Source organism: Miscanthus floridulus, chromosome 13 (assembly GCF_019320115.1).
Source record: "Miscanthus floridulus cultivar M001 chromosome 13, ASM1932011v1, whole genome shotgun sequence".
Lineage (NCBI taxonomy): Eukaryota > Viridiplantae > Streptophyta > Magnoliopsida > Poales > Poaceae > Miscanthus > Miscanthus floridulus.
In genome coordinates, this window is record NC_089592.1 from 69,459,148 (window position 1) to 69,531,236 (window position 72,089).

Consider the following 72,089-nt stretch of genomic DNA (forward strand, 5'->3'; position numbering starts at 1 on the left):
TCATCATAGTGAGATTGAGAGTGAATCCAAGTGCATTGCTTGAGTGATTGCATCTAGAGGCACTTGGTGTTCGTGTTTCGCTGTGGATTTTGCTTGTTACTCTTGGTGGTTGCCACCACCTAGACAGCTTGGAGCAGCAAGGATCGTTGAGCAGAGGGTGGTGATTGTCTCCGGCTCCGATCATGGTGATTGTGAGGGGTTCTTGATCTTTCCCTGGCGGAGAGCCAAAAGGTACTCTAGTGGATTGCTCGTGGCTTGTGTGATCCTCATCTTGTGTTGGTTGTGTGGCACCCTATTGAGGGTTTGGCGTGTGAAGCCAATTAGCGCGTGAACCTTCAAGTGAGTGAATCATCACAACGAGGACTAGCTTGCTGGCAAGCAAGTGAACCTCGGTAAAAAAATCATTGTGTTCATCATTGATTCTGAGGTGATTGGTCTTCATTGTTATTCATTCTTGTGATTGATTGGTTCTTTCATCTATACGGCGGTACAACCCTCTTGATCACTCTCTTTACTTTACTGCAAACTAGTTGACAAGCTCTTTAGTGTAGCTAGTTGTGAGAACTTGCTTGCTTGGTTGGTGTGGCTCTTTAGTTAGCCTTTGAGAGCACACTAACATAGAATAGTTTCATAACTTTTGTGTGAATAGACACTATCTAAACTAGAATTGTGGTAGGTGGCTTGCATTTTAAGTAGGCTAGCGCAACACTTGCTTTGCCTCATAATCATCTAACTTTTTGTTAAGTGTTGTTGTAGAAAATTTTATTAGGCTATTCACCCCCCTCTAGCCATTAGGACCTTTCAAAGGGCACCCTGACCTGAACGTTTTTTGGCTTGGGGCGCTCGGGGGCTCCACTAGGGGGCACTACTACATCTCCATTTTGTTTACTATTGTATGGAGAAATTCCTTCCTACCCTAACGAAGGGGTAGTTCATTCCTTTAATTTACCTTATGTAGCTTTGCTTTAAAAATTCCGACTGATCGCACCCCGCTCTTTCCTATGGTTACGAACAGCTGAGCCTTGCGGGCCATGCCCCGGCTCACAAGGTCACAATCTACGGAACAAATGGGCAGGTACGAGAAAGAAAGAACAAAAAAACAAAATTATGCTAAGGGAAAAACTAAGGAATGAAGGAGAACAAGCTTCCTCGAACGGAGTGACTCCATCGTAGAAAATAAAATACCATTATAACTGTTAAGCACATGAACGTTTTATACGGGGCTTCCCCCACAAACTTAAAACTATCTACTTCCACTAAACTACTACTATTTTTACATGCTACTGGGCTGGCCCGGTGACATCCGACGACGGTGCAACCAATGAAGGCGTGAGCTGCTCACTTCCCGATGGCATGACATCTAGCTCAGCTAAGACTAGGGCAACATTCACCTCCGACCCAGGCTCCTCGCCATCCGAGAGCTCTGCAGCATCCTCTCCACACACGCTTTTGGCTAGGTCTTCACGATGGACGTCCATCACCCGCTCGGTGGAGACTTGGTCTGCCACCGACCGCGCGTATGGCAGCAAGCTCTCCCTGATGGACTGGATGTCCGCCATGCTCATGCCTTCGACATATCCGCTATAGATGGTGGTGAAGTCCAGGTGTGGATGGTGCATCCCCACCACGGTCAGCACCCCCGACGCTCTGTAGAACAGCCCGGACCTGATAAGATCCCAGACCTCCCCTAGGACCTCCGCCAGCTGGACAGCGGGTGCGCTGGTGCTCGGCGCTGACCCAAAGATCTTCAAAATGACGTGCTGGGCAACGTTGTGGATCTGGTCAAGATCCCCCTCAAGAGCATGATGCTCCTCATGGGACTTGGCTAGCTCCTCTGTACGCCAGCCAAGCATCGCCTTGGTTGTCTCCAGGTCCCACTCCAGCACCTCCACTTTTCTGCCTAGCCCTGCGAGAAGAGCAACGAGCTCAGAAACAGGCTGAGGGAAAAGCCAACACAACAAAAAACAAAAAGGGTACGTACCAACATGAGAAGCCTCAAGGGTGGAGAGATCCTCCGCTTGCCAAGCCACCTGCTCGCACAGCTAGGCACTCGCGTCCTCTGTCTCCATCACCCGGCCCCGGAGCATGAGCCCCTCTCGATCCGCCTCCGACCGGGCCCTCCGCTCCACCTCTAGGGCCTTCTCCGCCGACTCTAGGGCAGCGCGCTCTGGATCAAGGGCCGCCAAAGCCTCCTGAAGCACCACCTTGGTGTTCGCCAGGGATGCCCGCAACTCTGCCTCAGGCTCCACCTAGCGGGCCCTTGCCGCCTCGAGCCCTTGCTCGGCCGTAGTTGCCCGCTCCTCCGCACGCTGCCCCTCGGCCCATGCCACGGCCACCCTGACCATCCGGTCCTAGGCCTCATGGCAAGCGGACTCCACCCGACGCTCGAGCTCGACCATCCGGGCGTACTCCGACCGGAGGAAGTGGGACTTGCGGGACGATGTCTTCCTTATTTCCTACAAAAGGCAAGCACGCTAAAAACAACCGACAACGGATGCAAAGGGTAAAGGACAAGCACCAGAAACTCACCTCCGCCGCGAGCTGCATGTCACCCTCAACCAACTACCGGCCAAACAGAGCCCACTTCCGGGCGCTTTCAAGCTTCGTGGTCAGCTTGGTGAGTTCTGATACCGTGATGTGCCCTTGCCCCCCAAAGATGTCCTAGAGCTGACGCTCCTAGGAGTCTCGGAGGATGAACCACGCGTTCGTTGGGTGCTCAGGGCAAGGCCACTTCAGGTCACCCTCTGGCACCTTGTCGGAGGGCCTATCCTCCAACCGTGCCACCGCTAGGTCCCGTGGCGACACCACCGGCCCGCCAGAGCTCCTGGCCACCGCCAGGCCCTGCGACGGCACCAATGGCTCTGCTGTGACATCACCGGCGGGTTGCTGCAACGGCACCGATGGCTCCACCATGACATCACCAGCGGGTTGCCGCAACGGCACCGATGGCTCCGTCGGGACATCCGCCTCATCATTAGACGGGATCTCCACCACCTCATTGGCCTGGGCCGCCGCCGGGCATCCCGACCTCGGCCCGACCACGTCTTCCCCCGGTGCCTTCGGCTCCGACGGCAAGGGCGAGCTGCTCGACCCTCTAACCGGCAAGGCAGGAAGCTCGATATCCCTTGCCTCCGCTGTGAGAGTCACCTCCGACGCCATCGTCGCCATCGGCACTAGGATCGCCGCTAACACCGATGCCACAGCCACCGCCTCATCAACAGCCGAACCGAAGGGCACCATCCCCGGAACAGAAGGTCTTGTCACCGTGACACGCTGCAGAATGGGCTTCCAGGTCTCCTGCACGGTAGTCGGGGCAATACTCATCCCCAGCATCCCTAAGCCACTGACAGAAGGTATGGGTCACTCAAACTCCAACAAAAAGCTCAACCAGCAAAAAACCAAAAGAAAATGGAGAAAGACATACCGGGTGGCGAGCGGCACAACTCTGAAGGCTGACCCCAACCTCGACGCGCCTGCACGTCGAGGACCGCTCTTGGACCACGACTCGCGCTCCTTTACTTCGGTAGGGGGCAAAGTCGTCCCTACCAGCTCCTGCCTGACATGCGGGTCATCCCAACCCCTGGCTCGGGAATCCTCGACCGGAGCAACAAGCGCAGTATCCTCCGACTACGACTCACGCGGCACACGTGCTTCGGTCCGCCCCTTAGATCGCCCGGCATGCTCGACTATGCCCGCAGCAGGCAGGTCCTCCCTCCACCACGAGTCATGCGTTGGCACCAATCCGAGCGACGCGCAGGTATCAGTCCACCCCTCAGCAACCTCTCGCCTTGCTTCGCCACGTCCACGACAGGTGGGGATAGGGTCGGCGACGCTGCCAAGGGACGCGGTGACCACGTCTACTTCGGCGCCTGCTCACCGATGACATATGTGCTCACTATGCGCTTCCTCGACGAGGGATCCACCGCACGATGCGTGGCCCCCAGCTCGTCACCAGCGGACGACGTCGTGGTATCGTGATGCTCCGCCGAGGTCGCAATGACCCCCCTACTCTCCTCCTCGCCGGAGAAGACCATATCATCTAGATCCGTAGGATCATCCGACACAAGTTCAGACTCGACGTTGCTCCTATGTTCCCTAGCCCTCGTGCACTGGACGATCTCCTGCTCCTTCTCCTGCTTCCACAGGATCTCCTTATTCTTTTTCTTCTTCCGAGCCTCGACCGCCTTCTTCTAAGCGGTCTACCAAGCCACACCCTCTGATCCCTTGGGAAGGTGCGGTCGGGACTTATATCTCCCAAGCCCCTATGGAACGAATGAACCTGATCAAAGAAATAGGAAAGAGCAGAGAAGAAGCAAGAAAAAAACAAGGGAATGCACCAATGTGGACGCGATCAAGGCGTTGAGCGATATGGGTTTTCCCGCAACCGTTTCCCTGGGCCTTAGCTGCAGCACCCGACCGACGTGACTCCAGACCTCGTCATCCGGCAACTCCTCCGGCGACACACGATTCGAGTCCGACAGGCCGTCGTACTCCCACATCGGCTGCGTCCTCTCCACCAACGGTGCAATCCGACGGCGGTAGAGGGTATAGAACACCCGCACTCCATCAAGGTCATGCCTCACGAGCTTCCGGAGCTCCTCTTCAATGGCCTCCACCTTGTGCCTCTCCTTATGGCTGCAACCCCACGACCAGCTTTCCCGCTCCTCCAGCCTCCTGTCGGTAAACACTGGGAACGGCGCAGCCTCCAGGTTCCTAATGTAGAACCACTCCTCGTGCCACCCCTAGTTGGAACTACAAGGGGTGTACGTGGGGTATGAACCTATTGTGCTTGGCTTCCTCTGAAGGGTGAAACCCCCCACCGGCGTGACCTCAACCAAGCTCCCTGCCGTTAAGGTCTTCCCAGAGAAGAACCGCCGAAACAAATCCACGTGCGGCTCCATCTTGAGGAAAGCCTCGTAGACGGTGATGAAATCGGCGATATGCAGCACCCCCATCGGATTGAGGTGTTGTAGCTCCAAATCCCACTCATTAAGGAGCCCGCACAGAAACCAGTGCACGGGGTATCCCAGCCCGCGCTCATGAAAGGTAAAGAAGGACACCACCTCACTGGGATGAGGTCACGGGAACTCCTCTCCCCAGGGACCCTCCAGTGCGCCACCTCCTGCGGTGGCAGAAAACCCTTCTCGACGAAAGACTCTAGCACCGATTTCCTCATAGTGGACGACCTCCAGTCCGACATCTTGCTCCGGCTTGCAAAAAGGATCAGTGAGTTCTCCTCTTCTCCCTCGCCCTCTCTCCCTTCCTTTCCTAGAGACCTCCACAGCTCTCAGGGACGCTCTCGACAAGGAGGAAAAAGAAAGGCGGCGGTAGCAGATGACGAACAGGCAAAAGAACGAGGCGAACACCCTCTCTCTTCTCCTACTTAAAGGAAGGGGAGTAGCGGTTAGGAAAGGACGTGCCGATCGAGAAGGCGAAGCGACAGGGTGAGAAACTCTCTCTCTCTCTCTCTTTTCCATTTAATGCAGATGGGATGCCCCCTGACCGACGAGACATACCCAGCGCGATGAAACAGCTCCTGATCACGCGGGACATGACCGAGACATGGCCTGCCACTACCGCACGACCAACCACTACTGCACGTCAGGCATGAAAATTGAAGTGCCACCACACGCGGATGACTCCCCGTCTCCCCAGGCCAGACCTAGAGAGATCCAACAGCAAAATCTCCGCTGGAAGAAATCAGCCGACCTCCTGAGTCGATCGATTCACTCAGGATAAGCACCTGAGATACAGGTCCTGGTCGGACATTTCTAAACTGAAGCTATCCAAACCCCATCTCTCAGGTCACCAAGGTGAGCATGTGTTCATCAAAACAAAACTGTTCACATAAGGGCTAACCCACGATTGACAAGCATAGGTCCTAGTCGGACGTCTTCGACTGGAGCTCTCCGAACCCCGTCACTCCAGTCGTCAAGGCTAGCCCTAGAGAGATCCAACAACAAGATCTCCACCAAGAGAGATCAACCGGCCTCCTGAGTCAATCGATTCACTCAGGATAAGCACCGGGACCCATGTAGGAAGCGAAGGGATGCCCCATGTGGGCCATGCCGACTCCGTCACAAATGACGAGCTCGGGTCCCGGTCGGACATTTTTGACTAAAGCTCTCCGAGCCCTGTCACTCAAAACTATCAAAGGTAAACACTGTAAAACCCCCTCTATTTCTTTATAATCATTTCATACATCCATATGCGCATTTCATACCATACGCCTGAACCCCCCGGACGGTTAGGGCATGAACCACCCGGGGGCTCAGGAACTAAGCATTGCACATGCAGCGAAATGCATCAGAACGCTCCGTGTTGCGCCACGAAGCGGTGGCTTGACTCATTTGATATGAGCAACCAAATAGAGCCAGGGGAGAAAACCGTAGATGAGCACTGTGCGGCCTTTGCTCGGTCTGGCAAACCGGGTCATCTCAACCTTCTCATTCGATCCTGAACCTCTTGCCAAGCCCACATAATCTCCATCGAGGGGAGGCCATTAGGCCACCCGGGTCGGTCTCCGAAATGACCTAGGCATCTGCTGGGCTGCAGGTAAAGGAGTAGTGGAATGCCACAAGAGGCTATGCCGACCCCATCACGAACGACGGACCCAGATTCTGCTCGATCACACCCATTAGCGAACTCACCGAGCTAGTCTTCGAGCCCGAGCGATCAGGATAGGCGATGAAACTCAGCCCCTCCGGTTGTGAGGAACCGAATAGGGTAGCGCAAAATGACTCACACCAACCCCCACGAAGTCCCGACAAGGCTCGGGGGCTCAAATGCCAAGGGACCGCGACTCCGAACTCGCGTCGACAGGATAGGCGACATCTGGCTATGGCTCTTGGGACCGCGAATCCTAAACTCACATCGACAGGATAGGCAACATCTGGCTATGGCTCTTGGGACCACGACTCCTAAACTTGCGTCGACAGGATCGGTGACATCCGGCTACGGCTCTTGGGACCGCGACTCCTAAACTCGCATAACGGCTTCAGACAGCTTCACTGCGCTCCAAAGAAACCTTGGGACCGTGACCCCGAACTCACGTCGATAGGATCGGCGACATCCGACTATGGCTCTTGGGACCGCGACTCCTAAACTCGCGTAACGGCTTCACTAACTGAAACTAACTAAAACTAACACTCTTGATCCACGACGCGCACCGACGCCTAGGTCTGCTCGCAACTCCGCCTCAACCGATCCCACAGTGCGCATCGACGCCAAAAGATCAGTGAGCTCTGGCACAACCAAACCAAACTATCTCCACCCACGGCGCGCACCGACACCAGGGTCCGTTCACGACTTCGACTCACCCGATCCCACGGCATGCAACGACACCGTGGTTAAACAAAATTCTGTCTCAAACTAAAAAACATGCATACACGCCTGCTGAGACAACACCCCCAGCCGGTTCGGCCCGAACTGCCTGGGGCTCGGGGACAAAACAGAAAAACATCCCCCGTTGACAAACTCAGAAGCACCCCCAGCTGGTTCGGCACGAACCGCTCGAGGGCTCGGGGGCTACACCCACGGGTGCGCTCACACACACCCGCTGGCAAGACAAAAATCCCCTAGACGATTCTGCCCGAATCGCCCGGGGGCTCGGGGGCTCCTGTTGGGTTCGTAAACCCGGGGTCCCTCGGGGACCGGCTTCCACGCCAGGGCTCGGCCCAGGAGGATGGCCTTTTTCTTCTGGACCGGCCCAAGAGTCTAAACTCAACAGACCGGAGCACTCGCTTCAGGCCCTGACCGACTTCGGCCCATCTTTTCGACCGGAGCACTAGCTCAGGCTCATGCCAACTCCGAACGGCCTCTCCGATCGGAAGCGCTAGCGTCAGGCCCCGGCCGCCTTCACACATCCTCCACTTGGAAAGCCTGACCCAAGGACCACCTCCGACTCCGACCCCATGTCTCCGGCCAGGGTTCATAGAAAACCCTGCCCATCGCTATTCTCCGACCGGCGCGCCAGAACCGACTGGGGACCATCCGACCGGGGACGCCTACTCGGAAAGAACCAGAAGGCGTATAAAGGAAGGCAAGATGGGGCTCACAAGTCAAACCACGACACCAGGGACCATACCCTATGGAATAGTACTTCACAACCGCCCTGCCACGAATAGCATTGTAGGCGCCAACCTTTACCTCTACAATATTGTAGGCACTGATCAAAAACACCCGTACGGTAAGACACCCCATGTGCCTCTGGGCATCAACAGTATTGTGGGCGCTGGAATTCACCGTACCAAGTGAACGTGATAAAGCCATGCCTCTAGTCGGCAAAGACATCATTTTTGCAGGTACCGATGTCCTCCAGTCTTGAAGAAAGCAGCTCAACCTCCCACATGTACCTGACATTCTGCAGTGACATCAACAATATTGTGGGCGCCCACCATTATCCCATCCCCATCGGCATGGGCAACAAGGCTTAGAAACGTCCGTACTCACTCTCCCTCTCACTTGTAAAGTCATCCCCTTCTTCTATAAAAGGGGATGTGCTCCCTCCAAACACAGGCAGTTAACCCAAGTCGACCTCTTCAAGTTCAGGTTCATTAGATCGATAGCTGGAAACCCCTCAAGCACACGCTAGGACACTTCGTTCATAGCATAGCTCCTGTCGATCTCGGCCCTTCCGACCGGACCGACCGGACACCCCATTTCTCTCTCTCTCTCTCTCTCTCTCTCTCTCTCTCTCTCTCTCTCTCTCTCTCTCTCTCTCATTTGTAACCCCACTATAGATTTCGAGCACCTGGGCTCGGGAATAAAGTCACCGACCGACCCACACTGAACGTAGGGCACGTTTCCTGAACCAGTATAAATCCCGTGTCATTGAGTGCTAGGCCACCTCCGATCACAACGTACAACAAAACTATAAATATTTACTAGTTAGTCACTTTCTGTACCGACACCTAGCTTTGCTCATACCAAGTTTACTAGACACATCTTCTATGGTCATTCTTTGCTTGAGAGGAATATTGCGTAGTAGTTCCAAATCAAGAGGGACTACCTTGCGGCCACATCTACCCTTCTTTTTACTTGCAACCACAACCGGAATGTTTTGAGCAAGTTGGTGAATACATCGCTTCCATAGGCGCTGAACTGACCGAATGTGTAGTCCAAATTGGTCAGCAACAATTCTTGTATCCTTCTTGGCTAGTTTTCCATTCTTGCTTCTAGCCAACAATGCTTGATAAACTTGTTTTCTAACGTCTTCTGTCATTTCTTTTCTTCGATGGTTTGCTTCAATGGAGCAGCATGTTCTAGTAAAAGAAAAAAGAATCACTTGTTAGCCACAGCTTACATTAAAAATAATCAAAAAATTAAAAGAACAAACAGAGAAGAAATTACCAGTCACTGCACCAAATTCATCTAGCGGCAGGTTCAAATCAAATCCTATCAAAATAAGAAGCAATGATATGAGAAACAATTGAGAGGAAGAGACATCATAGTACATGCACAAGAGAAAAAGTAATACTGTTGCCATGCTCCAACGAAGGGTCGTTGAGATCAAACGCAGCGTCGCCGTCGTCATCTTCAGGCTCGTGCAGAGCAAAGCTAGTGTGGCCGTCGTCATCTTCAGGCTCGTGCAGAGCAAAGCCAGCGTCGCCGTCGTCATCTTCAGGGTCGTTGAGATCAAACTCAACGTGGCCGTCGTCGTCTTCGGATACAGGCTTGTTAAGATCGAACATAGGAAATGAATCGGCCATGTGTAGCTAGACTAGAGAAGATGGCTCAGTACATGAACAAGAGAAGAAGTGGCGTGGAGAAGAGAGAAAGCAAGTTGGCACAGTAAATAAGCACTCAGGTGACCCAAACGTCGGTCATGCAGCCATCCACCACCCATCAGCCATCCAAACGAGCGCGCAGGCAAAAACACGCCATGGTACGAGCGCCACAGCAAATAATTTGGAAAACGAGCGCCATGCAGGCTCCCCTCCGTGCGCCATGCAGTCCAGGCCGAAAAAAATCGAATCTGAGCATGCGCCATGCATGGCAAAAACAGTGCCATGCAAAATGAAGACGGCAGAAAAAAAGTGCGGCGGCCAGGAGTCAAACTCGACTGGCCAGAGCCCAGCCTCAATGCGCTAGCCATATGAGTTGGGAAGTTTTCTCGTATAGAATGCACCCGTAGCCCTATTTAATAGGGGCGGACAGGGAAAAGTACCCACTAATTAATTATTTCTTGGTATGCACAATCATGTCCTAAACGACCTCTAATACGAGTACGGAGGGAGTACCTGGCTTTGCTACAGTTGATTGGTGGTTAAGGGCTGGGGACAGAAGGGTAATCAATAAATGAAACTTTAAGAACTCTTGGACTCAATTTATTGTTAGTATCATTCTTTGGTTGATTCGTTATCAAGAGAGTGGGAGCCGTTGGAGTTATTGGCTCGCATTACTACCCAACAGGCCTCTCGACTGGACCCGAATTTTGGTCTGTAGTACTACACAGTACCCTGTGTCTCAGTTTTAGGCCCTGTTTAGTTCCAAAAATTTTTGGCTTTTGGCTACTGTAGTATTTTCGTTTTTATTTGGTAAAAATTGTCCAATTATGAACTAATTAGGCTTAAAAGATTCGTCTCACGATTTCTCGGCTAACTGTGCAATTAGTTTTTTTTCGTCTACATTTAGTACTCCATGCATGTGCCGCAAGATTTGACGTGACGGGTACTATACAAAAAAATTTGGTTTTTGGCTTCAACTTAACGGGGCCTTATTATTTATTATTATAAGCATCTACAGCACGTTTCTGACATAACAGTGCTAAGGCTATCTGCATTCGTTCGCCTCTATTTACATCTCTAAAAAGGAATATTCTATCATAGTCATCGAGATTCTATACTCTATACTCATTTCTTCTATACCCATGTTATCTCTATCCCATACTCTATATCCATTTTTCCATATTTTATTCTCCTCTCTCTCCCTTTCTCTCTCACCGACTCTCTCTCTCCCCGCTACAGTCCATTTAGCATGCGCACAGTGGTCCTCCAGAGTAGCGTTCGACTAGCCGGCCGATTGCTCAGTGCACGGTTTCCAGGCGAGCGGTGCGGGCTTTAGCGGTGCGGCCGCGTAGCGCATGCTTTAGAGACGAGCGGTGCGGACAGCCTAAAGCATTTCCTGTTTTGCAGGGACAAGACAAATCAGGCCAGCTGGCAGAATCGTCTCGTATATAGACACATTTGTCATATATGTGAGTCATCACTGCTCAACGATAACCAAATCCTTGTAATTTTTGTTTTACGTGTTTAAGAAAGACCGTGCCAGTTAGACAGTCAAGGTTGAGGTGCCAAGTACTCAACAATAATCAAATCGAGTCCCACATGCGCATCAACAAGTTTTTCTCTCTTTTTCTGAAGAGTGGACCTCAAGGTGATGCTTAGTTTATTTAGCCCTAAAACAGAGGTAGAATACAAAGAATTACAAAACCAAAACTGTAATCATATACAGTACATTATACATCTCTCCCCAACACTGAACCATCCAATAATAATTGAATGCAACTCATATGTATGTATATTATTCTGAAGGTCTGACTGAACCATGGGTGTTCAGCTCATGCATCACTGATACTACTAACTACGCTGCTGGACCATGGAACCTCTATAGCTAGTAGTGCTTATGGGGCTTAGGGCGGAAGATGCTGATGCCCCTGTCGTTCACGTCCTGAACCGGCCTCGCGTTCTTCTCCATGCCCTGAAAAAGCAGGTAAACACACGCGAGACAAAAATTTGGTCAGGCTGAGAGGAAAAAAAAAACAAACTAACTAACTAAACCAGCTGCCTTCTAGAATCCAGATACATCCTGATGGTCAAACTTTTGGAAAGTAGGTAGCGGCAATGTGGACTTACGTCGTGCACGGCTTCCCTGAGAAGCTCCAGCTGGTGCTTGGACACGGTGCGGACCTGCACAGAACACTCGGAAACCTCAGCAAGAATGCTACAAAAATCTCAGCGAAATCGATCATCACCAACCGCACACGCCGACCAACACAGGAGCATACATCTTGACTTGTTTTAACACGGTTGGTGCATCGGTCAGCACTAGTCACGATCGAATAATGTCATGGTGCATGATCTCCGTAGCAGTAAAGGAAAGCTTAATTTGGGAAATGCGAAGTCTACCCTCTTGACGACGGTCCAGATGACCCCCTCGGTGCAGGGCGGCGTGGTGAGGGAGCCCATGTAGCGGTAGTAGACGCTGGCCCTGCCGCGCGCGCGCCGCGGGTCCACCACGCCGACGGGCTCCTCCCTGTCCTTCCTGTCGGCGATCCGGTGGATGGACGGCTCCAGCGCTTGCAGGAACGGGTCCTCGCCGCCGATCTCGTAGAGGATGCCGATCACCGCCGTCTTGTTCTCCAAGGTCTGGTGCACCAGGTGCAGCTCCATGTCGTACCTGCGATGCGAGCGCACGCGAACGGACATCTCGAAGCCGTTACTACCGCCGCTTAATTGCTTGCTTGCTTGTTAGCGACATTTAATAAAGCAAGTAGTAGTAATACAGTAATTAGGTGGTCCACGTCAACGCTTTAGTAGCTCGAATACGACGACGACGGACGACGAGTCTCACCTGCGGCCGTCGACGGTGTGCTCGGTGGGCGAGTGCCAGTGCATCTGCTTCAGGTAGTACGCCGTGCCGTTGATCACCAGGCTGCCAGCGTCGCCCTTGAACCTCACCTGCAATCAATCAATCAATCAATCACTCAGCCGGACATCAACCATCAATGATCCTAGCACCACCAGCAAACTACTAACGCCTTGCTGTCAGAACACATACCATGATGTCGTGGCCGCGGTTGACGATGGAGGCCTCGGCGGGGCGGTAGGAGTGGGTGAGGTAGCCGAGGGAGCGCACCAGCGAGACGCGCTCGTGGGAGAGGTCGATCGGGGACTGCATCCGCCCCGCGCTGCAGTTGGCCCACTCCGCCTTGATGTGGCCCCAGTACTCCGGCCCGTTCTCGTCGCCGACCACGTAGCTGAACTCCTCCTCGTGCTCGGTTTCCTCCTGGCCTCTGGCGGCAGGGACGGCGGCGGAGAGAACGAGGGCCGCCGCGAGGAGCGCCGCGGCGGCGGTGAGGCAGCGGAGATGGTGAGCTGGACCCATGCTCTTCTTCTCTGTCTGTAGCCTCGCCTCTCTGTGCGCGCCGGTTGGTGTTTTTGGCCGTTGAGCTGATCTGGGAAGAAGAGGCGCTCCCCGCATCGAATATATACGTAACAGAGAGGACGCTGTGGGCCAGGGAGGCAGCGTGGACTAGTCTTCCGAATATATTATTACGGACCAGCAAGCAACTAGCTAGCGTGTGTTCAAATGCGCACGCGTCGGCAAAAACTACCGTGTTGCCGGTTCCTAGTTGGTGGCGTCTGAAAATTTCTTACTACTCCATGTCTGTCTCGGGCGCGTCACGGAGTACGGAAGCGAAAGACGCTCTACCTGCACCTTCTGACTTTCTGCAGCATTGCATTTAGGCCTCCATATAATAGTTGAACACCCGTGCGAAGTATTAAATATAGATTAAAAAATAGCTAATTATATAGTTTACGACTAATTTACTAGACGAATCTTTTAAACAGGATTAGTCCATAATTTGACAATGTGGTGCTACAGTAACATATTTGCTAATGACGGCTTAATAAATTCGTCTCACGAATTACTGACGGATTCTGTAATTTTTTTTTATTAGTATCTGAATATCCCATGCAATATTCCATGTGACATCCGATGTAGCACCACAAAACTTTACATCCTAAATTTAAACGAGGCCTTGGACCATTTTTTTTATTCTGCGCATGCCACATGGTGTTGTACCGAGTAAAGACCACAGGCGCGGCGTTCTATCATCTCTGAACCGATCAAACAGTCAAATTGTACTAGAGAGATCTGTGCTCCAACTAGGGACCTGTGATATACTTTGACGGCGTGAGTGTGGATTTCATGAGCCTTCTTTACGACGTACATATCTCACTGCTAGATGTTTGGTTCAACACCGGGTTGTTGAAAGCCTCAGCCGTTTGGTCGATCTGACTTACCATTGACGTTAGGGTGGCATCTTGTCCTATGCTTGCAAAATATTTTCAGATTTTTTTGTGGATATTACAGACACGCATCGGAGCATGCATGCCTACCCTGCTCGCCCTGCTATTGCTTGCTCGTGCCCTATTGCAGCTCGTTTGCGCCGTGCTGCTCGCCCATGCTATATGTTGTGCGTCCGCGTCTGCTCACCCTGCTACGCCCCGCGGCGCTCGCCCGCCCCGTGGGGACCGCTTGTGTCTCATAAAACACTTGCAACATGGAGGATTTGTTGTAACATACGTCTAAAACAAATGAAACATTTGGAACATATGCTTACAACATATGTGTAGCCACTGCAACATATACAATATTTATATAAAACAATTGCAACATATGTCTGAAACACACAATTGCAACATGCTTCTGAAACACTTAAAAAACATTTGCAAACATACGCAACACCCAGATAAAACATATGCAACAAATATCTAAAACATATACAACATCCAAATAAACACACTTGCAACATACGTCCAAAAACACTGATGAAACATTGGTAACACACCATTGCAACATATGTGTACAACCATTGCAACATATGCAACATCCCGATCTACTTTTGCGTACTTGCAATATAACTCTGAAAACATCTAAAACACTTGAAACATACACTTGCAACATGCGCTTGCAACAAAATTTGACAGTCGGGCAGGCGGAGCACTGTACAGCGAGATCCGGCTATGTGGTCGCAGTGGAGAAAGAGGATGACAGTGCGCGGGAAGCTGCGCGGCCTCGGGTGAGCGGTGGCGCTGCCCCGAAGATAGGGGCGCACGCGGTGCCCCCAGCGAGCGGTGGAGCCGATAACGGCAGTCAGGTGGGTGCGACCTCGCGCGGCGAGGTGGCAGCGGCTTTGTGGTCCGGGGGGAGCACGCCACGGCGGTGCGGACATGGCGGCGGTGTAAGGGAAGGACCGCAGGAGGCGCGGTGGAGAGGAAGGCGTGAGGGAGGTGCGGCGGAGCACGGTCGCGAAGCGTAGTATCATCGTGAGCTTTTTTTTAATCTGCGGCGACTGAAGGGGAGCAGAGGGAGCGGATAGGAACGGATAGGATAGATAGCCTTCTGGACGTCAGATCCACTAACAGGGGCGTCCTGCGTGGAGCCGCGGACACACGTCTAATTCTTAGCATTACCGAAAAATGTTCTCTGAGTTTCGTCTCATTGTGTCTCACTCGTCAGTATAGAAATAATTTCTATTGACGGTACTTTTTCTATTTTCACTTGTGGTTTTTTTAACCAGCAGTGAAGATAATCCATTTCTGTTGTAAAAGAAATATATCGGTCAGTTTTCACTGGCAGCAACTTTGCATGGCCCGTTCACTTGCGGTTTTTTTTGAACCAGCAGTGAAGATAATGCATTTTTGTTGTCGTAAAAGAAATATATCCATTAGTTTTCACTGGCAGCAATTTGCATGACCCGCCTACATAAATTGGTTTTCACTATCGTACAGATTATGCCAGCCACCTGTAAATTTCTATTAGCATTGGCGGCAAGTTAACATCATCTGCATGTGGTAATTGTTTGCATAGAAAAAATGAGTACCGTGCGGATGTAAAAGTACTGCTCAAAACCTCAGAAGTAGATCATCCAAGGTTTAGTAGCCATATTCATCATTCATCCACAAAGAACACGCACGTTTCCTTCACCAAGAATGCACTCAGTAATCATATTGAAGAATCTTAAGAATCAACAAAAAATAATTGAGCAACCAGATCTCAAAAACCTCTACAACTAGCACACACCACTGCAACAAGATCTTAAAATGTCAAGAATCACGAACGAATGGCACAAGTGACGAGCGGAGGATGGACAAGAGTGCCAAAGGGAGGACGAAGCTGCACTATCATTGGAGCGTCGTGTAATTAAGAAAAATGGCACCCAGCAAGGTTCCTTGGTGATTTTGGTCATTGAGTGATAACGTGATCACTGGACTAATGTTTCCTCTTAATTTTAATGTTAGTCAAAAAAAACTTTGTCTTTCAATCTCTACTTGATGAATGTATTGACCATCACCAAAGCTCATAGAAGAAATTTGAAAGAAAAATGTTATCATTCAAGTGCCTAAAAGTTAAGTAAAAGCAAACACAAGGCTACCTAATATGAGAAAGGATCATGAAAGTTCTAATAAAAAATCTCGTTCCCAAATAATGTGCAATGGATAAACACAATTCAAGCGTAAAATACGAGACACAAAAGCTTCATGCAACCCAAAAGGCACTCAAAGTTATTTCATCATTTGTCACTCATCACAAGCAAACAAATGTCCTTATCAACTTGGTTTTCACTCTCCCCGTTAAGGTAACCTTACACTATCTCTCCATTAAGACATCTTAGGTTTCACATTCTCCCCCTTGATGAGCGTGTTGACAACATCCATGCAGATAGAAATGGTTTGAAAGACAAAAACCGAAAATTTCATCCAAGTGATAAAAATCTATGTAGAAAGCAATGATCATAGTTACTTGGGATGAGAAGAACCATAAGAGCCAAGAAGAGAGACCAATTAGACAAAATCTCATTCAAGTTATCACAAACCACTAAAAGGTAAATATTAAGGTCAGTTGGCATGAGAAGAATCACAAGGCCAAACCCCATTTGTCAAAATATCCCCTTACTTTTGATGACCTACAAGCACAAGTAAAAATAACTACCAAGGAACAATACACAAAGGGACACAAAAGGAATTCATGTAGAATTGTTAGCATAGCAGCCACTATCCATGCCATTGTTTGCCTTGGCCAGCATACGCCAGCGCCACCTACGCTTGGGGTCAGCATCACTGCTGCCATGACAGACAGAAGAGAGAGCATCGGTGGTAGAATGATTTTATTTGTGTTGAGCGAGTTAGCAAGGAACTTAGTTTAGTTTTTAGTTGACCTAATTCAATCCGCGCTCTGTTGGGTCCGTCATTCCTTGCAATATGTATCAATATTTGGCCTGATGCGAAGGATAGATAAGTGACCGATCACTATTGTGTTTTTTCATGTAATGGCAGTTTAGTATTCAAGTCAAATTGATTCCCACATCAACATGGAAAAAACAAATTTTTATGAACATGCCTAATGCCCATGAAAGTGGACATGAATAAGCATTTTTATTTACTCATATAACAAAGGAACTTAAATAGACAGAATTACAAATAGAATATCAACCATACAAGCTATCGAATTTGTAAATTTAATTTCACTCGAACTGAATCATGTCACTAACGTGTCCTACTGGTGCCCCCATGTCGAGCCCATATGTACACATCACTAATATGAGGCTAGCTAGAAACTGGCCCTAATAATGCTTATCATCGGGCTTAGGACGGAAGATGCTGATGTGTCTGTTGTTCGCCTCCTGAAGCGGCCTCGCATTGTTCTCCATGTCCTGCAGCAGGTAAAAAACACGCAAAGAAGAGATTTGGTCAGGCCGACAAAAACCAAAACCAGCGTACACACTATACGTTCATATTGCTTTTGGTTCCAGCCATGTTTGAGTTTGAACAACAGGTACGGGGACGTGCAGTGGCAGCGACATATTTACTTTCCACTCCAGTAGAAAAACAGAGGCAAAAGTACGAGCAAACTCATAACGCGTGTGGAAATTAACAAGCAGTTAGCGAGACCGATGGACTTACGTCGTGCACGGCTTCCCTGAGAAGCTCCAACTGGTACTTGGACACGGTGCGAACCTGCAGAAAATAGACAAAAACGCTTGAAAAGCAGTTGGAACCAGTACTAAAAAATTGCTCAGCAAACCCAAGCCAAGCCGACAGAAAAGAATATAGTGTATAGGAGTGATATACAAATATGCATCATATGATCGTGACGCGACCAGCCAACCAACTAACGCGAGTGTGTGTAATCATACACGAGCCCTTGATCAAATGATGAGTGATGCGCCGATGCAAAAGCGTACCCTCTTGACGATGGTCCAGATGACCCCCTCGGTGCAGGGCGGCGCGGTGAGGGAGCCCATGTAGCGGTAGTAGACACTGGCGCTGCCGCGCGCACGCCGCGGGTCGACCAAGCCGACGCGCTCCTCCCTGTCCCGCACGTCCGCGATCCGCCGGATGAAGGGCTCCAAGTGGCGGAGGAACGCGTCGTCGTGGCGACCGACCTCGTAGAGGACGGCGATCACGGCGGCCTTGTTCGCGGCGCTCTCGTGCACCAGGTGCAGCTCCATGTCGTGCCTGCGGCCGTCGACGGTGTGCTCGGCCGGCGAGTGCCAGTGCAGCTGCTTCAGGTGGTACGCCGTGCCGTTGATCACCAGGCTCCCGGCGTCGCCCTCGAACCTCACCATGATGTCGTGGCCGCGGTTGACGATGGAGGCCTCGGCAGGGCGGTAGGAGTGGTGGAGGTAGCCGAGGGAGCGCACCAGCGAGACGCGCTCGTGGGAGAGGTCGATGGGGGACTGCATTCGCCCCGTGCCGCACGCCGTCCACTCCTTCTTGATGCTGCCCCAGTGCTCCGGCCCGTGCTCGTCGCCGGGGATGTAGCTGAACTCCTCCTCATGCTCGGTTTCTAAATGCGCTCTGGCGGCTGGCACGGCGGCGGAGAGCAGGAGGGCGGCAGCGAGGAGCGCCGCGACGGCGAGGCGGAGGTGGCGGCGAGCTGGAGACATGTCTGCCTGTGCTGTGCTGCGGGGTGGGCGACTGGGCGTCTAGCTAGTTTGCTGTCTTTGGTCGTTGTGCTAGGTGATCTGGTACAGGGGTCTGGCATGGGGTGCTTATATATAGTAACTACGGGAGTTCTCTCAGTCGAAGGAATGAGGCCGGAGTCAGAATGGACCGCGTCAACACAGGTTGCCGCGCGCCTGCCACGGCGGCCCGATCATGTCGACCGGGCCGGAAGAGAAAACAGCAAACAAAGAAACCCACCTGCCATGAGCGAGGACGAGAGCACGTACGTACGCAGTACATATGCCGCCACCCGCCGGAGAAATAAACAATGGCCTGATGATGACGGCGTCGATATGCATTTCTCAGCTAGCGCGTGCCTTCGTTGCAGAGTACGGAGATGACTGGAAGGCGTTACACTTACACGTGCACCGAGTCGTCTCGAGACGCCCTCAAGCATATCTGCACGTGTTCGGGGCTGCGCTTGATCGACAGAGCACTACTTCTGATCTGGTCGATCCGTGGATCCGGCAAATTAGGTAACTTGTCAAACTTGAACCACTGCTCGTGCTCGGTACGCATGCCTTGTCCTTGAACTGATCTTCTTCATCTATGGTCGCGCGACGCACGGAGTGCGTGACCCACACATCCACGCTCGCGCTCGCGCCCACACCCTCTAATGCGCCGGAGAGGAAGAAGAAAGTGGCTAGGGTCTCGCGCCCACACCCTCTAATGCGCCAGAGAGGAAGAAGAAAGTGGCTAGGGTTCTGGCGAGGAGGTCACTGGCGTCAGAGACGACGAGCTCGCCGGTGTTAGGGTTTCAAGGTAAGAAAATCTCCAAAAGAACATAGTGCACCTAGATATATTACTGTGTTTAGTAATATATAATATGTCAAAAAAGTTAGAATCGTTTTGTTGGGGCACGATTATGAGTCGCAGAGGCTCCAAGGCCCGCAGTGGCGTTAATAACTAACGATTAACAAAGTTCTGTGAGCGTTGTGTAGGGAAAAAGGATGGGAACCTCCGCCCAGTCCGCCGCCCCGGGCGAAGGTCCGGAAGCCACAACGAAGGCGCTCGAATGCGGCCGAAGGTGAAGGCTCTGGCGATGCAGGCGGAGGCTACGGTCCAGGCATCGGTGCGAAGGTCCTAGCGAAGGCACCTCAGGAGGAGGTTCTAGGAGCCAGGGAAGCTCCCGCGAGGCGGCGGTGCTGGGCCGTGGGCCACAGATGGACTCACGGTAGCGGCCCAATAAGCAAAGGGATATACCCAAACTACCCCGGGCGGTTTGTATTAATACAGGGATATACCAGGAATGTACCATGGCCGTCCAGGGTAGAGTTGTAATACGGCGCATTAGTAAATAGTGCCCTATAAAAAGGGAGAACAAACCTGTAAGAGAGTGAGGTGGATGAATACATTTATGAAATCCTAATTGAGCTTGGGCCCACCTTCTACTCCTCATACCTTTGCCCAGGACATCCGGCTGGGCAAAGGTCTTCCGTGTCCTACCTACTGGAAACCTCGATTTTTCAACATTGGCACCCACTACGTGTTGGCCAAGCAAAACCCACGATGGCAAAAAAGAGAGCAGCCTCTGCCAGGACTTCCATGGAGCCCTCGACGAGGGGACGGCCTAGGCGTAGCGCCCACAACACTTATGCTAGTGCCCCAGAAGACCAAGTGGTAGAAGAGCCCACGGTCGAAGATCAGCCTTCGGTAGGCAAAGATCAGCCAGCCTCAGACCCCACCCTCGAGCAGGTGCTCCAACAACTACAAGCTCAGCACACAGCAGGAAAGAGATAGGTTGGCGTCAACCTTCGCTACAAACCAGAGGACAGCCTAGACATCATTACAGGTAGCGGAGATCAGGCAACAGTTGGCCGTCCTGCAGGCGGAAATACAAAGCATGCAGTAAAGCCGCCCCAATCCAACACATCCAACCAGCTTCACTCAGCAAATCAAAAACATCCCAATCCTTCGCCAGGTATGGCCGTCCAACCAACCTTTGGCACACCTTTCAACTCATCATCTGCTCAAAGAACCATAGATTCAAGATCCCCATTATATGAGGGAATCCAAACCTCTCCTTGGCCACTATCTTACAAGCCCATTACCCTACCCAAATTTAAAAGAAGGTCTGACCCGCACCAGTTCGTCATGAGTTTTGAGGCAGCCGTAGCCTCCACAGGAGGGAATGACACAGTCTTGGCCAAGTCATTTGTTATTGCAGACGAAGGGGATGCACTGGCATGGTACTCAATGTTAAGGCCAAGTTCAGTATATTCATGGGAGGACCTCCACGACAAGATTATTGCTAATTTCAAAGGATTTACCGTCGAATCTTTAATGTTGATGGACTTATTTCAGGGCAAACAAAATCAAGGTGAAGCACTGAGGGACTATTTTTAGAGATTCGTGCAGCTTAAAGCGAAGGCACCAAATGTCCTAGAGAATGTGGCAATCGATACCGCAATCAAAGGTCTCCGCATTGGAGCCTTCGCAGCTCACCTATCTTGGGAGAAGCCAAGCACCATTGAAGAACTGTACAGAGAGTTTGAGAAGTATTACAAGTCAGACAATGACCTTCGCAGAAGGCTAGAAGAGCAAAATCAGAGCAAACAGTACCAAGGGAACAAGAGGAATATAGAAAAGGGCAGCAGAGGCCAAAGCCAGTCATAGCCCCAACAACCATTAGATCAACAAGTTTTCAACATTGAGCAGCAAGGGAATAGCCAGCAAGGGCAGTAGATACCGGAGGAAGACACAAACAAAGCACCACAAAAGCAGTACGATGCAAGAAATATAATCAAAGGAAGAACTGGAACAAAAACCAAGAACCAAGACAGCAAAGGCAATATTGTTTCTTTAATGGAGAAAACAAAGGGCATATCACTAAAGATTGTTCAGATGCAAAGGAAACTCAAGAGAGGATAAAAAGCAGGGCACATCCTCAACCTCTGCCACAACAACCCGCCAGGAATGTCAACCATACCTTCGTTGTGCCTCCGCAGTAGCCATATTGTCCAATCTATGGCGACCAAGCACCCAGTTGCAAGGGCAACCAAGTAATCAGCGAGCAGAAGCCAACCATACCTACATAAACCCAAGGCCTCTGCACATAATATTCATCGAAACATGCCAGCTAGCTCAAGTGCACAATAGACAACTCAAAGCACCTCCGCCACCACTTCCACCACTGCTAGATGCCCCCGAAAATGAGCCCAATCTAGAAAATCAGCTCAATCCACATACACCACTACCCACCATTGGCATGATACTACCAATAGTCAGAGGCTCTTCAATGGAATTCTAGACAAAGAAATAGAAGAAAGATCAACTCAGGTTTGTTAACAACATAGCAGTATAGGGTCCAATACACTACACAGATTGGTCAAAGACACCTCTCACATTCTCAGAACAAGACCTCCAGTTAGAGAGCTACCCCCATGCTGACGCTATGGTAATCAAAGCCAATATAGCAGGCTAAGAAATCAGCAGGGTTCTCATAGACTCTGGGAGCTCCACAGATATCATCTTTGTTAATGCCATCGATCAGATGGAACTAAGTAGAAATCAGTTGTAGCCTTCGGATTCACCACTGATAGGTTTTGGAGGAAAGAGAATCAATGGATTGGGAAAAATATCCTTGCTAGTTTCTTTCAGAGGCCAGGAAAATGCCAGGATAGAATACGCGACCTTCGACGTTGTAGACCTTTACTACCACTACAATGCCATATTCGGCAGGGGGTTTGCAAACAAGTTCAATATAGCCATTCATATGGGCTATTTATGTATGAAAATGCCAACTTTGCATGGCACCATCATAGTGCGTGAAAGTCAGAAGGAAACGAGAAACATAGAAAGAGCCATCTACAAATCGTAGCGCAACATCAATTCTATCGAAGCAGCTAGAAGCAACTCGCTGGAGCCTTCGGACATGCCAAAGGGTGAAACAGATCTCAAAGATCAAGAAGAAACAAAGTTAGTCCCATTGGAAGATGCAGTCCTAGATAGAAAGGTCACCATCAGAGGCAACCTGTCGAAAGAAGAAGAAACATAACTCATAGAAACTTTAGCCAAGAACAAAGACATCTTCACCTGGTCAGCCTTTGACTTGAAAGGAGTTAGCAGGGATATTATAAAACAATCCCTTGACATTAACCCCAAAATAAAGCCAAGAAAGCAGCGTCAAAGGAAAATATCGGAGGATAGAATCTTTGCAACGAAGGCCGAGGTACAGAGGCTATTAGATGCAAACGTCATCAGAGAAGTCAAGTACTTAGAATGGTTGGCAAATGTAGTGCTAGTACCAAAGAAAAATGGAAAGATGAAAATGTGCATAGACTTCGCAGACCTAAACAAAGCATGCAAGAAAGACCCATTTCTGCTACCATGGATAGATGCCTCCGTCGATAAGGCGACCGGATGCAAGCGCTTCTCTCTCCTAGACTATTTTTTAGGATATCACTAGATCTGGTTCAACAAAGAAGATGAGGTGAAAACAAGTTTCACTACCCCCTTTGGAACTTATTGCTACACCAGAATGCTCGAAGGACTAAAGAATGCAAGCTCAACCTTCGCTAGAATGACGAAGGCAGTCCTTGGCCCACAGCTGCAGAAAAACATCAGAGCTTATGTTGATGACATTGTGATAATGAGCAAAAATGAAGAAGATCGCATAGCAGATTTAAAGAAAACATTCGCCAACCTCAGGGAAGCAGGCCTACAACTGAACCTAGAAAAGTGCATTTTTGGCTTTAGCAGAGGCAAGATGCTTGGGTACATCATAGGACCCAAAGGCATTCAGGCCAATCCAAAGAAGATGAAGGCCATAATCTCGATGGTAGAACTGTCAACAAAAAAGAAGTCCAAAAACTCACTAGAAGAATAGCAGCATTAAACAGATTTATCTCAAAGTCAGTCAAACATAGCCTCCCATTCTTCAAAGCCCTAAGAGGCAGAGGCAAAGTTGAATAGGGGCCAGAATAGTTGAAAGCCTTCCAGCAACTCAAATGCTACATGGCCAGCAAACTCCTGGTAACAATACCAGATCCAGAGGCACCACTACTGTTATATGTGGCAGCCTCCGATCATGCAGTCAGTGGGGTACTCGTTCAGGAGAAAGAAAAAGAGTCAAAGGTCATCCAACAACCTATTTACTACATCTCAGAAGCCTTGTCAGGAGCAAAACAGAACTACACTGAAATAAAAAAATAGCGTACGTTGTACTTATCTCATCAAGGAAGATAAAGCATTACTTCCAAGCCCATGAGATTATAGTGCCTTCTTCGCAACCGCTCGGGGACATATTCTATAAATCTGTAATAAATAGGCCTCCGGAAGAATAGAAAAATGGGCAACGAAACTATCCTAGTTTGAAATCAGCTATGTGCCAAGGACAATAATCAAATCACATGCGTTAGCAGACTTTATGGCAGATTAAACTCCTTTGGCGTATCAAACCCCGCAACCTCAGCCTCAAATCTGGACACTCCACACAGACGGGACCTAGGGACACCTGGGAGCTAGGGCCTCCGCCATTTTGATAGCACCATCAGGCCTCTGCATAAAGTATGCAGCAAGACTAAAATTCAAAGCAACGAATAATATAGCAGTATGAAAGCCTCATTCTAGGCCTCAATAAGACGAAGGCACTCGACGTCAAGACAGTACTAGCAAAAATAGACTCCCAAGTCATGGCAGGACAAGTCAAAAAGGAATATGTGGCATGAGAACCAGAGCTGGGCAATACCTAGCCATAGTAAGGGCACTCGAACGGAGATTCCAGGGATTCACACTAAACCATACACCAAGAGCAGAAAACACAGAGGCAGATGAATTGGCGAAGGCGGTAGAAAACAATTTGCCCATCCCAAAGGAAGCTTTCAACCAAATATTACAAGCACCAGCAACCCAAGTAACCGCGAAGGCATTCAAAACAATTCTAATCACTAAATCTGAAGACTAGAGGCAGTTAATTACATATTACTTAAACAATGTCCATCATTCAGAAGATGAAGCAAGCACAGTAAGAATAGCAGCAAGAGCAAGGAGTTACATGCTAATAGATGGCATCTTGTATAAAAAAGGTGTAGTCCAACCATTGCTCAAGTGAATAAGCCAAAGCGAAGGCATTGAGCTCCTCTAAGAAATCCATTCAGGGACATGTGGCTCCCACATTGGTCCAAGGGCATTATCCGCAAAGGTAATCAGACAAGGATTCTATTGGCACAAGCACATCAAAGATACAGAGCAAATTGTTAAGACATGTGAAGCATGCCAAAGCACATCAAAGCATGTGAACCATCAGTACAGCAAGGGCGAAGGGCAGTTAAGCCAGAAAGCAAAACAACCCACCAAGCATTGATGCTCCAAATTGTATCGCATCAACTAATAGAAGTTCACGTTCTTGAAGTGGTGACGAGCCCGGCCTATCAAGAAAACCAAAATATAAGCAACGTAAGTCAAAAACACGTATCAAAAAGCGGAGGTCATAATTAACCTCCTATCTCCGTGTAGAGAGCATGAAGGTGTTCGGCCCACCCACTTAATGTATCAGCAGAGCCTCCTAAAAAAGGGAAATCGATAAACAAGCATAAGCAATAACGAGCAAACACAATAAAGACAAAGTCAGCGATCAAAACCAGTCAGACCTTCGCTGCCGGCTTGACCATGGTCCGAAGGCCCTGCAACCCCCGCCAAAAGAGGTGCCAAGGGGCGGCACCCAATCCGACCCAGGCAAGGTCCAGCCCGGCCATAGAAGGCATCTCCCCAGGCATGGGAGTCACCATAGCCTTGGCCAGGTCACCTAACAAAGCACAAACAATAAAAGCTTAAGCACAAGCACAAGGCTAAAGCATAGGAAAAAGGGAAAGTAAAAAGCTAGAGAGCACTCACTCGAGAATAGAGTGCATTATGCCACATCCATCTCTCTGTCTTCCTCCTAGCGAGAACCAATCATGGGCATCGGGTTCAAAGGCTGCGCCATAGGAGATCCTTGTTCAAATTCATCTTCAGACACCTCATCTTAAAGAGCCTTCGCAAGGCGGCGGTCTACACTCCCAACTTCAGTGTCCTTCGAGGGGGAGGCATCACCACCATCGTCATCCTCACCCTTGGAGCTGGATGAGTCATCGCCCAAAACACCACGCATTGGTGCCATGATGGAGGCCTCAGCAGTAGCACCGCCACCCATTTCTTGGATAGTAGGCCCAACAAAAGTATCCCCGCCAAGATTGGCGCAGGCGGTGGAATGCTCGCCATCCATCCAAACACATGCGAAAGCCGAGCCTCCACCAACATTCTCCGCAACCTCCTCATCGGCCCCAGCAGAGGCAGCCATGGAGGCAGCAGCAGAAGCAGCCGCGGTCTTCTGCTTCTTGCTGACAACCTTAGGTGCACCAGCCCCTTTTCTCTTCTTAGCCTCAGCCGCAGTAGTCGCATTCTTAGCAGCAGCCTTCCTAGCCTTATCTTCCAGCGACTTATGTACCTTTGTAGGTACATCATGCTCCTCATGATGAATCCCAAATTCCTTAAAAACGTGGTTGAGACTGGGCATCGTGCTGGTGATGGCCATGCGCGCTAGATACTCCTTATCAGACATCTCGCCGAGTATTTCTTGAGCCCCCACCTCCGCAGACTTCATGATCTTTTTCAGTAGCACGACCTTCCTTAGGCTAAAAGCCAAACCAGGGGAAGCGAACCCCAACTCCTTTGCCAAAGACAGGAAGGTTGACCATCTCAATAGTCATGGCGGGTCTATTTCTGCCAAGCGGGCAGTAGTTAGCTGCCACCATTTCCTCCACCAGATCCCGGTCTCTAGAGTAACGACAGGCCAAGGCAAAAGCCTTATCGCAGGCTTCGTGCCCCTTAGAAGTGCCTGGACCTAGAGTTCCTTGAGTCAAAGGCTTCATCGGGGTCATCACGGACGCCAATAGATAACGGGTATTCTTCTTTCCATCTGGGCCAGTAGAAGTCAAGCCCCTAGTCCTCACATAAAACCAATACTGCATCCAATCCTTCGACAATTTATTCTTCTGAGCAAAGGAAATTTTTAACTTCTCGCCCTTCTGATTCCTCCGTGGCATGAACGTGCAACTCCCATACTGGGCTATCAACTGGTCTTCGCTAACCCATTTGGGTTGGCGCTGGAGCTTGTAGTACTCACAGAAAGTACCAACATTGGGCTCCGCACCATAAGACAAACAGGCCCAACAGAATTTACTCAAAGTAACGATACCGTTGGGGTGAGGTGATGCAGTTGTACCTCAAATGCTTCCAGGACTTGGCGAAGGAAGCGAGCCGCTAGGAAGTGAAGGCCATAAAGGAAGAAATCCCCGAAGACCACAGCATCAGCGGCATACGGTTTGGGAACCATCTACCTTTGTGGAGGCTTCACCTTAGCCTCACCAAAACAGCCCAACCTCCACAGCTCTTCGACCATGTCCGCCGTCATGAGCGAGGGGCCAAAGTCCCATGTCTTGCTTGGGCCGGCTATATCCTCCGCCTCCTCTATAGTTATGAGATCCGCAATGGAGGCTTTAACACTTCCGGGATCCTCCGCTAGCTCCTACGCCTCCGCACTAGCAACCATACACTCCTCAAAGCGCGCAGACCACTCAATCGCCCCAACGCTGAGAAGACGGCGGTATGGGCCGAAGAAAGTAGCCCGGTGGGGAGGACTAGGGGGAGAAGCCACTTCGAAAGCGTGGGACAAGAACCTAAGGGTGCGAAGGCTAAAAGCAAATAGGCGAAGGCCAAGAGCAAGAGAGAAAAGCTGGGAAAGCAACAGCACGATCGATACGGAGCAACCTTCACCTACCACCCCCTTATATAGCCACCACCCCGCCGCACCAAATTCAGGGGCCAACAGTCACATCCGTTGAAACACATGTCGGTTCTAGAGCCACAGCAGCGAACCAAATGGCGACACATCACCAGAACAATGGTCTGATTCAAGCGATCCAGGGGGGGAAGGGGAAGCCTCCACATGCGCAAAGCCTCCACGCCTCAGAACCTAATGACTAGATTTTGAGGACAAGACCCGCCAGCATCAGACCATGCCCTCAAGGGGGAATTATTGGGGCACGATTATGAGTCGCGGAGGCTCCAAGGCCCCCAGTGGCGTTAAGAACTAATGATTAACAAAGTTCTATGAGCGTTGTGTAGGGAAAAAAGATGGGAACCTCCGCCCAGTCCGGCGCCCCGGGCGAAGGTCCGGAAGCCACGGCGAAGGCGCTCGAATGTGGCCGAAGGCGAAGGCGATACAGGCGGAGGCTACAGTCTAGGCGTCGTTGCGAAGGTCCCAATGAAGGTACCTCAGGCGGAGGTTCTAGGAGCCGGGGAAGCTTCCGCGAGGCAGTGGTGCTGGGCTGTGGGCCACAGACGGACTCACGGTAGCGGCCCAATAAGCAAAGGCGGTTGAAGAAGAGGATACTCAAACTACCCTAGGCGGCTTGTATTAGCACAGGGATATACCGGGAATGTACCACGGCCTTCCGGGGTAGAGTTGTAATACGGCGCATTAGTAAGCAGTACCCTATAAAAAGAGGGAACAAATCCTGTAAGAGAGTAAGGTGGATGAATACATTTATGAAACACTAATTGAGCTTAGGCCCACCTTCCACTCCTCGTACCTTCGTCCAAGACATCCGGCTGTGCGAAGGCCTTTTGTGTCCTACCAGCTGGAAACCCCGGTTTTCCAACACGTTTATAATTTGGGACCGAGCGAGAATTAGCGAATCATCGCACATACGTTATCAAAAGCAGAAAGAAAAAAATACACAAACTCCCTCCGTTCTAAATTATAATTAAGATGTTTTGACTTCTCTAGATTCATAATTTTTACTATGCATCTAGATATATAGTATATGTAGATACATGGAAAAAACTACAAATATAAAAATGCCAAAACTTGTTGTAATTTGGAACAGCTAAAGTATCCGATGCATTATCCATTTGGCCACCAGGCAAGTTTCATTGCGTCTCGGGACAAGGCGAGTTGACTCCGCACATCTTAATTTCAGTTGACCAGACGGCATATTACAAATTGCATGATGCATTCATGGTACGGTGACCTGCTGCTTTAGTTTGCACAAGAATAAATAGACTATAATAACTGGGTACATACATGCACTCGTCCGGCCTGCCACGAAATGAGACAGTACACATATATCAATATTTATTAAAAACCTTTCGCCAATAACTTTCTCGATTCTCACGGTGGACGCATACAAATTCGATTATGGCCTAGATTGTAAGTTTTTTCGCTCTTTCTTCATCACATCAAATTTTTGGACGCATGCATGGAATATTAAATATAGATAAAAAAATAACTAATTACACAGTTTGATTGTAAATTACGAGAAGAATCTTTTGAGCCTAGTTAAGCTACGATTGGACAATAATTATTAAATACAAACGAAAGTGTTACAGTGCCAAATACTGATTTCTAACCTTAATCTAAACCAGGCCTATAACTAGTTTTAAACAGGACCATAGCATCAACTCGATGTAACGATTTTAGATTAATAAATATTTTTTATGGAAGATGGACGAAGACAAATGTTATTTATCGTGTTTGAATGCTTCAAAAAGTTCAAGCCTGCTACATCTATGCGTACGTAGGCACAATTAATGAAGAATAGTAAGCCCTGTGGCGTATGGGCACTTCTTCCTCCAATCTAACATCGCTTGCGTTGGCACTTTTGACGCGCAGAACGCCAGAACGGAAGCCGACAGAGACCTTTGGTTTGCAAACATCTGTGTTACACCGAGTCAGAGAGACACTGTAAGACTGTGAAACTATACGGGCATCTAAATTCAAAATAAATAGTAAGAGATCTAAAATCAGTCTTCAACAGAATACCTATACAGAAGACCTATTTTGGGTTGTCTGAGAGGCACAACCCAAATATGGGCATCCTTTCTCCTGAAAACACATTTGCAGAAATGATTCTCTTTTAGATCTCATTATTGGAGAAGATGCCAAATATATATTGAACCTTTTGCCTGTAGTGCTACTCAAATGATAAATGAATCTTATATTTTAAGTGTTGTTATTGACGAAAGCCTGAGCCAGAAAGGTCGTATAGTAGGCTTGATGCATCATTCCTCGCTATCGTCTTTTGATAGATCGCTCAGAGGCCAGGAAACTGGATCGAACCAACATGTACGCGTCTTCTCCTCCTTGAACTGATCCTGTCTTTCCGCACGAGGTTATGTAATTCCGCGTCCACAGCGCTCAGCCAGTAAAAAATTAATGTGTCTCCAGTTCGTTGCGATTAACAAATGGGGGATTTTGGCAAATTGGGTAGGTAGCGTCAGGTGAGGTGACAACCAACACGCAGCCGCTTGATTCGACTCAGGTATGGCTGCTGGCTGGTTCTGCCCACCAGCGCGGGAATAATAATATATTTTTAGACGTTTGTTTGGTGCATGTATGTACTCGCCCTTGTGCCACGCGAAATGGTGAGAAGAGAACGCACGGGGTACCATGTTATATTATTATTAGTTTTATGAAGGAGAGCTGATCATTCGGTAGGTGATAGTCGGCGTCACTTACCCGCTCGGTGGGTCGGCACGACTGCTTACTCCGTCCGTCACAAAATAAGTATTGTTATGGTATTTATGCTGATTAAAATTTCTTAAGTTGGATTGAATTTGTAAAAAATATTATCAACATTTGTATTCTCTAAATAAATTTATTATAAAAATAAATTCAACTATGTATCTAATGATAATAATTATGTATTATAATATTAATATTTTTTGTATATATTTGGTTAGAACTACACTTATTTTGGAACTAATGAAGCATGAGTTATAACTTCGTAAAAATGGAGTGTACGACTTAGATAGTTATAAGGGCATCCGATCCGTAGCGTGTGAATTCAGAAGCCGTAAGCTTCCTAGAGTCGACCTCACCGTACACTACGAAGCCTTCTTTGGTGGACTTACTCGTATATGTGGTTTAATTATTTAGTCCAAGTGCCAGGTGTAATATATTTATAATAACTTTATCAATTTTAAGATGTGCCAATCTATTTTTTTAGAGGTGTTTATAGCTATCGGTATGAAGTATATATACGTGTATTTATAGGAGCGGGTGATGTGTACACGTATAGGAGTGTATACTGTACAGGGAAAAAAGAATAGCTTCACGTGTAGGACTGCATCGTCCTACTATGGTCCCACCGGTTATGATCTACGCAATGTGAACTACCGAATCTTTGCTACTGATCCGTGTGTATGGGCAGTCGTACGCTGCAGTCGGATGTAGTACAGCAGTTCAAAACAAAATGTTCATGACGTTCAGATTGGTTCAGTTCCCGGCCTCTTGCATTGGGTGTGTATATAGTTCCAACTTTCATGTAGGACTTCGTCCTCATATATTACAATGACGTCTGGTCCGACCATATTTCTTCTTTTCCCCCTCGGCGGAGGGCGCAGGGCGGACAAGGGCTTTTCAAATGTTTCCGCATGCCCGAGTAGACATGCAGCATGTTTGGCACGTCGTAAACGATCGTGGATTATTTACTATTGGCTGGTTTGGGGTGAGAGAAAAATACTGTTCCAGCTTATAATCCATGATCGTATATGAGCAAGCGAACAGACTGATATTCAGTTTGACAGCACATGTATTCAAATATTCAATGACATTTTTTGTCCTGAAGCAGCAACAATATTTTTAGCGCGACCGCCTATATCTGGGGCCCATTCTAGGATGCGTGATTTGCTTGTGCTAGGCCTGGACAATCAGTTCTTAGTTGAGAAAATTCCATGGCGTCTTTGATGTCGTCATTATACTTTAATTTTTTCCTCACTTATTATATATCTTCAAGTAAGTTCAGTTACTTTTAAGTCATCGTTAAAGATGCATGATATGTCAAAACGGCCAAATAAAATGCCCTAGGCCTTTGTAAATTCATTCAGTTACTTTAAGTCACTGTTAAAAGTGCATGGCATGTCAAGACGGCTAACCTATATCTCCGGTCTCTTTGGAATTCCACCAGGTTCAGGTTCGGGTACATCTCAACTCTTTCTGAGTCTAGGTTTCATGGACGCTCAAAGTAAGAAAAAAGTCGGTTTAACAAGCTTTTGTGTCAAAAAATGTTGAGCAATCACTATCCCATAATATGGTTTCACTGCCGGGTCTAAGCCCTCGTCACTGGGAAAGTGGCATTGATGAGGTTTGCCTATCACTGCCGATTCTACACCCTCCATGTTCCTAAAGTTTTAAGGTTGCCTTAAGTCAAACATTGTAAACTTTGACCGCAAATAAATTCTTTTGGCTTGAGTTTGAAAATATAAAAGTGATGTAAGTAGATTTATCTCAAAATATAGTTCTATAAAAGTATATATTGACTATATTTTATAGCAAAAAGTAGCGATCAAAGTTATTTTTTGAGACCGTGTCAATGTCCAAAACGACTTTTTTTTAGAGACAATGAAGGGAGTATGTGATAATAAGATAGAAGATATGTGTTTTTCAGAATTCAATCTTGAGACTTCAACGTACGCAAGTGCACATATCAACTGAACTACGTGACAACACACTTTTGAATCTTATATTGTATATTTGACACCCAAAACAATCTCAAATGAAAAAAATTGTTAACTGAAAAGTTATAGATCACGACGAGTACTACAACTTTAATGTTGACATTGTCTCTATTTGACATTGTTAATCATGTCAAATATGATCCAAGAACTTATATTGAGTATTTGAAATTACAAACCATCTCAAATTAAATAGTTGTCAACTATAAAGTTTTAGACCTCTTTAAACTCTACAATTTTGATAAAGTTTATCTGAATCCGATGTTGTATGAAAAAGTTATGATTTTTTTTGTGCAAAACACCTATCACTGCCGGTTGAAGTCACGAACCTGCAACATCATGGTTTCATTGCACAACATTTTATATTTTTATGGTATGTTACCCTATGGTGTCAAGTGCAAGGCTTAAAAGACTCCGCTAGGTTTTGAACCCATGCCTTTGAGCTAAGTCACGCGTGTCCTAACCAGCTGAACCGCAATGGCGTTGTTGCATGTTCCTCAAAACAATTATGCTTGTTTTATTTCAAATGCCAAAAGCTAGAGGGTAACAGCTCGGCGCCAAGATCTACGGCACCGGGCTCGACGTTAAGATCTATGGCGCCGAGGCCTTATCCACGTCGGCGCTAGGTCACCGCCACGTCCGACGCCTCACCAAGACCTCAGCGTCAAAAGCTATGGCGCCGAGGTCAGGGTCCATAAACGAAAATCAAAACACCGTGAGTCTATTTATGAATATTTTGAAAAAAAAAGAGCTGAAAAAAAAATAGGGACCCCTACGACAGCCCACGACCCGCGCGAGGACCGGGACGGGACTCGGACGAGCTTTTCCGTTTTTTTTTCACTTCACGTGGTTGTCTTTCAGTGGCATCCGGCCGATTTTTTTCCTCGGTTTTTAGGGGGGGGGGGGGGGGGGTTGCCACGTGGTTGGTTTTCCCTTTTTTGTCTCAATTTTTTTAGGTTTTTATTTGGTCACGTTGTTGGTTTTCTTTAAGCCTGGTGGTTTTTTTTGACAACGTCCAAAAAACATGGCTTGAATGTGTGTTTTTTTTGGAAGGCAGATCTTATATTGTGAGATAGATGAGGAAAAACAAAAATCTCAGACTAAAATGTAAAGACATGTTTTGGTGTATTTATGATGGTACTATTCATAAAACGGTGTTTTAATGGTAAAATGAATCATACAAGGCATATTTCAAAGCAATAAACCTTTTTCCACCAAAAAACATAATTTTTTTATATAAATGAATCGTGAAAGAGATTGCAATACAGTTTGCAATTTTGAATATATATAGTTTTGTGGCTCGCCTGAGTTATTCCACAAAATCACATGCAATTTATAGCAGCTAAATAACCTTCATGGGATCATAGATATTATAAACTGTGAGGAAAAAATATTACTTTTTAATCATAAATTATACAATCTGAAAAAAAACAAAACTAATACATCCCTCTCCCTTCTGTCGCCCCTCTCTAATGGTCGCCAATTGCTTCATCTGTCAAAAGAAGCAGAACAAAAGAAAACATTTACCATGACTAAACCAGCAAAAGAGAACGACATATAGCTGCTGCAGCTGTAGCTTTTTTCCCCTCTCAAATTACTGTAGCGGCAAGCGGCGGCAGCTGTTTTTTTTTTTTTTTTTTTTTTGCAGCAGGAACACTCTGATGAAAAAGAAACTTTCATGATTAACAGTAGAGTAAGCAAAGCAATAAAAGAACTAGGCATTTTTAGTTTTTGCTGCATTTGTAGTTACATTCAACAGAATTGGCTGACCCAAACTGGCTTTTACCTGAACAAACTGAGATCATCTCAAATGAAATATAAACTGGGGAAATGTCGACAAAATCAGTATAGTAGGGCTCCAAAATATAAATAATAACTACAGCAAGCTGGCAACATTTTATTCTATGATACTATGTTCTCAAGTGAAATAAATCCATGTATGTCGTCAAGTACCTCAGTGTCCATCTTAAATGAGACTAAGCGTGCCAAGACTGCAGTAGCTGTAATTTGATCAAAGCCATCTATTAGCTCCTAAAACACGTGTAATCTATAATTGTTTCTAAAATGAACATAATGAGAGAGAAACAGGTGCCCGGTGCAGTGATGAGAGCTGTCTCACTGAGTCATCAGGTCGCGGGTTCGAAGCAGCCTCTCCGTAGATTTTGCGGGGATGACTTGCCTCGGTTTTTCCTTTTCCCAGACCCCACTCATGTGGGAGTCTCTGACACTGGGTCTGCTCTTTTTTTAAGTAAAGACAGCTAGAATAAAACTTGCCTAGACACCGCCACAACCAACAAACCTTCTAGAAATTGTAGTGGCTCGTAATCTCATCTGCCCTCGTGATGCTGGTAACTACACGCAACACCTCAAGTCAGTCACATACAGGGAGCGAGGAGTTTGAGAGCATATATAAATTCTGTCGTAATGGTAATTTGGCCTGAGTGCAAATTTAGTGCCCAGGGGGGCTGGTGCCCTCTTTGACTAAAATACCATGCTGCAATGTTTTAAAAACCAATAAACCATCATAAAAATCATGTATATAGTACATATAAAGTGTAACCGCAATAATTCAGTTTGAAAATTCATCCGGGATGCCAAGAAACAAAATAGAAAAGCAATCAACTTGGCACTGTTCATCATCTGCTGACAGCGACACTTCTGCTTTTTTTAATATTAGCATCAAAGATGAATTTCAATCTGAATTGTTGTGGCTACACTTAACTTTAGGTGTACTAAATACATGATTTTTAAAACATTGTAATATGGTATTTTAGTCCTTTAGCTAACAAGGGTGGCAGCCTCCTGGGTGCCATATGATTTTCTATTTGGCCCCACCTTAATTATTTGTCACACTCCAAAACTGAAGACGAATTTGGAAAAAATTAAAATGACATACTAGGATAAACCAACAACACATAATTTAAAATGATAATAAGAAGCCAAATCTAGAAAATTTTTGGAAATACTAGTACAGTCTGGCAAGACACTCACCTTTGAGGCCTTCTCTTTGAAGATGTGTTCTCAAATGAAACACAAAGCAATGATAGAAAAAGCATCAGTTGTGTTCCCTTGCAATGGCTTGCAACACACAAAGCCCATATACATTATGGAAGTGCATAAATTAAATACAAATTAATTGGTTATGTACATAACTAAAGACTAGAAGTATTAACTAATTCCTGCAATCACTAAATCTAGGACTACTAATTGACTGAGAACACCAGCAGGTTTCCCCACTATGTGCAAGCATCAAAGGAGCTGGTCTAGCACGGCTGACTAATTGTCAAGCTAGCTTCATTTGTGACCATCTTTTCTACTGAATTTCATCAGAAAAGTACCATAGAACATCCACATATGAAAGCAAGTTTATGTGGATTTTCCGAGAACAAAACAATATTCTATATTAGTTTATTGGTTGGGATGGGATAAAAAAGAAGATAGGGCAAAGGACACTATGTCTCCCCCATCCTACCTTCTCAAAGACTGTTCTAAAAAAAACTTCTCAAAGACATTATCTCATAATCAATATTTATCTAATTTGATTTCTCTCTTACAAAATTGAAACCAGCATAGCACATTCAAAACAAGAAAAAAAATCAAAGGTTGCTGCAAGACAGAGAAAGATTCAATGGAGGACAAGACAACAGGAAGACAAAACTACCAGAAGCACACACACAAGGACAAGTGATGCCTCAACTGACCATCACCCCTTCTTATTCAGAATTTGAATATTCATGGCCATCAAGTCTGTCACTACAAAAAAACGACCAAACAATCACAAGAGCCGCTTTTGTTGACAGATTAAAAAAACATAAGCTGAATAAATGAAGTCTCTAACGCATAACTGCTTCGATAGCTGGATTTCAATCAATTTGACCCAACTTTAGCTGTAGTAATGATCAAGTTCAGGTCTTAATTTGTAATGCTTATGCATCGAGCAAAAAAGAAGAGACTTCCCAGCAGTAGTAACCGGATAAATATGGACCACCATGCTTGTAAATGATTACATAAGCTACTCCATTTGTCATTTGTGATAAGCAAAATTAAAGAATATGTCAGATAGGGTGGCAACCATCTACTAGAAAATAAGAAAAAGCAGACAGATTGCACAAACTTGGAGCTGAAACTACATTCAAGTAAAAGGATCAGTTTTACTTTATTTACCAATGAAAACACCTTAAGTCACATATCATGAGCGGATTCACAATTATGAAATACCACTAGCTAGAAGAAAGTCCAAAGCAATATTCTCCTTCCGGTCATTCAGAAAAAGGTAACTTAAGGATACAAACTAGTACATTAGTCTTCCTGACAGTTGCTAGTACTATCCATGTGTAACTCGAAGAATACTGCTAGGATCCCTAATACTACCTTACAATAGAATTTTGAGCTGAACATACAATTTAGATCACAGAGAAAATAAGAAAGAAATCAATAATCAATAATATCTTCTACACCTCTGATCTCAATTAGGTGACCAATGAATAAGATCTACAGTGAACATAACCTTAATGTAAACTTTTAAGGCAATCTAGGATATTAATCTTTGGCTGAATCCAAGATAAATCACATTTTCAGCTATTCATTGGGAACATATAAAACTAAAGGGCGTACCCAATGCAGAGAGCTCCCGCTCTGTGCGGGGTCTAGGGAAGGGTGTCAGTGGCAAGCCTTACCCTCGCCTGTGCAATGCAAGGAGACTGTGACTCAAACCTGGGACCTTCTGATCACAGGCGGTAAGACTCTATCGCTTGCACCAGGCCCGCTCTTCTGGGAACATATAAAACTGATGGCACTATTCATTATGAGTTCTGTAGCCATTCTCTATAAAATTGTGCGTGCACATAGTTCGTACCTCGTATGTAAGAACTTTACCTTACAATGGTTCAAAGTAAGAGCAACCAAATTATAACCATAGTGAAGGAAATAAGTAGACAGACGATAGAAGAAATTGACCCCCCCCAACGATTCTCAAACATATATGCTCTTCAAATTGCAGAACACTAGACCTTAACAAGCTGAATTCTGTATCATATACTTTAAATTTCAACAAGCAATATAAAGTTAGCTATTGATTAAGTTGCAGTTTATCGCTCAAGTGAAGAGAAGACATATTTTTACCTCAATAAACATATTAAATCTGAATGACTCATGATCCTAATCATTACAACGTGCTATAATGAGATGGCATGCACCCTGAAGGTGTTAAATTCTATCATCGTAAAGGTACATCTGTGCAATTACCGGTAATGGCTGTCCTAAAGCTAAAACTTCTTGACATAGTCAGCCTCGAGGGGAACCAAGATCAGGAGCTAAATTATTTTATTACATAATCATTGTTGGTAATTAACTTAAGGATAGAAACTATTACATTAGTCTTACATGTGTGTTTTCCAGGAAGAAACAATGTTTGGATTAGTTCATTGGTTGGGAACAAAAGGAAAAATAGGATGTCCTATGTGTCTCCCCCATCATACTGACTCACAGACACTATCTCATAATCAATCTATCTAATTTTATTCCTCCCTTGCATAATTGAAACCAGCATAGCACATTCAGAGCATAAAAAAATCAAAGCCCGCTGCAGCACAGAGGAAGGCAAAGTCAATTGAGGGCAACACAGCAGGAAGACAAAATTACCGGGAGCACACGACATGGACAAGTGATGTCTGAACTGACCACCCCTTCTCATTCAGCACCTGAGTGATCATAGCTATCAGCTCCATCACTAAAAAAAACAAACCATCACAAGAGTCAATTTGATTGACAGATTAAAAACACATAAGCTGAATAAATGAAGTTTCTGACACGTTGTATGATTGGATAGCTAGACCTTCAATAAATTTGACTTAACTCTAGATGCAGTGATGATAAAGTTCAAGTCTTAATTTGTGATGCTTATGCATCGAGCAAAAGAAGAGCTACTTCCCAGCAAGTAGTAACTGGTTATAGAGGCTGTTTGGATGCCAGCCTTTATTTGCCACAGCGTAGGTGTGGCGGCCACATATTGTGGCGTCCAAATTCACAGCCACAGACTGTGGACTATGGCGAGATTCCTGAAGCTTTAACTCTTGTACATCTATGGCAACCTCATCTTACTCACGAACCAAACAGGGGACAGAACTGCTACGGCAGCCATATCTGTGGCGTGGCACGTGAAGGAGGAACCAAACAGCCTCATAGTCTTTACAGTAGTTTGTGATTCTGATTTCTCTTTTCTTTCTTTTTCCTTGTAAAAGACATGGTCTCTTTTAAAAATGTGTCAATAGTCCAGCTAAAATGATTGATATTGGTCAAAAGAATGGTAATGAATAATACTGAAGTGCCAAAACTATTGCAACAGAGTATGTTAATTGCACAGCAGAGGACTACTGTGTGGAGTCACAAGTTCTTTCCAAAGGAAAAGTGTGGTTGGGACTCCATATCCATGGCCATATACCACATGAGTGAATTTTTTATGGTTTTTGAAAATGAGAGCGGGAGAATTAGTTTCCACCAAATCAAAGATTTTCTATTTTTTTTTACGGAAGGTAGATATATTATGGCGTTAGATAGATAAAGCAACAGAGAGTTTTCAACAGGAACGTAAAGAAATCTAACTGTATGCAATTTATAAATTTAGGTTTGTATACTGAACATGAAGCTGAGTTTAAAAGACAAATGAACTGTACAGTGTACACATCATATGTCTAGCCATTTTTTTTTGCAAAAAAAATTACATAGCTCAATTAAATTTCTATGATAAAACCGTTTAATTCAAATAGGCAGATCATATAACAAAATGAGCTTGCATCTGTAAGTCCACAAAAAGCAACAAATATTTGCATCCATTTGTTCACCCGCATACCACTAAAAAAATCTATCCACACAATCACAAATGTTGTATCCTACCGTCGGTCACTAATATGATAATAAATAGTAGATCACATGCAAACATAAAAACCTGTCCACAAAAATATAGGTTGGTTGTGCATCAAAACAAACCTAATGAAAACCAAAAACAGAGCACAATAAGAGCAAATCAAAGTAGGAGAGATGAACAAATCTGCTTGTAAGAGAATATAATCAGGTGCATGCAAGATTGTGCACGAACTCTTTTAAAACAACAGCTCAATCACACAACATTAGCGGCTCATCGAATAGCATTAGGGTACCACAAATTGTGCAAATAAGGACAAAACCAAAAAACTTCCATACAACAAGAAAACATGGCACGTATAGATTACCAAGACATGCTCCAGAAGCTTGCACTGGCCAACTGCAACCAGTGCACCACTGAAGGCCCTAACACCACAGCCCTACACAGTCTTTGGATTCTGGATATTTAGTATTGCATAGAGAAAGAACAAGGGGCTATCCAAACCCTGAAGCTAAGAACAAAATAAAAACAAAATTAGATAGAACTGAAAGGAAAAGCAGCGCTGAATAATTGAAGGCTAACTATTTTATTTGCATCAGAAAGGGTATGCTCACATTAATTTATAATATTTCCTATACTACTCACAGTTTTTACAAGCCTGACAAAGCAAGGATTCCATTTTCACATCAGATACATGGAGCAACTATAAGGCTAGATGCCAATGTAATATACTACTAGTATAAGAATGACGAGCTTTACGAAAAAAATAAGTTAGAATGATTACCAATACTTGATTGGAAGTATGTTGCATAGCAGGATAAACCATTGTCGAAGAATTGACCTTATAGATGAGTAGTCAAGCAGCGCTGAAAATCATTGGAAAGGGTGTCCCATCTGCATGCAAATTAGTAGTGACAATAGATTAATGACTCACAAAATCAAATATGGAAATTGGAATAGGAAAATTTAGAATTCAGAGCTAAAATAATCACCAATTTGTCACACATGCATCCATCTCACAAAATTCAAGAGGTTGACAGATTAATTTCAGGGCTGCATTAGACACAGACCTCTATAGTGAAAAACACCCAAGTATGAAATCGCTCAAGTAACATGGAGCTAGCCAGCATTGCCACATCCATGACCATTTAATTTACAAAACATTCTAATAGAAAGAGATGGATTAATTAGCTGAACTAATAGTGAAATATTCTAATTAGATATCTTTTGCTCACAACACCTTGCATCGATCCCAAAAATAAATATATAACCGTGAGAAAGGGATTGATCACACATATTTGGTGCTTCTGTTCTAATTGCTATCAGGATGAGGTAGTTGTGCTCCTGCTTGTCAGTTCTTTCCTGCACCTACACATGAATCAGATCTATGTGCAAAATATAACATAATATTTGGGATTCAGATATCGCTGAGGTTAATGGGCACCTTGTACCTCGGTACTCAATGGGGAGTTCACCGGAAGGATCAAACCAACTCTAGTACGATAGGAGAGGAAGTCTGCGCAACCAAAGCTTTCAATGCTGCAACTAGACTAGGGACAAGACTTTGGCATTTCACCCATCATCAGAAATGGGTTTCGTAGTTTTACCATCCCTCAAAGTGGTTTCACAATTTTGCCATTATGAAACAGATGCAACCCGCTGGAATACACTTTGTGTAGTTTTAATTCGTGAAAAAAGACGCCTCCTTCCATTCCTACCCCTGGCGCTATTACTTTCGTTCCATCAGAACGGATCGAACAAAACAGATCGGCCCTCTCCTCCATCCCCAGCGCCGGCCTTCCCCACGCCGCTCCCTCCCCGTGCCGGCGCCGACGCTGGCCTTCCCCATGCCACCCCCTCCCCTGCCGGCACTACCCTGCCACCACGCCGCTCCCCTCCCGTGCCGGCGCTGGCCTTCCCCCACACCGCCCCCTCCCCTACCGGCACCGCCCTGCCACCACGCCGCTCCCCTCCCGTGGCATTGCTGGCCTTCCCCCACGCCGCCTCCTCCCTTGCCGGCATAGGCCTGCACCCATGCCTTCTCCTCCCCTGCTGGTGTAGGCTCGCCCCCACGCCTCCCCCTCCACTGCAGGCGCTAGCCAGCACCGCTCAACTTCGGCGCCGCCCAAATGGATGGGAGAAGCAGTTCGACGGGGGACATCTAGAGGGCTAGTAGTAGAGTCATTCTCTCTCTTGTCCACTGCGATAAATGCAAATACCGCATTGTCAAGGCATTGATGGCAAAGACAGTGAAGAACTATGGGCGCATGTTCTACATCTGTTCAACTCGAACGGTTCTATGATTTGTTCCATTTTGTTTGTAATTCATGTGTTGTATTGTTCAGTCAATTGAAATTTCTTTACATTGGTGACAGATGGATGGTGGTGGATGTGACTTTTGGAAGTGGTAGGAGGACTATGAGCAATGGCTGGTTGATAACAAGCATGTGCCACCCTCTTATCAGCCTGTTTTTCAGAGCAATAAGATGCCACAACCAAAAGAACAGACCAAGGGAGATGGTGGACAACTAGAGCAGTTCAAGTACCTGATAGGAATAGTTAGAGAGATTGTATTCTTGCTGAAATGCTTGATATTAGTTTGTGCACTTATACTAGTGACCAATTTGTATGGAATTGTTAAGAGTGGGTGATGAGTGTGCTTTATGTACTTGTAGAACTTGTGTGCTGAAATAAATGAATGAAAGTATTAGTGACTTGTATCATGTGTGCTGTGTCATGTGTGCTGTGCAAGGATCTAGGAACTGCATCTGGAATGCTTTCCTATACTTTACATACCATGAGCTAAGTTTGTTGGTGTAACTAGCTACAAAGTTTAGTCCACTGTGTAACCTGGCCATTTGTCATTCTGTACATGTTTTCATTTGTCTGACATAACTGTATGGCATCTGCTACTACTCAAGAGCCCCTGAAATCTGCTAATCTAAATCTGAGAAGATGCATTCATTCTGCTGATTAAGTCCATCATGTACAGGTCATTGTGGGTGGTATTGCAGCTGGCATCTAGGCTTACCAAAAGCACAGGCAAAGGACAAATGTTCACATTATGGCATATTGCATATGTGATACAAAGCAGCTGGCATCTGGGCTTACTGAAAGCAGCTGATTGAGTCCATCTAAGAACAGTATAGGAATGCTTTCCATGACTCAATCTGGAATGCTTTTCATGACTCCAACTCCACCAACATGAGCATCAATAAGTGAGGTTCCAACAGGAGTACCAGGAAGTAGGCCTAACTCCTGGAATTTAAAGTTTACAACAGTAGCCACACTTTTGCATATTTTGGCAAACAGAACAAGCAGTCAACTTTATTTTTCTTTTGGAGGTTCATAGATGCAAATTTTGGATACATTCCCAGCACCTTATGCTCCAGAAATATACTTTGTCAAGTACAATACCACATACTTCAGTTCCACAAGACGACAAAAGTTTCAAAGGTGAAATCAAAGTTCTAGAAACAGACTACATTGTCAAGTACAATACCACATACAACAGATTTAGCTGCAAACAGAAGCAAATAGAAGCATGATGACCCTAACTTTATTATGCAAATTCTGGAGGTTCAGCTCCTGGGTGACATTAGGGCAACAGACTCCTGAGGACTTGTTTCTTCCTTGGCATTAGCTTCTTTGCAATTGTCTTCTTTGTTGTTTTTCCTTGGATCTTGCTGGGAGTACTTGTGTCTTCTCCCATTAGACTATGCATTGGCTAATGACTTGTTTCTTCCTCCATCAGAAGCGAAAGTTGTCTGACATTTCAAAAAAAAGGAGGAGAATTAATGAAACAAAATATTGGACATACGAATGAATAACAAAATATTGGACACTTGTACCTTCGTGTCAACCTATTAGGACTATCCTGCAGCAGTGTTTCCCTTGTTCTGGTGGGATTTGTGACTGGTGGGACTTGGCCACATTCATTGTTAGGCTCCCAGAAACATGCTTTTTTGCCCTCTTTGTAGGGACCTTAGCATTTTTGCCATACTTAGTTGTATTCGGCCTAGCCTTCCTTTTTGGTGGTTTCTTAGTCCCATTAAGTCTACACTTGTAACTAGTTTCTCCATGTCCCAATTCTCCACGTCTCTTGCATTTTCTTTTCTCTCTAATCAGTTGTCTCTTACCTTTAGCAGCCTCACTGGCCTCCAATTCAACATCTTTGTCAGCTTCATTTGCAGCCTCTTTAGCAACCTTCTTGGTTTTGCTAACACTGCCTCCTTCCAAACAACCTTTAATTCTCGGTTTCCTGTACCTTCCAACACCTTTTTTATCAAGTGGTGCCTCAACAGGAAAAGGAATATCAACTTTTGGCCACTGTGTCTTATCTGGAAGTGGTTCTATCAACCTCTTATATGCATTTTTGAACCTCTGCACAGCGTAATAGTCATGAACGAAGTCCTCCAACTTTACATCAGCACTTTGTTGGGCTGTTAGCAAGACCAAAGCATGCCGACAAGGCTTTCCAGTGTGCTGCCATTCAAGACAGGTACATTCATGCAAGGATGACTTGACAACATGTCTATTATGTGTGCTGGTAGTGTCATGTACTTCTGCAGCTCAAACTCCTCATTTATTGCAAACTGCCTCGTAGCCGATCTGAATTCTTTCATGTTAGGGTACATAGTGCCAATGTCCATACAAGGATTGTTTGGGTCATAGACTAAGATTCTCTCCCCTGGCACATGATCGTCAACAGGAATGGCAGCACCAGCCATGTCAATCTCCTCCTCAATAGTGGCATTCCTATTTTCAGGCTCGTTTTCCATCTCTGTAGAAGCCTGCTGCCCTTGAGATCGATGTTCATCATCCTCAATTCTCAAACCCAACAGACGAAATAATTGATCTTCTTGCCTGCCCTCACCCTCTTCATCATTTGTGTCAGCAATCTGCAGGTTGTCCCATTCAACACCTCCATAATATTCTATAGCCAATGCATTGCCACTAACATCACCACATCCATGGTCTACAACCTTTGCATTGTGATCAACATGACAAGTGTCTGCTACAGACTCTAATCTAAGCTCGGGCTCCACATCGAGACTGGATAAAGCGAATGCAAGAAATATAGTTAAATTTCTATTCGAACAACTCTATCAGCGTTTCGAACTATGTTCGTGGACTACAAATACGAGAGAGAGAGAGTGCATACCGAGGAATTAGATCACTCCAACTGCAATCCATGGGGGCGGCGCCAGCTTAGGGGACGCGTCGGCCTGGCGCGGCAACCTGGGCGCAGGCCTGACCCACGGCCTAGGGCGGAGCTGAGGCTGCCCTGGGTCGGAGGCGGCGCTTGGATGTCCTGGGGATGCGGCAGCGCTTGGATGGCCGGGAGGAGGTGGGAGGCGGCACCTGGATGGTCGGGCGGAGGCAGGATGAGGCACCTGGTCCGGCGTGGTGGTAGGGCGGTGCCGGTAGGGGAGGGGCGGCATGGGGAAGGCCAGCGCCGGTGCTAGCACTGGGAGGGAGCGGCGTGGGGAAGGCCAGCGCTGGGGATGGAGGAGAGGGCCGATCCGCTTTGTTCGAACCGTTCTAATGGAACGAAAGTAAGGAATGGGAGGAGGCGTCTTCTTTTTTTTCACGAATTAAAACTACACAAAGTGTATTCCAGCGGGTTGCATTCGTTTCATAATGGTAAAATTACGAAACCACTTTAAGGGACGATAAAACTGCTAAACCCGTTTCTGACGATGGGTGAAATGCAAAGTCTCACCAGGGACCTGCTGGATCTGCCTTCTGCCCTGGGTGACCTGCACCCGTGTGCAACGTCAGAAGGAACAACACACGCTACAAGATCCGGTCGGATTGTCATGGTGACGGCGCAAACAAGGAGCCCGCCTCCATAGCGCCCCCATCCGCCCACCATCACACGGACAAGCTTCAGTCACCGCGTGCGGCTACCAACCGAGCAAGACCGCCCTCACCTGGGACTTCTCGGTCCAGGCCCATGGCAGCGGCGAGCTAATGGGGTGAGGGAGGACGACGGAAGGAGTGGACCCGTGGAGGCCGAAGGCGAGGGTGCGGGTGTCGGGGGCAAGGGCCAGCATCGATGTCGCCGGGTGAGGCGGCGGGCACAGGGCGACGAGGCAGCGTGACGGGGTAGGGCGGACTGGAGGCAGGGCGCGGCGAGGGCGTAATCACGTGGCTATCCCCAAATCACGTCATTTCCTTTCTCTCTCTCTCATCCATACGAATCAGAGGGCGGCGGCACCTCGGGCATCCCGGCGTCCCCTCCTCACCACGGCCCGCGGCGGCAGCTCCGGCATCCCGGAGCCCCCTATCCACCACGGCCCGCGGCGGCGCATCCTCCGGTCCCGACGGCGGCCGGAGCGCCCGTTATCCTCCCGACCGCGGCCGCGGCGCCCTTCCCCATCCCGTCGGTAACCTTCCCCCGTGCGACCTCGCCTCGCGCAGATGGCTCCCCGGCAGCGGCGTGGCTCGCCCTGCGCCCCCCGGCAGCTCGGCGAGTCCTTCTTCCTCCGAGCAGCTCCTTCCCCGGCGGACGGTGCCCTCGGCGGTGATGCGTCTCGCCCGGTTCAGACGGCGCCCCGGCCCCCGGGCGTCCCCATCCCCGGCCTCCCCACATTGAGCAGTGACGCCTCTCCTCGCGTCGACGGGGAGCTCTGGTGGCGGTGAGCAGGTCAAGTGGGCACGGTCCTTGCTAGCTTCTTGATTCTTTTGGTCATGGATGTGCATGTGCTCCTCCGTGTGTTTCTATGTGTTTATTATTTGATTCCGAAGCACAGACTAGCACTTCCATGCACTCTAGGGATCCAGCGGGATGCGGAAGATCCGTGTCCGTGCGGGGAGATGGCGGCGGGGTCGGCTCCCTGTCTGCTGCTGCGCCCACATCGTTGGCTGCCGGTGGCAACAGCAGCAGCTTCGGCGAGCTCGCGGAGGCAACAGGAGCAGCTCCGGCGACAGGACCACAGCTGAAGTTACCACAATGGCGTCACTAGTCTGTAGCCGAACCCAAACCACGCAGTCACCAGTCTGTAGCAGAACGGAGTCCGGATGCCCCAAATTGCTTCCTTGCCGCTGGAAGATGCCCCAATCCGCCACCAGCGACGTCACGACTCGGTCAGTTCCCATGGATGCCTGATGCAAATCGTCTACTTTTTGACAATACTAGTTGATCCTTCAGTTGTTTGTGAAAAAAAATCTAGATGCTTATTTGACTTATTAGTACTGGTCTTTGTTGCTGCAGAATTTTACTATTTTTCACCTTTCTTGCGGTCTGAAATTGATTTAGTCCTTCTAATCTGTTCTCCAAAAGAGCTTGTAAAACCAAATATGTGAATGATATCAGAAGTTCAGAACTTAGTAAATGGCTATTTTCATATTAGTTAACTATCGTAAATTTGATTTTAGTTATCATACATGAAAAGGCATGGTTATTCTTGTAAAGTATAGTAATTTACTATAATGCATATACATATTATAGTGAAAGTTCATGTTGTAATTTACTATAATGAATATACAGATTATAGTAAAAGCATGGTCTCAAGCTATTTGAATATTGTAACTGTATATCATGGTAAATTGGCCATGTCTTTATAGTGATCGATTGACGCCACATTATGGTAATTCCCATTCTCACTTACCGTGTTCATGGCCAGCTTAATTTATCCATGAGTATTAAACTATATTTTTCATCTGCTAATTCCCAATTTTTGTTGGTAAGTAATTATTTTCTCAGCATGATTTTTTCTATTACTTACCCCTTCACGACACTATCATTCTCTTGGAGGATGGAGCTATGGCGAGCGAGGTACTGATGGTGTTGGACAAAACTTTTTGCTTGTGCTGCGAGCACCTGAAAAAGACTGGTTGTGTTGCAGTGCCAAATCGAATGTGCAAGTGAAGCAAATATCATTTTCAATATTGTGTTCGTGCCATATTATTGGTTGAATCACTTGCATGGATGGCATATATGTAGGATTTAGTATTGCCATGATATATTGCAGCTACCAAAATGATACTGTCAATTGTAACCGAGTCAATTTGGCAAAGTGAAATTGTCTCAAATATGATACCTTCTCAACCTGATTACATTTTGAGACAATTTAAATATATATCATAACTATCTTATGATACTTCCACCTCGCGCGAGTTATAGTAACTAGTTATTCGAAATTGATTGACGTCAAATTGTGGTAACTTCCTATTTAATTATCGTCATGAGATATTTGAAATGTCGTAACTTAGTACAACATTATAGCAACTTACTCAAAATTACAAGTTATCTTGAACCAATTGAAATATTATAACTATTTTATGATAAATCTTGTAATATATTATGTAAAAGTCTAGTACACAGATTACTGCAAAAATCTAGTGATCATTACGGTAACTAGTAAGGGTAGAAAGGCATAGATTCTAGTAAACAATTTGCAAACATAGTAAATAGATTATCGTAACTAATAAAACGAGGCAGCATAGATTTTAGTAAACAATTTACCTCCTAGACGAATCCACTTTCCATGTGCTTTAATAAAAAGTAATTTGGAGGAAGAATTACCATAAACAGGAAGCTTGCCATATCCGTGCAAACGGTGCATCCTCGAAACATGCATGCGTTGACTTGTGAATTCAGTAACCAGCCGTGAAAATTGCCTCCCCGGCCGGTACAGTGATTAGTGATATTAATTTGCATGTAGCCATGCAGCTCCATCCGTCAGCTCGGCTCGCCCTGCTGGGTGCACGGACCGGCCTGGCTATAGAATAAGGTATTGTGTTGCCAGCTACACAGTATACTCTCTCTCTCGATTTCCAATAGTTACAAGAAGCCCTGACCAAACTGGGTGGTCTGAGCTCCCCGCCAGCCTGCTAGCCCACCCACCAGCCCCCCACCGTTATATTCCACCAAACCCTAATTCCCAGATACCCACCCCTGGCCGCCACCCCTACCCCACGCCGTCCGCCCCTAGAGCTCCGCAGCCGCCCCCTGGAATGCGCGCCGCCGTCCCCAATAGCACCGACGATGGGTGCATGACGAGGCTGCCACGCGCGGGGACTGCGACGGCGATGGTCCCTCCCCTTTTGTCCAGTGGCGGCATCCCTCCCCAACCGCGATGTCCCTCCCCCAGCCCCACCAATGGTTGCGGCGACGCTCTTTCCCCTTCCAACCACGATGGTGGCGCCCCCTCCTCTGCACCACGGTGATCGGCGACCTTCCCCTGCTCCCTTGCCGACGGATCCATCAGGGGAGCCAGCCGATCGGCACTGCACGACCACCCTCGTCCCTGTCGACGGCGCACCTCAAGACGGCGCCCCTCCCCTCCTCAACCCAGCAGCAGTGGCGGCAGCATCAAGAGCACCATCGATAACTGGCCCCGCCCGGCCCTTTCCCACCAGCGACGGCGCAGCGCCGCCCATCCCCATGGTCATGGCTGCTGCTCCCCCACTGACAGCACGCCACCTCGTTCCCCACCAGTCCACACTACCGGCCCTAGCGGTGGCATGGCAGGCCCCAGCGTCGGCGATGGACCGGCCCTGGCGGAGGCACAACCCGATCCACGCGCATGGCAGTCCCCAACGATGGTGCCGCCCTGATCTGCGCGCACGACGGCCCACTGGTGAGCAAGCTTCGACGATGGCGCGCAGAAGAGCATTGGCGGTGGCTCTGGCTACTCCGGCCAGCTCGCATGGGTGGCCAGAGGCAGGGCGACGTGGATCTAATAAGTGTATACTTGTTCCGACGTTCAATGGAAATGAATTGTGCTTTTCTTGTGTGTTGAGCCATGGTGGTATTGGCCTCCCTACGTGACACGCCACTTACCCTCCTTCGCTCTGTACCATGGTGAGTAGCATGCTCGTCCTCATCTGACGAAGGAGCAGCGTGTGGAGTAGCGAGATCTGGTGCTGTCAATGATTTCTATGCATATCAAAGTAGACGACATGTGCTTCGGGTAAGCATGTTTCTATGCATACATAAGTTTCTACGCTTGCAAACATAAGTTTCTATGCATGTTGTTTCGAGTGCAAGGTGTCCCATTATGAACTACATCAACCTCGGCACGAGAGACATCATCATCTTCATTGTTTTGTTTGATGATTTTTTGTTCCTATGCTTGTGTGCATAAGTTTCTATGCATGGCTAAACTGTAACATGATATGTATTCTATACATTGTTGGTATACAATTTTATATATTGTTGGAGCAGTTATCTGTATACTTCTACATAATTGTATATATTGTTGGAACACAATGCTATACATTGTTGAAGAACATTTATATTTTATGTTGGAGCATGTTTCTATACATTGTATCTTTTTCCACTCCTCATCCGACACCGTGATTTTTGTATTAACGTAGCTGATATCAGTTGAATGAAGAGATTTTTGCTATGCTAAAACATGTTTATATGCCTTTCCTGCCGCTATAAAATTACTTTTCTTCTAATTTTTTATGCTTCTTAAGCCATAGTTGTTATGCCATGTTTTTATTTGATTTGGTCGCAGCATTGTAGGAACATGGGGTTGCGGGAAATGAAGAGTGTGGCAAAACTGTCTAATCTAATACCTTCCAGGAGTACTTATCTTTCATTAGACACTAAGTACTCAAGAGAGAACACTAAACTACGTAGTTCTGTCAAGCACACCCCAAGGGAGAACTCAAAAATCCATATTTTTTCATCAGGATCATAAATGAGAGAATACATCTTACAACATTCTTAAGTCATTTCTTACATCACTTTATTACAGTAACGAAATATTACCTCAATTCATTATAACAGCAGGATATAACAATGTTATCAGAGTTACAAAGGAAGCAAAGATTAATTTAATGATATGGTGGAGCTTAACGTAATGGACATTTATATACAAGAGATGCTAGCAGATTTTACATCTTTTCATATAAAAACCTTGAGTGAGGGTTATAAATAAACACTACTATCATAGCATGAAGGAATCCTCTCTGAGCCCACCAGGAGATTTTCCACACACATGAGTCAGCTCTAAGTATCCCCCGATCACCTGCAACAGGGGAGATAAAACCCTGAGTACTCGATTGTACTCAGCAAGACTTACCCGATAGGAGGAAAATAAAAGACTCCAAAGATATGCAAGGCTTATTTGGCTTGTGGGTTATTACATCTGCGGAAGCATTACTAAACGTGCGTCCTTATATTTAATTTTATTAGCAGTCATCATTAGTTCATTAACTAACCATTCTACGTAAACATCTATGCTACTTTCAAGTAGGTAGAAAGCAATCAGAACAATTTTATCACCTTTCAAGTTCCAGTTCTTACTACGGTGCTCGACCATAGCCAAGTCATACCGTCTCATAGAAACGGTGATTCATGAATAAATGTATCCCAGCTGGGTACCCCAAAACACACGTCCTATTTATACCCCAGGCACAAACAAGACTAACCCATTCTACTCCTGTCGAGGAGTCCTGGTCCCTGTCCAAACATGGACTCCAAACCCCCACACTTGAGACCCAGTCTCAGCATGGTGCTTAGACCTCCACCTTTCTGCGCCTCTAATCAGTCGGTCTAGAAAGAGCCGAAACCCACGACAAGAGTGTAACAAGCCTTCCCACTCCCATAAGCAAGTATGTGCTTAGGATAATAAGTCTGTGACCTAACTACCATCCACAGCAATGGACGGTCCTCAATCGACACAGGCGGAATAAGTGCAATCTAAACCTCGCTCAAATGCCTAACCAAGTCTAGATCCAAAGTACTATTCCGTACAGTCTCTAATTATCATTCATATATATTTCATGTGATAGTATTATAATAACAACAATAATATCTTTTCTATCTCTCGCAAGTGACAGGTAATCACTCGACTTCTATCGGGTCCTACAATAGAGCAATCTATGTGATTCTAACATACTAGTAGGACTCATAGGATAAGGATATATATATATATATATATATATATATATATATATATATATATATATGCAAGTGGTTTCATTCAACTCCTTAAAACTTAATGCACAAGTATAAAATAAAGTGTAGAATAATAGGGGTTATGCACAAGGCTTGCCTGGGTAAGATATAACTAAAAGTTAGTATTCCATCATGGTGACACGATCATCAATGCACCATCCTTTTCGCTACTCCGATCATCTCCACGATACATCATTGTTCCTATTATGATATACGTGGATGCAACGCAGAGACGTAAATAATCAACGGTAACCGAAACTCTTAGAAATGCGATTACGCCTCGCAAGCTAATGAGATAGTTCTAATAACTAACGTGCTAGGCTACGTATCCATGTTGTAGAATAAGGTGTTGTTTCCCGAAAAATGTTCTAGTTTTAAAATCTCAAGGTGTTTCGGTATTTTATTGATTAAATATATATTTTTGAACTAGGGCTCATTTAGCTACCTTAGCAAACTAATTATTATGGAGCTACAAAAATTACAGTGAACCCATAATAATGTTAGAAATTTACTGTGAAAGTTTCAGAGCCCACACTATCACCAATTCATCACAAAAATTCCTATAAGTTTATATCTTACAATATTAAGCATCCCAAATTAATTAGATAACTCCTGAAAATATTATAAAACTATATGAACAAAATATACTGGCAGATAGATCATGATTTTAGGAACCTTACAAAATTAGTTTCATAATTTTCTGTTAACTACACAATTTCATATTGAATTTACAAGTTTACCTTAGAAACTAAATTAGAAAATACTTTAGAAAACAAAAAGGGCTGATGGCAAGCATTCGGCCCAGCAGCCCGGCTTGGCCCAACGCGGAACGCGGGCGCGCACAGCAAGCCGGCCCAGCAAGCAGCCCAATGCGGGATCCCTCGTGCGCGCTGGCTATTTTGTAGAAAATACTTTGATCTATCAATTTATTACGTCACTATGCGCACTATTCCTACCGTAAGTAATCTTGCAACCAAACCCTCGGATGTTTTCACCTTTACGACAGGGAGGTCCCTAGAAACCCCACGCGCACCGCCGCAGCGGCCGACGGCATATGGCGGTTACTTAGATGCAATTTTTGAGGGAGCAACGCGACACCCAACGCAACTACGACCTACCCCATGCCCAAGAGCTTACTTAGATGCAACCAACAATACAAGAATATGAAACTAGTGTTTAAACTTTTTTGTTAGAGATTAAATGTTAAGATAGCATTGTCTTACTACTTTTTCCATACCTAGAAAAGTTAAGGTTCAGTTCGAACTAACAGCCATTAACACTTTTGTTGCAGTTTTTAAAAGGCCTAAACCCTATTAACTGCAACCCACAAGTATTTCATGCAATGGTTCATACTTCATACTAACCCATAGGAATAAAATATTTAAGCATTAATTTATTATTTCGCCCACAATAAATTGCCAAAAATAGTACTTTAAACGTAAGTTCAAGTGTTTGTCGTCCTAACGAAAAGAACTTATCTTAACTTCAAATTTGATTTTTGAGATCCTAAGAGCACTAGTTAACAATATTTATTTTGATTTTTCTCAACCACAAAAGTGAGTCACATAGAATTGTTTATCATTTCACGTGAGTTATAAAATTTTAAGACCTGAAAACTTGTTTGGCTAATTCCTCTCAGACCTAAATTTCGGTGCTAAGCAAGCTCATAACACCAGGGGTGTTACAATCTTTCCCGCTTCAAAGAATCTCATCCCGAGATTTGAAACAAGAATAAAAAAAAGGGGAAAATACGATTACACTTCATAGATCTAAAATTACACGAAAGTATACATGACATCGAACACTAAACCACACCGGGATTTAGAGATACCCGGTTAAGAGCAACCTAGTACAACCAAGGTTTAATCCAGAAGTTGAGATAGATGAGGACAATGGAGAAATAATAAGAAATGATTATCCAAAATATGGTGTATGTCCAATAGATCCAGAAACTAGAGACTGAGAACTCAAACATCGTGAACCCTAAGACCAAACTAACCAATGGTGGACTTGAACTTCTTTGACAAAAACCAGATCCCTTCTTCTTCTTAGATTACACGATCATCTTTGATAGGCGACCCTAGTTCTACGAGCGATGGCTGGATCTCATAGCTCTGCTTTGGATTCGAGGGGAATAGGGATGCAAGAGGAGAGCAAGGGCATCTTATAGTGGTGAACGAAGGTGGGGGAAAGTTGGCCATGGTGCGCTCCCTGCGCGAGCTTGAGCGGAGGAAGGATATGGGAGAGGGGAGGGGATTCGCTCAGCAGGGAAGGCATGCGGGCAGTCGTGTTCCCAAGAGAAGAAAAGGAGAGGAGGAAAGGGGGGTCCAGTATGGGAGTGAGGGTGGGGATCGAGAGCTGATAGGGTGCTGGAAAAAGGGGAAGCGCATAGTGCATGAGTATGGTGGATGCGGCATAATGCCATGGTTATGTGAGGACAGGGTGCTAATTGTCCCTAACATTGATGGTGTCCGCAGGACACGCGACAATAGTGATCGACATGCGTAACATGGTCGAGCTAGACACAGGGCTTGGGATATGATGTCCACTCAGGCTTTTCCAATCACTCCCTACTACCCGCGGGCTAACTTTTCCTTGTTCTTCTTCTTTTCCTTCCCTTCCTTGTTCACAATATGTGCCAAACTTTTGTATGAACTAAGATCATTACATACATGCTTCCTCCAAAACCACATCCTCTTGGTTACTTTGGGGGAACACTATTTCATCAACTCAATGTGGATTTCTTGTTCGAACACCCGAATATTTTCAAGAAGAATATTTTGTATCAAGGTATGGCGGTGTAACTTGGCAAAGGTACTTGGTCAACAACCTCGATACTAGCACATGCCGAGCAGTGTCACCATGTGGCAGTTGTTCCATGGGGGGCCTTGGTTTCATAGCGGCACCACAAGCTATTAACCAGGCAACTATTACCAACTTACACGCAATGAAGGTGGTGGGGTCATAGACCACAGAATCAGAGGAGTATTGCAAGGAAAGATTTAGACAACAAGGGTTCCTTTCGCAACAAGAGACAAGGAATTCAAATCCCACAATGGATTTGATTTAAAGATATTCAAGCGTTCTGCTAGGACATCCATAATTAGTAAATACAGTGTCCTACGTTATCCCATCATGGTCGGTCTACTCGCACCTGAATAGCAACTTCTCTTGTAACCCTCTTAACATTGCCCTTGAAAACCCTAAGCACGTCTAACGAGACCTAAGGGTAGATAGACGCAACAAACACAATGAAATAAATAAAATGCATATTCCAAACATCTTTATACTGGTACAATATACAAGCACTTACTCTCCCACTCTCGACACATCATTCACCTTCCCTACTACCAGACGATCTCAACAACTATGGACGAAATACAACAGAAAGATTACAATACTAGAGGATAGCGACAAAAGGCACCACTAACTATGGGCACATCTTCCTAAGGCAACTAATCTACTTTGTCAGACCACACATCTTCATTCCTGGGCTTGGTGGTTTCTTCTACTGCCCAGCTATGGATCCACCTCCTCTCTTGGCAGTGGCTGAGTGAGGGGAAACAAGGGCTTTACTTCTGATACCTCCGAGGGTGGAGGTGCTAGTAGTACTACAACACTAGTTCTCCTTCTTTTTGGTGGGTGGACAGGGATTCCCTCCAAGAGCAAGGGATTCAGCCTTTCAGCAGCCAGTGTCCTACGCTTGGCCCTAGTGATAAGGTAGGCCTCTTCCAACTGATGGGCATGCTGATCTTCAGCCTCCTTTAGGGCTTCCGACATGGAAGTCTTCCGACTCTCTGTGGCTACCACACTGGCATGCGCTTTAGCAAGCTGCACCTGGAGCATCTTGGAGAAGATCTCGGCTTCCTCGGCTCGCCGAAGGCACTTCCTCAGCTCTGAGGTTTGTCGATCATACTGTTCATCTAGAGCAAGCAGGTACATGGTTAAGTGCACCATGGTAGGGCTATCTTCTTGTGCATCTTGCCCTTGCAAAACCTCCATATGAGCCCTCCATACTCGTCGATTCTTTTCTAAAGGTGGAAAAAACCTCATGGGTGTACGAGCAATAGGCTTTTCATAGATCTAGCAAAGGTGCCATAAGGCTTTGTGGGCCACAACTTGGTAGGCATCGACGAAGTAAAACCTGGTTGTGGTTACATTCTAGGCTTCAGTGATGTCGGGGAACTCCTCACTCTTACCAATATAGACGGTAACTTCACACCACTCAGTGCCATGCTTTTCATACTCAGGACGATCTTGGACTTTGAGTTTTTGTAGGGTGGCATATAGGATTTTGGGAAAACCCTCAGTGTTCAGGTAGTAACTGCTAATCCAGGCTCCTGCCATCCCTAGGGGGTGGTTGCAAGGGAGGATTAAGCGGAAAGCTTGCTCAAAAGGAAAAGCTAGGCGAGCTGGAGTGAACCGAGTGGTGGTACCAATGGCCAGGCTAGGCCCTTCTTGTAAGGGCAAAGCGGTTAGTGGTCCTGGCGCAGTCCACCTTCGGTTCCTGCACGGGGCCACTACAAATGAATTGACCAAATTTTTCATGCATTCAAGGCGAGCGATGTCCAATGCCATTAATGACTAGTATGGCTGTAGGGCAACGGTCCAGCAAGAGCGTAGAAAAGAGTATGGAGAAACATGAGTCATGACAAGCGTGAACCATAGACTAACGCGGACCATGAAGTCACAGTGCAGCAATAACTCCTGAACAAGGACGGGTCAGTCATGCACAATGCGACATGCGTGACACCTATGAATGGCGTACCTACAAACAATACAGGCACAACAATCAAGGCAATACCAATGCGAAGGAATTAAAGATCGTATACTACATGAGAGCCAGTCCACCGGAGAAGGCCTAGTTAAACCTATTTCGAATGCTTAAGCATAACAATAGGGCTACTTATATATTTCGTAGTTAAACACCCTAACTTTCTACAAAAATAGGCTGTCGAATTTTAATTTAGAAAATGATTTTGAAGCTTTATTTCCTCATTTATACTCCGATACCACCTGTGGCAGCACCTCCTAATCTAATGCCTCCCATGAGTACTTGTCTTCCATTAGACACTAAGTACTCAAGAGAGGACACTAAACTATGCAGTTCCATCGAGCACACCATAAGGGGGAACTCAAAAATCCACATTTTTTCATCAGGATCATAAATGAGAGAATATAACTTACAACATTCTTAAGTTATTTCTTACATTACTTTATTACAATAACAGAATATTACCTCAATTGATTATAAAAGCGGAATATAACAATATTATTAGAGTTATAGAGGAAGCAAAGATTAATTTAATGACACGATGGAGCATTAACGTAGTGGACATTTATATACAAGAGATGCTAGTAGATTTTACATCTTTTCTTATAAAAAACTTTAATGATGGTTATAAATAAACACTATGGTCATAGCATAAAGGAATCCTCTCTGAGCCCACTAGAAGGTTTTCCACACACAAGTGTCATCTCTAAGTATCATCCTATCACCTGCAACAGGGGGGATAAAACATTGAGTACTCGATTGTACTTAGCAAGACTTACCCGACAGGAGGAAAATAAAATACTTCAAGGATATGCAAGGCTTATTTGGCTTGTAGGTTATTGCATCTGCGGAAGTATTACTAAACGTGCGTCCTTATATTCAATTTTATTAGCAGTCATCATTAGTTCATTAACTAACCATTCTACGTAAGCACCTATGCTACTTTCAAGCAGGTGGTAAGCAATCAGAACCATTTTATCACGTTTCAAGTTCCAGTTCTTACTACGATGCTAGACCATAGCCAAGTTATATTGTCTCATAGAAATAACGATTCGTGAATCAATATATCCCAACTGGGTACCCCAAAACACATGCCCTATTTGTACCCTAGGCACAAACAAGACCAATCCATTCCACTCCTGTCAAGGGGTCTAGGTCCTCGTCCAAACTTGGACTCCAAGCCCCCATACTTAAGACCTAGTCTCAGCATGGTGCTTAGACCTCCACATTTCCCCACCTCTAATCAGTCAGTCCGAAAAGAGCCAGAACCCACGACAACAGCATAACGAGCCTTCACGCTCCCATAAGCAAGTATGTGCTCAGGATAATAAGTATGTGACCTGACTACCATCCACAGCAACGGACGGTCCTCAATCAACACAGGCGGAACAAGTGCAATCCAAGCCTTGGTCGAATGCCTAACCAAGTCCAGATCCAAAGTACCATTCCACCCGGTCTCCAATTATCATTCATATATATTCCATGTGATAGTAATATAATAACAACAACAATATCTTCCCTATCTCTCGCGAGTGATAGGTAATCACTCGACTTCTACCAGGTCCTATAGCAGAGCAATCTACATGATCCTGACATACTAGTAGGACTCATATGATAAGAATATAAATATATGCAAGTGGTTTCATTCACCTTAAAACTTAATGCACAAGCATACAATAAAGTGCATAATAATAGGGGTTATGCACCGAGGCTTGCCTAGGTAAGATATAACCAATAGTATTCCATCATGGTGACACGATCATCAAGGCACCATCCTTTCCACTACTCCGATCATCTCCACAATCCATCATTGTTCCTATTATGATATACGTGAATGCAACGTAGAGACGTAAATAATCAACGGCAACCAAAACTCTTAGAAATACGATTATGCCCCACAAGTTAACGAGATAGCTCTAATAACTAACGTGCTAGGCTACGTATCCATGTTGTCGAATAAGGCATTGTTTCCTAGAAAATGTTCTAGTTTTAAAATCCTAAGGTGTTTCAATATTTTATTGATTAAATATATATTTTCGATCTATGGCTCATTTAGCTACCTTAGCAAACTAATTATTATTGAGCTATAAAAATTACAGTGAGCACCTAATAATGTTAGAAATTTACTGTGAAAGTTTCAGAGCCCACACTATCACCAATTTATCACAAAAATCCCTATAAGTTTATATCTTACAATATTGAGCATCTCAAATTAATTAGATAACTCCTAAAAATATTATAAAACTATGTGAACAAAATATACTAGCAGATAGATCATGATTTTAGGAACCTAACAAAATTAGTTTCATAATTTTTGGTTAACGACACAATTTTATATTGAATTTACAAGTTTACCTTAAAAACAAAATTAGAAAATGCTTTAGAAAACAAAAAGGGCCGGTGGCAAGCATTCGGCCTAGCAGCCTGGCTTGGCTGAACGCGAAACGCGGGCGAGCGCAACAAGCCAGCCCAGCAAGTGGCCCAACGCGGGATCCCTCACGCACGTAGGCTATTTTGTAGAAAAGATCTTGATCTATCAATTTATTATGTGGTACTATGCGCACTATTCCTACGGTCAGTAATCTTGCAACCAAACCCTCGGATATTTTCACCTTTACCACGGGAGGTCCCTGGAAACCCCGCGCACGTCGGCACGGCGGCCTATGGCATAAGTCGGTTACGCTGGGCAAACCAGACTCGCTACGATGGAAGTAAGAGGACGACTACCATCTATGGCTAAACACGCGAGGATGGATGGCGGTTAGGGGCTCAAAGACGCACTGGCATGAGCTGCAGCAGCGTGTGGCTATGTGCGGTGGTAGCATGCCAATTCCGATGAGCTAGATCTGCCAGAGAACTAACGCATGAGCGAGTGAGCATGAGAACCTTACAACGAGCTTGCCTGTGGTGATGGTTTGGTCAGAGGCGGTCCGAACAGGACTGGCCACATGCGATCGAGCGGGGCGGTGGCGCTCTACGATGGACACCAGCGTGTCACCCCACCGACGATGAGCACCCTAGGCAAAATAGCGCGAGCACCGGATGGATGAAGTCAAGGCAAACTCAGGGTTATGAGCAATTGAACTGTTACCGCTCCAACATGCCTTACCCTCAATCCACATACTGTGGCAGCGCCCATGGCCGGCGGTGAGCAAAACCTGTAATTGGCCACGTCCAGACCACCGCTGGACCCGACGAGAGTGGGGCATCTAGGTAACTCTCCATATTACTCACTGGTACAAGGAATTGGGCTATGGGGGCTTGAGTTGGTGATTATGAAGGAGAGAGGAGAGCGGCGCACTGCCACCACCATGTCGTAGGGAGCGGCCTTGGCTGAGGTGACCTGACCAAGATCTGACAAGGCATGGCAGCACAAGAACATAACTGGACGAGCGAGGGCAAAGGTCACGTTGTTATATGCTCGGGTGGAGCCTTTAGGGGGTGCCTGTGCAGCCATGAGCATGTGGCAGCACGACCTGACAACGCGGCAAGTCACGCCACGGTGCCGAGAGCAGAGCTGGGGTTGGTGGGTTGAGTGGTGGAGGGCAAGCATTGCAGTAACCGAAATGACAAGAGGACAAGGCACAACCCTACATGAGCACTCGGACAGCACCATGCTCTGCAGCATCCCACGCACGGCGGAGAGCGGCTGCGGCCACGCCCAGTATTTCATGCAATGGTCCATACTTCATACTAACCCATAGGAACAAAATATTTAAGCATTAATTAATTATTTCACCCATAATAAATCAACAAAGATAGTATTTTAAACATAAGTTCAAGTGTTTGCCGCCCTAACGAAAAGAGCTCATCTTAACTTCAAATTTGATTTTTGAGCTCCCAAGAGCACTAGTTAACAATATTTATTTTGATTTTTCTCAACCACAAAAGTGAGTCACATAGAATTGTTTATCATTTCACGTGCGTTATAAAATTTTAAAACCCAAAAACTTGTTTGCCTAATTTCTCTCAGACCTAAATACCGGTGCTAAGCAAGCTCATAACACCAGGGGTGTTACAAAGAGCTAGCAATGCAAGCAAGCATGGGTTTCTATGCAATATGATGTGTCCATTTAAAGACAAATTGTTTCTGTGGCATACATAAATTTCTATGCATAGCGATTATGATTTAGTGCAGGTTTCTGAAAACTAGATAAATAATGATTCTCATAGTTTATTTTCATGTACTTTGATTTTTTATTTCTATGCTTCTTGAGCCAACCGTGTAAGCAAGAAATCATCTAGAATTCTATACACTATTGGAGCATATTTTATACATTGTTGGGATGCAATTTTAAATATTGTTGGAGCACATTTATATTTAATGTTAGAAAACATTTCTATACATTGTATTAACAGTTATCCATGCATTTTTGGAAGACTTATATACATCATTTGATGACATTTCTATATTTTGTTGTTACAAATTTCTATACAATTATCAATAACAGTTCTTGCAGTTTGTTTTCATGTACTTTGATTGTATGATCTGTTGGTCATATCCAGCAATCTATAATTTTTTCTAGATTTTTTAGTCATGATTTTTTCATTAATGTAGCTGACATTAATTTTACCAATAGGTTTTTGTGCCTACTAAAAAATGTTTCTATGCCTTTCTTACCCCTGTAAGGTTTATGTGCCTGTTAAAATATTTTTGTATGCCTTTCTTTTGTCATTGTAAGGTTTCTACGCCTGCTAAAATATGTTTATATTCCTATCTTGCTGCTGTAAGGTTTTTGCGCCTGCTAAAACATATTTTTATTCCTTTTGTTGTGATGTTGGATGGCTGGAATGAATTCCTCTCTATTTGGTGTGAGGGTGATGGTGGCTCAGACACAGGACATGGCTTGCGATGTTCAAGACTTTCTTGCCTTGCGGTGATGGCGTAGTGTGATCTTGAGGTAGTTGATGGGTTAATGTAAAAAGTTGATGTAGTTGATGTTGTAACAAATTTCTATACATTGTTGGAGTAGTTATCCGTGCACTTCTATATAATTTTATACATTGTTGGAGCACTCTTCTATGTTTTGTTAGAACACCTCGACATACATTGTTGGAACAATTATTTGTATGCTTATACACAATTCTATACATTGTTGGTATGCAATTCTATATATTGTTGGGACATAATTCTATACATTATTAGAGTAGGTGTCTGTATATTTATACACAATTGTGTACACTGCTATAACACAATTAAATACATTGTTGGAGCACATTTTTATTTAATGTTAGAACATATTTCTATACATTGTAGGAATAGTTATCCGTGCATTGTTGAAAGACTTCTATACATTGTTGGATGACATTTCTATCCATGTAGCTGACATTAATTTGAAAAATAGTTTCTACTCCTGCTAAAACAGTGGGAAGGGGGTGGCAAAATTAATTTTTATGCTAAAACAGTGGAAAGGAGTTTTTATGCGGTAACAAAACTAATTTTTATTCATTAAACTACTAATTTCTATACAATGTCAGTGCTAAAAATATTTCTAAGTATCTTGACCATTGATTATATGAATCTGATTGTGCATCACTTGCTATTTTCTAAATTTCAAATTTTCGAGAAGACGAGATCGTCTCCATGTTTTTACGCTTGTGGTCTCTATGTTCTATGCATTGTCGCCATGTTTATACATCCCCATATTGGGAAGCATGATGCTGGTGGAGGCAACCACTAATTTCTTTGCAATGTCGGCGCCAAAAACTTTTCTACGCATCTTGACCGGTGAATCTCTACATCCAACCGACCATCACGTGGCATGATTCAAATTTCAAATCTTGAAAAAAGACGAGATCATCTACAAGTTTCTATGCTCTCTATCGGGTATCGATATTATGGATACCCAAAGCAAGGAAGTTAGCACCCACGTAGACTTCCCCTGATGTCTCAAGATGTATTAAAAGGTCTCGCCCAACCCCAAGAATGCGGGCTCCGTCTCGCCTGACCTCAAGGCCATGGGCTCCATCTTGCTTGACCCCTTGGGTGTGGGCTCCGTTTCGCCCGACCCCAAGGATGTGGTTTCCATCTCGCCCGACCTCGAGCTTCGTCTCGCTCGACCTTGAGGCTACGGGCTCCATCTCGCCTGACCCCATGGGTGCGGGCTCCATCTTGCCCACCCCCAAGGACGTGGGTTTCGTCTCGCCCGACCCCTTAGGTGCGAGCTCCGTCTCATCCAAGGTCACGGGCTCTGTCTAGCCTGACCTTAAGGACGCGGGTTCCATCTCATCCGACGGGGCCATGTCGCCGCCAACCACTCTAGGTCCAAGCGTATGGGCCTAGGTCAAAACTCTGACGCCAGGGAAGAGGCTGTCATGCCTCAATGTAACCCGTGGCTATGACGGGCCATACCTGGAGATTCACATCAAGAACAGTGTCGGACATACCGATGCTGTTCTACCTAATCCTCGTATGGACACTGACAGGCGTGTCAGTTCACCATGACGTCCGTCGGGACAGAGTGGAATGCCATGACCGGCAGATGACGCCTACACATGGCGCTAGTGATGAACAGGGCCACAACATGGAGCCATCCCTGTTGACATCTATAGAATCAGTGGGGCCCACATGAAGGAGAGGGACCCGACAACCCTGGAATCCTTTTTCTCTCTCTCGTTCTTCTCCTTTTCCTCCTCTGTAACTCACACTTTCCCTTTACCTATAAAAGGGAAGCAGAGCGCCCCATGCTGGGAGATCGGAACACAAGAGCACGACATGAGCACACGGCTGAGCGGCAATCGGTCTCTCAGCACCTGTTCACTCCTTCCACCAGAGACTTGGGATTCTTTCCCCCTCTCACCTATTTGTAACCCCTACTACAAACCAAGTGCTGGTAACATAAGTAGCAGTGAACTGAACATAGGGACATTTCTCCCAAACTAGTATACACCCTTGTGTCCTCCAAGAACACCATCCGAGCCAGATGTGCAAATACAAATTTACTCGTCAGTGGTCCAGAAACACCAAAAGTTGGCATGCTAGGTAGGGGCTTTTTGCACGTCTCAATGTCTAGATCAGGCCTCGAATGGCTAGTCATGGCTTCAACTGGGTCCCGAGCGTGCACGTGCGCTTTAGGAGCCTAGACTTTCATTACGACAAAGGGAGAGTTGGTGCAGGTTCCCACCACCATCCAACCACTCCACTCCACCGGCCTTGATGAGATCACCAAGGTGCTTGAGGAGCTACAGCTACACGCACCAAAGGCCCACGCCCTCAGGAGCGACCAGCTCCTCGTCTTTGATTATGGAAGGCCAGAGCGCCAGCTCAGCGCCTTCCTAGGACCCTGACCATCCCGAGAGGATCTACGCTGCCTTACCTTCTTGTTCACCAATGTCATGAAGCAGCTTGCTGGAGCAGAGCCGCTCTCCTCAGAATACCTCATCCTAAGTGCCCCGACAGCGCTCTCGTTCGGTCTATGCAACGCTGCTGAGACCGTTGGCCACCTTGTGGCATAGCGCATGCCCCCATCCCCTATAAAAGATGAGTTCATGGGGATGATTGAATATATTGTGGAATCTTTCCATGACCTTCTTGTGGGAGAATCAGAGTTGACCTCCAACTCTGACTCTAGCAGGGGGAGCCATCACCCCTGATGAGAATGTTTCATGGTAGGTACCTCGAGGGATACATCGAAAGCATCCACGAGAGAGGGGCTACCCCAATAGACGACCTCAATGATGAGGTCGAGGGGGATGTAGGGGCCCCACCTTGCCTATGGGTAGAGCTGATGAGGGCGCGGCTCTAGGAGCTCAAAGAAACACGACTCCAGCTCGAGCAGGAATGCGCGAAGTACGAGCAAGAGATCGAGTGACATAGATACGGTGGGTGTGCATGCGCCATGTCCCATGATGTGAACCGAAAGATCATCGAGGATGACAAAGCCCTCCCACACTTCATCCGGACAAGCCAGAACATTGCTATCATGGTGGCCTTGCTCTAGGGGCTTCTAGGGCCCACAACACCTAAGGATCGTCGGGCCCATCATGAGATTCGCATGCTACATGAGTGTGCGGTGGCACAATAGCCAAGAGCTCACTATCCCGGTGATGCGAGCTTGGCTTCAGCTAGCGCGCGCCCTCAGAGCATCCTGATAGGGACATGTTAGTCCCCTAGGTGTAGTGAGGTGGTAGGCCGCGCGCCATGGCCCTAGTGCATGAGTGTCTTGGCCTCCATCATGATGTGCGTGACACCCTAGATTCCCATAGGCATGCCCACGACAATGAGAGGGAGGAGGCTAGCCACGGCTACCACCCTCGTCGTGGCAGACACTATGACAGCGGCGAGGATGGAAGCTCGAGCCCTGACTTGCCAGGACCTGAAGCCTTTGGCCGACACATCCTCAAAGTCATCTTCCCACTGCGGTATCGACTGTTGACCAACATCCCAAAATACTCTAGGGAAACAAACCCCGGACTATGGCTCGAGGATTATCGGCTTGCTTGCCAAGCTAGTGGAGCAGATAGTGAGAATTTTATTATCCGCAACCTTCCATTGTTCCTAGCAGATTCGACGTGAACGTGGTTGGAACACCTTCTAGGGCACATACGCATGTCCTAGAAACCCATGGGATCATAAAAACTGCCAATAGAAGTCTAGGGAAACTCTTCATGAGGACATCTGATGCTTTTCTCGGCAGTGCAATGAGCTACCCGACATCGCCGACATTAATGTCATAGGAGCTTTCCTACCTAGGACCACCTATGAGTCCCTGGTTCACAAGCTAGGATGTAAGGGCCTATGAACCACCAAAGAGCTCCTTGACATCACCACCAGCCATGCCTCGGGTGAGGAGGCAATCGGGGCAATTTTCAACCACCCCAAAGGCAAGGCAAAGTGGGACGAGGTCGCCAATGAAGGTGCCTCCCACTGCCCCAACAAGAAGAAGAACAAGCAGCAGCGCAAGGGCTCGCTCGTGGCCACTGCCGACCGCAAAGGGGGTTAGAAGCCCACTGAGGGTACCCTAGACCACTTTGAGAAGCTGCTCGAAGGGCCATGCCCGAACCATGCTTTCCCCATCAAGCACCTATACAAGGACTGCGTCCTCATGAAGCGGTTTTTGTCCAGAGGCTCCAACAAGGGAAGCATAGGAAGGAGCCCAAGTCGGTTGTAGACGATGCCAAGGGGAAGGACGGTGGATTTTCGATGCTGGATGGCTGTATCATGATCTTTAGAGGGTCGGTGGCCTATGACTCTAAGCACCACTAGAAGCTTACGCGCCATGAGGTCTATATGGCCAAGCCGGCCACGCCTTCCTTCCTCCGATTGTCGGAGTCTGCCATAACCTTTGATCAGACCAACCACTCAAAAAGCACCCTGCAGCTAGGAAGATATCCGCTCCTCATCAACTCGATCATCAGCACAAAATGGCTCACCAAGGTGCTATTGGATGGAGGCAGCAGCCTCAACATCATGTGTACTAAAAACGCTCGATGCCATGGGCATCGACCGATCACGCATCCGGTCGATTGGGACGGCTTTCCATGGCATCGTGCCTAGAAAGCAGGCCTTGCCTCTTGGCCAGATTGATCTACCCATCACCTTTAGGAATCCAACCAATTATAGGACAGAGACCCTTACCTTCGAGGTGGTCGGGTTCCACGGGACCTACCGCGCCATCCTAGGATGTCCATGCTACATGAAGTTCATGGCTGTCCCCAACTACACCTATCTAAAGTTGAAGATGCTAGGCCCATGTGGGGTCATCACCATCGACACTTCCTTCCAGCGTGCCTACGAGTGCGAGGTCAAGTGCTATGAACACGCCGCGGTAATTATCGCCTCAAAAGAGCTTACGGACATCAGGGAGGAGGTCATCGAAGAAGCGCCTGACCCAAGTGGTCGGCTAGGTCTTTCGAGCCTATAGAGGGTGCCAAGGAGGTCCTCATAGACCCTAGTGGCTCCAAGGGCAAAGTGGTGCGCATTGGCACCATGCTTTCCTCCAAATAGGAAATCGCGCTCGCCAACTTCCTCCATGCCAATAGAGACATCTTTGCGTGGAGACCCTCGGACATGCCAGGCATTCACCAAGGTGCTTTTTGGCCTTAACTATGGAAAGAGTCGGAATGCATTAAAGAGTATATCTACCCGGCAAACATTCACTATGCTTGATCCTTTCTCATGTTAAGATCTAGAAGCAAGGGTTGTGAAAATGAACGCTGAGTAAAACTGGTCGGACTGCAAGAAACCTATGCCCTAGCGGCTACGACATTTTTGCTCACTAGCTTGATCAGAGTTTTTTTGCCCGCACCCTGAGCTTTACATCCTTGATGAACGCATTAACCTTTTTATACAAAAGGGGAGAAGAGCTAAAAAATCTATTTGGCCATAACAAAATTTAAGAGCTTATCCACTTATTACAAGTTCATCGCCTGACTTATCTACCTAACTAATTTCTTGGGGGATGATCTCATCCTCTATCTCCATAGGTAAGTCCTGTGCTAGAGGGGCCACCTCCTTCTCGATGTCATCTAGCTCGGTGTCGGTGTAGACAGGCATGAGAATGGTCATAGGTAAGGTGGGATACACAACTAAAAATGCTCCTGCGGCCCATTCAGGCCCAGAAGTTCAAAGGCTGGTCCTCCGACGAGTTCATAGTTGCTTCAGGGCACCCTTAGAGTGAGGGGTGGAAAGAGATGGGCCCACTAGCGGCCAGTACCTAGGTGCACGAGTGTTGCAGGCATCCCGGCCCATGTTTGAGTCTTGGTTGGTTCCCAGTACATGGTTTTTCCTCAAAGAAAGGCAAAGAGCCCTTGAGACTGGTCGAACGGACCCAAAAACTATATGGATTGGCCACTGAGAATCTAGAGTCAGTCACCAGCTGACCCATGCTAGACTCCTATGAATGGGAAGCTAGGGCCCCACTTGGACTAGCCCATTAACAGCTCACCGAGCACCAAGTTTTGCCCATCGAGGAAAAACATGGCATGGCTCAGCCCCTCCGTTTTATCAAAAAAAAGCTTAAGGGATGATGATCACAAAGACAAGCTGACCCCTCGACCAGACCCCTACAACGTGTGGGGGCACGAGGGAAGTTGGACTCACAAGAAGACCGAATGTGTGGTCGCATTATGATGGCTCAGATCCTATGGAGGGGTACGTACAAAAACTAAGAATAACATTTTTTAAACAAAAAACACTTTCTCTTACCAGTTTCGCTATCGTCTCCTTGATCTTTAGTGAAACCTGACCCCGGCAATGGTAAGGGGTCGGGCCTCACTCGGGGCATGATAAGGGTATATATGTCCTTTCTAAAATAGTTGCCATGTCTGACCCTTTCTCACATTAAAAACCTAGAGGCAAGGTTTGTGGAAACGAACGCTGTGTAAAACTGGTCGGACTGTAAGAAACTTACGCCCCAGCGGCTATGGCACTCTTGCTTACCAGCGTGATTAGAGTTTCTCGCCCACACCTCGAGCTCTATAGTCTTAACAATAGGAAGGGTCAAAACACATTAAACCTTTTTACACATAAAAAGGGGGAAAGAACAAATTTGTTCAACTAAAACAAAAGAACAAGCTTGTTTAAATGAAACAGAAGGGTTGAAACTTGTCCGCTTATTACAAATGCGCCGCTTGACCTATCTAACTAAACTAACCCCTTGGGGGGATGATTTCATCTTCTATCTTAGCAGAAAGGTCATGCGCCAGGGGCCACCTCCTTCTCGATGTCGTCTAGCTCGGCGTTGGTATAGACGGACACGAAGCCTTGGCTCATCGTCGCTAGATCGATGTTCTCGTAATGAGAACGGGCGATCGTGAACGATCGGTGAATGCCAAAGCGAAGCATGCCCCTTGCCATATTACGTGCCTGATCTTTGATCCGAGTGACATGAACCATGAGCAAGCTTGTCTCCTACTCCAGGGCCAGCTCGAGCCCATCGCAGACTAGCTGGACGGCGATGCACAGGTTGTTGTGATCATTGCTCTCCTTCAAGAGGGTGTCCTTCACCTCACTGAGCTCCTTCTCTAGGCCATGGCTCTTCACCACCTCTACCCCGAGCTTGTCGTCGAGACCTGCCCAAGTCACGTACCGACCATGTCAAAAGGCTTACCACATATTCTAGGGAGAAAGACAACAAGGGAAACCAGAGACTTACCATTCACATCCGCTTGAAGCCTACGCACCTCATCATGCTGTCGGGTCACCTTGGCTTCGAGGCGTCGGACCTCTTCTTGGCGCTGATCGACCTCCACGGTGAGCCCGGCGAACATGCCCTTGGCTGCAACCTTTAGGTCCCTCTCCCCCTGAAGCTCATCCTGGAGGTGGTTGATCCACTATTGTGCATCGGCGCGCTCCTGGCAAGCCAGGTCCATCCTGTGTGGAGCTCCTCTATGGCCCGGAGCAAATCATCTCGCTCCTTTTGATGTAGATAAGGCCTGATCTTTTGATAGGTATGATAGCGTCGATTGGTAGAGACTCGATGTTCATGATCTAGGCTTTAAACCAAGACTGATTCGAATCCCTAGAACTGTTACACCACTGCTCCATTGGTTATCAACCACGTGAACGCGATTGACCTCACCGAGAAGGCTTCCCTGTAAGTGAATCGAGAACACAAGCAAGAATGGGATGAACACAATCTAAAATTACAAATAAATATGAGGCTTATGATAATGAGAAGGAGTCCAAGTCTTTATTCGAAAGGACTAATCGTCACAGGCAAACAAGATCAAGAATAGGGGATCTGGTTCACAGCAAGCGACCTTGGCGGCACAGTTGCAGCAAAATGATGTCTGTTTCACAAGGAAATCAAGAACTAAACAAAACAAAAATCCTAAGGAGAGCGATGGCTGCTAATTATAGAGTCTTAGGCATCACCCCCCCTAGACGCGCCCTCTAATGGGCCAAAACACGATACACTATCCAACGGACCACAAGACGGTGTCGCAGCACCCTAGTAGATTTTGGATGCTAACTTCTTTCGATGATTCCCATTGATTCTAAAGAGATTTTGATGTGAGACCACTTGAATTGGCTTCCTTATCAAATTAACTTTCCATCCATATGTGGATCATTAAAAATGGAGTCCGGATGCGTCCTGGTTGACCTATTTAAGGTAGACTGGTCCTAGAACCCAAGATGGGCTTGAACTTGAGTTGCTTCGGGCCTCCACCTCGGGGACTCGAACCGAATTAGCCTCGGGCCTCCTTCTTGACTTAGACACCCTTGCTCGCCTCCTACCCCGCCATACCATACGCCAAACATGGTCGTATGCATGGATGGCATGTCCTCATTATCCTCCCATTCTTGACGAAAAGCCATCCTCGACGTCGATTGTGCTTGAAACTAATCCTGCACAACACAAAAGAGAATGGGGTTGCGAAGACAAAAGAAACTGAAATAATTGTGAGAAGGAACATGACCATGTTGCCAAGTTTCAAGCATGTCATCTTGCATAAAAAAATTAGCAAATATGTAGACTCCATGATCCGAATGCACACGATGTATGCCAACACTATCCTTCAAAAGATTAAAACTAACCAAAGGCAATGCAGGAATAGATGGTCTAGCAGACATAGGTAGCAACCAATAATGCTTCCCTTCTTGGAAGTGAACTTGTTTCTTTGAGGAACATGAGAAAATGTTTATATTATTATGGCTGCCCTCTAAACGATCATAATTTTGTACAACAAAAGAAGAATTCATATTAGTACAAATGTATACTCGATGTATCATATATTGTCCTTTGTTGTTATATTTGCCAATAACATGATATGTGTGTTTAGAAAACCAAGGCAAATCAGCATATTTAAAAAGTCTCTCCTCCAAACAATCTAGGTTACACAAAACATCAAATTCAATGTAATACAAAGTATGTAAAGAAGACAACAATTTAAGCTCATCAGTTTTAGTAGCAATATGAATAGCATGTTTATTTGTAGCACAAGTGACTGGTTCCAAAACATGTAAAACTGAAGCATCATCAACCAATTCATCTTTATCACAAGGAGCATCAAGCAAATTATCATGGGACAAAGATAAATCAAGAGAGGGTTCCACTAACAATTGCTCTATGATAGCATAGTTTATGGAAAAATTTAGTACATTAAGACATTTTTCACCTTCCGTGAGTGTAGCACCATAGGCATTACCTATGTTCTCAGCAGGAGTAATAGGTGCATTGTGAAGTGATGGTTCTGAATTTGCATATGAGGTTGTTCTCATTTTCTTCCATGTCATCCTCTCGCTTATGTACATTATCCAGCAGAAGGTTAGTCATAGCAAGAGGAATAACAATACACTCTTCCTCTAAATGGTGCACCTCATCATATGAAGTCAAAACAGGAGGTGGATTAACAAAGGTTTCTTGCATAAGAAGTTTTATATCATTCCAAGTTTGAGGTTTATCAGAAGTATCTAAAGACTCCCACCAAGATAAAGCAGAATATCGTAAAACACTAGCTGCATTTTTTACCTTCCTCCTTGGACACATAAAGCGAGTAGCAAATATATTATCGATGATAATTTCCCACTCCATGTACTCATCAGCACCTATACCATCATAAGTCGGTGGATACGAACAACCTGTCATTGTTAGAATATAGCAAAAGACAACACAAAAGTATTATCCCTATCAACTACTTAGGTTGTGGACAAGGAAAAACAAAATACTCAACTCTCAAGCGTCTTACTACGGTCTTACAAGTGTTCTTACCAAAGCAACAGATGGCACAATCGGTCGGTGACTGTGATACTGTTGTAGCTTGAGTGTAACAGTTGCAAGGCGAACCTGTACTTGGTTAGAAGAAAGTGGAGCTTGGACATGCACAATATAGTAGCAAGGAATAGCAATATTCACAACTGAATAGCAAAGCTGAATAAATATCCCGAGTACATGTCTTAGTTGCTGGCCTATTAACGTTCCAAGTACCAGATGTATCAAGTGATGTGAACAGCAGGAATATGATTAGGAACAAGGCAGAAATCAGCACACGCAAACACAGCTCAAATGGCGCTCTCTATGTGCTCCTCTAGATATTGTTCCACTTTTGCCCCTCTTTTTTTCTCAATTTTTGGGTTGTCGTTGTTTTTTGGGATATTTGGATTGGTACCATTGCAATTTTTCTAACTTTGAGATGTACCATTACAATTCACAAAATCTAAAATATACCATTGCAACTCTATGTTTCGTTGAACCATACCATTGTCTATGTATGCTAGCAGCTTGGGCCCATTCTCAGACATACGAGTACCATACGTATTTTAGTATGGACATTTCTGCCCCTGACTCCATCCTGATAGACCCTCTACGATCTGGCTAGTGGACCAATCCCTTTTCTCCATCTCGCAATTTTTCTCCTTCACGGTCCGTACAGCACGCGTGATGGCCGATCGCCGCCTCGCCCCATCGCCCTGTGCCACCGCAAAGAGGACACCGGTTGCCGCCCTCGCCCCATCGTCTTGTGCCACAGAGTCTAGCTCTTGTCAGGCACCAAGGAGCCGGGGCTAGGCCAAGGTGCTGGCACCGCCGGAGGGCGCGTCCAGCGGCCATGGCTGACCCAATGGAGGATGCTAGTGAGGAGAGGTATGGATCTCGATCCTTTGCTTCTATGTCTTCAATCTTGATCCTAGTGTTTTTTATCGATTTTTTCCTGCTAGGGTTCGATTGTTGACCCTAGACAGTTGGCCATCCAAAATCATAGATGTTGATGCATTTGCTGCCCTAGAGCCTCTGTGTGTGTTGCCTCCTGATTCACAGCCAAATATGAATGAGAACCATAATCCAAATCATGTTGAGCAGCCTACTACTCCTGTTAGCCCTGCTGCCAATCCTATTGCTGAGCCAGATGAAGGAGCAGAGCATCCTTCTGTTACTGAAATAGAGCCTGACAGAGAGCCAGACATGTTTGATAATGAGGAGAAGTATGTGGGCGTCAATGATGAGTCAATGTACATGACAGTACCTCCTCATCAGAACACTAACAATGCATAGGCTACTAACCATACTCCTCCAGCACCATGTTTCAATGCTGATGCAACTATTGGTGGTCCTGCTCAAGGAGGTGATCCTCTTGAGGCAGAGGTTGATGATGCGGATCCACTCGAGGTCCATGTGATACATGATCTAGAGAATCCCAACATTGTCAAGGAAGCACGGTTTCTTGATATTGTTGCATTCAGAAAGGCAATCAGACATTACGCAGTGAAGAAAAGCTTTATGTTTGCTGATCTGCAAACTGATCCAACAAGGTTTATTGCCAAGTGTAAAGCAGAGGGGTGTCCTTGGCGCATCCATGCTTCTAGGATTTTTTACGACAAGACAATAGAGGTAAAACTGCCAGTAGTATTGGTGTATGATT

At 46.2% G+C, this 72,089-nt stretch overlaps 3 protein-coding genes across 3 annotated transcripts in view; 1 reads left to right on the forward strand and 2 right to left on the reverse strand.

The window, feature by feature from the left end:
* Window positions 1–11,365: 11,365 nt before the first annotated feature.
* LOC136501165 (alpha carbonic anhydrase 7-like) lies at window positions 11,366–13,197 on the reverse strand. Its single transcript, XM_066496656.1, has 5 exons — window positions 12,781–13,197; window positions 12,574–12,680; window positions 12,129–12,399; window positions 11,856–11,909; window positions 11,366–11,700 (listed from the first exon to the last, which is right to left on the reverse strand). The coding sequence occupies exons 1-5, from the start codon at window positions 13,105–13,107 to the stop codon at window positions 11,614–11,616; spliced, it is 846 nt and encodes a 281-aa protein (XP_066352753.1). The 5' UTR covers window positions 13,108–13,197; the 3' UTR covers window positions 11,366–11,613.
* A 3,994-nt stretch (window positions 13,198–17,191) lies between these two features.
* LOC136501906 (alpha carbonic anhydrase 7-like) lies at window positions 17,192–18,733 on the reverse strand. Its single transcript, XM_066497427.1, has 3 exons — window positions 17,975–18,733; window positions 17,694–17,747; window positions 17,192–17,443 (listed from the first exon to the last, which is right to left on the reverse strand). The coding sequence occupies exons 1-3, from the start codon at window positions 18,677–18,679 to the stop codon at window positions 17,354–17,356; spliced, it is 849 nt and encodes a 282-aa protein (XP_066353524.1). The 5' UTR covers window positions 18,680–18,733; the 3' UTR covers window positions 17,192–17,353.
* A 52,546-nt stretch (window positions 18,734–71,279) lies between these two features.
* LOC136499978 (uncharacterized) overlaps window positions 71,280–72,089 on the forward strand; it is a 2,513-nt gene continuing 1,703 nt past the window's right edge. Inside the window, exons 1-3 of the mRNA XM_066495446.1 lie at window positions 71,280–71,314; window positions 71,389–71,679; window positions 71,911–72,058. Coding sequence (XP_066351543.1) covers window positions 71,280–71,314; window positions 71,389–71,679; window positions 71,911–72,058 — 474 coding nt within the window. The remainder of the gene's footprint in view (window positions 71,315–71,388; window positions 71,680–71,910; window positions 72,059–72,089) is intronic.

Bases quoted from the DNA above. Each gene is read 5' to 3' on its own strand.
- LOC136501165 (XM_066496656.1), bottom strand. From the start codon at position 13,107: ATGGGTCCAGCTCACCATCTCCGCTGCCTCACCGCCGCCGCGGCGCTC. The intron at 12,681-12,780 runs GTATGTGTTCTG...GATTGATTGCAG, and splicing joins ACCGCGGCCACGACATCATG to GTGAGGTTCAAGGGCGACGC. The intron at 12,400-12,573 runs GTGAGACTCGTC...CTCGCATCGCAG, and splicing joins CACACCGTCGACGGCCGCAG to GTACGACATGGAGCTGCACC.
- LOC136501906 (XM_066497427.1), bottom strand. From the start codon at position 18,679: ATGTCTCCAGCTCGCCGCCACCTCCGCCTCGCCGTCGCGGCGCTCCTC. The intron at 17,748-17,974 runs GTACGCTTTTGC...TATTTTCTGCAG, and splicing joins TCTGGACCATCGTCAAGAGG to GTTCGCACCGTGTCCAAGTA. The intron at 17,444-17,693 runs GTAAGTCCATCG...TACCTGCTGCAG, and splicing joins TCAGGGAAGCCGTGCACGAC to GACATGGAGAACAATGCGAG.